This window comes from Oncorhynchus gorbuscha, unplaced genomic scaffold (assembly GCF_021184085.1).
Source record: "Oncorhynchus gorbuscha isolate QuinsamMale2020 ecotype Even-year unplaced genomic scaffold, OgorEven_v1.0 Un_scaffold_2648, whole genome shotgun sequence".
Lineage (NCBI taxonomy): Eukaryota > Metazoa > Chordata > Actinopteri > Salmoniformes > Salmonidae > Oncorhynchus > Oncorhynchus gorbuscha.
Genome location: NW_025747102.1, coordinates 1 through 70,113, shown reverse-complemented (window position 1 = coordinate 70,113; position 70,113 = coordinate 1). Strand labels below are relative to the sequence as shown.

The window sequence follows — 70,113 nt, the reverse complement described above, 5'->3', positions numbered from 1 at the left end:
GCTGCTGCCCCGCTACCTAACTGCTGCTGCCCCCTACCTAACTGATGTTGCCCCCCTACCTAACTGCCCCCTACCTAACTGCTACTGCCCCCTACCTAACTGCTACTGCCCCCTACCTAACTGCTGCTGCCCCCTACCTAACTGATGCTGCCCCCTACCTAACTGCTGCTGCCCCCTACCTAACTGCTGCTGCCCCCTACCTAACTGCTGCTGCCCCTACCTAACCTGCCCCTACCTAACTGCTGCTGCCTCCCTACCTAACTGCTGCTGCCCCCTACCTAACTGCTACTGCCCCCCTACCTAACTGCTACTGCCCCTACCTAACTGCTGCTGCCCCTACCTAACTGCTGCTGCCCCCTACCTAACTGCTGCTGCCCCCTACCTAACTGCTGCTGCCCCCTACCTAACTGATACTGCCCCGCTACCTAACTGATACTGCCCCACTACCTAACTGATACTGCCCCCGACCTAACTGATACTGCCCCACTACCTAACTGCTGCTGCCCCGCTACCTAACTGCTGCCGCCCCGCTACCTAACTGCTGCTGCCCCCTACCTTACTGATACTGCCCCCTACCTAACTGCTGCTGCCCCACCAACCTAACTGCTACTGCCCCACTACCTAACTGCTACTGCCCCCTACATAACTGCTGCTGCCTGCCCCTACCCTGCTGCTGCCCCTACCTAACTGCTACTGCCCCCTACCTAACTGCTGCCGCCCCCTACCTAACTGATACTGCCCCCCTACCTAACTGATACTGCCCCCTACCTAACTGATACTGCCCCACTACCTAACTACCTAACTGCTACTGCCCCCTACCTAACTGATACTGCCCCCCTACCTTCCTCCAAACAAAATGCTGCTGCCCCCTACCTAACTGCTGCTGCCCCCTACCTAACTGCTGCTGCCCCTACCTAACTGCTACTGCCCCCTACCTAACTGCTACTGCCCCACTACCTAACTGCTGCTGCCCCCTACCTAACTGCTACTGCCCTGCTACCTAACTGCTTCTGCCATGCAACCGAACTGATACTGCCCCTCTACCTAACTGCTGCTACCCCCTACCTAACTGCTGCTACCCCCTACCTAACTGCTACTGTCCCCCTTCCTAACTGCTGCTACCCCTGTTTACCTAACTGCTGCTACCCCTACCTAACTGCTGCTACCCCTACCTAACTGCTGCTGCCCCCCTAACCTAACTGCTGTTGCCCCTACCTAACTGCTACTGCCCCCTACCTAACTGCTACTGTTGCCCCTACCTAACTGCTACTGTCCCCTACCTAACTGCTACTGTTCCCCGTACCTAACTGCTGCTACCCCTACCTAACTGCTACTGCCCCCCCTACCTAACTGCTGCTGTCCCCTACCTAACTGCTACTGCCCCCCTACCTAACTGATGCTACCCCCTACCTAACTGCTGCAGCCATGTTACCTAACTGCTACTGCCCCTACCTAACTGCTGCTACCCCTACCTAACTGCTGCTACCCCCTACCTAACTGCTACTGCCCCCTACCTAACTGCTACTGCCCCCTACCTAACTGCTAACTGTCCCCCTACCTAACTGCTACTGTACCCTGATGTTGCCCCCTACCTAACTGCTGCTACCCCCTACCTAACTGCTACTGCCCCCTACCTAACTGCTGCTGTCCCCTACCTAACTGCTACTGCCCCCTACCTAACTGATGCTACCCCTACCTAACTGCTGCCTAACTGCCATGTTACCTAACTGCTACTGCCCCCTACCTAACTGCTGCTACCCCTCCTTAACTGCTGCTACCTAACTACCCCTCCCTAACTGCTGCTACCCCTCCCTAACTGCTGCTACCCCTCCCTAACTGCTGCTACCTAACCCTCCCTAACTGCTGCTACCCCTACCTAACTGCTACCTCCCTACCCCTCACTGCTGCAGCCATGCTACCTAACTGCTGCAGCCATGCTACCTAACTGCTGCTACCTCCCTACCTAACAGCTGCAGCCATACTACCTAACTGCTACTGCCCTGCTACTGCCCCACTACCTATTTGCTACTGCCCCACTACCTAACTGCTACTGCCCTGCTACCTAACTGCTATTGCGCTGCTACCTAACTGCTACTGCTCTGCTACCTAACTGCTACTGCACTGCTACCAAACTGCTACTGCCCTGCTCCCTAACTGCTACTGCCTTGCTCCCTAACTGCTACTGCCCTGCTACCTAACTGCTACTGTGCTGCTACCTCACTGCTACTGCCCTGCTACTGAACTGCTACTGCCCTGCTACCTAACTGCTACTGCCCTGCTACTGCCCTGCTACCTAACTGCTACTGCCCTGCTACCTAACTGCTACTGCGCTGCTACCTAACTGCTACTGCCCTGCTACCTAACTGCTACTGCCCTGCTACCTAACTGCTGCTACCTAACTGCCCTGCTACCTAACTGCTACTCCTCCTGCTACCTAACTGCTACCCAACTGCGCTGCTACCTAACTGCTACTGCCCTGCTACCTACTGCTGCTACTGCCTAACTGCTACCTATCTGCTAACTGCCCTGCTACCTAACTGCTAACTGCCCTGCTACCTAACTGCTACTGCCCTGCTACCTAACTGCTACTGCCCCCCTGCTAACTGTCCTGCTACCTAACTGCTAACTGCCCTGCTACCTAACTGCTACTGTCCTGCTACTGTCCTGCTACCTAACTGCTACTGCCCCCTACCTCACTGCTGCTACTGCCCCTACCTCACTGTTGCTAACTGCTGTTGCCCCTACCTAACTGCTACTGCACCTAACTACCTAACTGCTACTGCACCACTACCTAACTGCTGCTGCCCCCTACCTAACTGCTGCTGCCCCTACCTAACTGCTGCTGCCCCCTACCTAACTGCTGCTACCCCTACCTAACTGCTGCTACCCTACCTAACTGCTGCTGCCCCCTACCTAACTGCTGCTGCCCCTACCTAACTGCTGCTGCCCCCTACCTAACTGCTGCTGCCCCTACCTAACTGCTGCTGCCCCTACCTAACTGCTGCTGCCCCCTACCTAACTGCTGTTGCACCCTACCTAACTGCTGTTGCCCCCTACCTAACTGCTGTTGCCCCCTACCTAACTGCTGCTGCCCCCTACCTAACTGCTGTTGCACCCTACCTAACTGCTGTTGCCCCTACCTAACTGCTGTTGCCCCCCTACCTAACTGCTGTTGCCCCCTACCTAACTGATGTTGCCCCCTACCTAACCGCTGTTGCCCCTACCTAACCGCTGCTTGCCCCCTACCTAACTGCTGTTGCCCCCTACCTAACTGCTGTTGCCCCCTACCTAACTGCTGTTGCCCCCTACCTAACTGCTGCTGCCCCTACCTAACTGCTGCTGCCCCCTACCTAACTGCTGCTGCCCCCTACCTAACTGCTGCTGCCCCTACCTAACTGCTGTTGCACCCTACCTAACTGCTGTTGCACCCTACCTAACTGCTGTTGCCCCCTACCTAACTCCTGTTGCCCCCTACCTAACTGCTGTTGCCCCCTACCTAACTGCTGTTGCCCCCTACCTAACTGCTGTTGTCCCCTACCTAACTGCTGTTGTCCCCTACCTAACTGCTGTTGCCCCCTACCTAACTGCTGCTGCCCCTACCTAACTGCTGTTGCCCCCTACCTAACTGCTGTTGCCCCCTACCTAACTGATGTTGCCCCCTACCTAACCGCTGTTGCCCCCTACCTAACCGCTGCTGCCCCTACCTAACCGCTGTTGCCCCTACCTAACTGCTGTTGCCCCTACCTAACTGCTGTTGCCCCCTACCTAACTGCTGTTGCCCCCTACCTAACTGATGTTGCCCCCTACCTAACTGATGTTGCCCCCTACCTAACTGATATTGCCCCCTACCTAACTGAAGTTGCCCCCTACCTAACTGATGTTGCCCCCTACCTAACTGATGTTGCCCCCTACCTAACTGATGTTGCCCCCAACCTAACTGATGTTGCCCCCTACCTAACTGATGTTGCCCCTACCTAACTGATGTTGCCCCCTACCTAACTGATGTTGCCCCCTACCTAACTGATGTTGCCCCCTACCTAACTGATGTTGCCCCCAACCTAACTGATGTTGCCCCCTACCTAACTGATGTTGCCCCCTACCTAACTGATGTTGCCCCTACCTAACTGATGTTGCCCCCCTACCTAACTGATGTTGCCCCCTACCTAACTGATGTTGCCCCCTACCTAACTGATGTTGCCCCCTAACAAACTGATGTTGCCCCCTAACAAACTGATGTTGCCTACTACCTAACTGATGTTGCCCCCTACCTAACTGCTGCTGCCCCACTACCTAACTGCTGCTGCCCCTACCTAACTGGTGTTGCCCCCTACCTAACTGCTGCTGCCCCTACCTAACTGCTGCTGCCCCTACCTAACTGCTGCTGCCCCTACCTAACTGCTGTTGCCCCCTACCTAACTGCTGTTGCCCCCTACCTAACTGCTGCTGCCCCTACCTAACTGCTGCTGCCCCTACCTAACTGCTGCTGCCCCCTACCTAACTGCTGCTGCCCCCTACCTAACTGCTGTTGCCCCACTACCTAACTGCTGTTGCCCCACTACCTAACTGCTGCTGCCCCCTACCTAACTGCTGTTGCCCCCTACCTAACTGCTGCTGCCCCCTACCTAACTGCTGTTGCCCCCTACCTAACTGATGTTGCCCCCTACCTAACTGCTGTTGCCCCACTACCTAACTGCTGCTGCCCCCTACCTAACTGCTGCTGCCCCCTACCTAACTGTTGTTGCCCCCTACCAAACTGCTGCTGCCCCCTACCTAACTGATGTCTGCCCCCTACCTAACTGATGTTGCCCCCTATCTAACTGCTGTTGCCCCCTACCTAACTGCTGCTGCCCCTACCTAACTGATGTTGCCCCCTATCTAACTGATGTTGCCCCCTACCTAACTGCTGTTGCCCCCTACCTAACTGATGTTGCCCCCTACCTAACTGCTGTTGCCCCCTACCTAACTGCTGTTGCCCCCTACCTAACTGCTGCTGCCCCCTACCTAACTGCTGCTGCCCCCTACCTAACTGCTGTTGCCCCCTACCTAACTGATGTTGCCCCCTACCTAACTGATGTTGCCCCCTACCTAACTGATGTTGCCCCCTACCTAACTGCTGTTGCCCCCTACCTAACTGATGTTGCCCCTACCTAACTGATGTTGCCCCCTACCTAACTGCTGTTGCCCCCTACCTAACTGCTGCTGCCCCTACCTAACTGCTGCTGCCCCCTACCTAACTGCTGCTGCCCCCTACCTAACTGCTGTTGCCCCTACCTAACTGCTGCTGCCCCCTACCTAACTGCTGCTGCCCCCTACCTAACTGCTGTTGCCCCTACCTAACTGCTGCTGCCCCTACCTAACTGCTGTTGCCCCACTACCTAACTGCTGTTGCCCCACTACCTAACTGCTGCTGCCCCCTACCTAACTGCTGTTGCCCCCTACCTAACTGCTGCTGCCCCTACCTAACTGCTGTTGCCCCCTACCTAACTGATGTTGCCCCCTACCTAACTGCTGTTGCCCCACTACCTAACTGCTGCTGCCCCTACCTAACTGTTGTTGCCCCTACCAAACTGCTGCTGCCCCCTACCTAACTGATGTCGCCCCCTACCTAACTGATGTTGCCCCTACCTAACTGCTGCTGCCCCCTACCTAACTGATGTTGCCCCCTACCTAACTGATGTTGCCCCTACCTAACTGATGTTGCCCCCTACCTAACTGCTGTTGCCCCCTACCTAACTGATGTTGCCCCCCTACCTAACTGCTGTTGCCCCTACCTAACTGCTGCTGCCCCTACCTAACTGCTGCTGCCCCTATCTAACTGCTGTTGCCCCCTGCCTAACTGCTGCTGCCCCCTACCTAACTGATGTTGCCCCCTATCTAACTGATGTTGCCCCCTACCTAACTGCTGTTGCCCCTACCTAACTGATGTTGCCCCCTACCTAACTGCTGTTGCCCCCTACCTAACTGCTGCTGCCCCTACCTAACTGCTGCTGCCCCTACCTAACTGCTGCTGCCCCTACCTAACTGCTGTTGCCCCCTACCTAACTGCTGCTGCCCCCTACCTAACTGCTGCTGCCCCTATCTAACTGCTGTTGCCCCTACCTAACTGATGTTGCCCCTACCTAACCCTGCCCCCTAACTGATGTTGCCCCCTACCTAACTGCTGTTGCCCCTACCTAACTGATGTTGCCCCCTACCTAACTGCTGTTGCCCCCTACCTAACTGCTGTTGCCCCCTACCTAACTGCTGCCCCTACCTAACTGCCCCTACCTAACTGCTGTTGCCCCCTACCTAACTGATGTTGCCCCTACCTAACTGATGTTGCCCCCTACCTAACTGATGTTGCCCCCTACCTAACTGCTGTTGCCCCCTACCTAACTGATGTTGCCCCCTACCTAACTGATGTTGCCCCCTACCTAACTGCTGTTGCCCCCTACCTAACTGCTGCTGCCCCCTACCTAACTGCTGCCCCTACCTAACTGCTGCCCCCTACCTAACTGCTGTTGCCCCCTACCTAACTGCTGTTGCCCCCTACCTAACTGCTGTTGCCCCCTACCTAACTGCTGTTGCCCCCTACCTAACTGCTGTTGCCCCCTACCTAACTGCTGTTGCCCCCTACCTAACTGCTGTTGCCCCCTACCTAACTGCTGTTGCCCCCTACCTAACTGCTGTTGCCCCCTACCTAACTGCTGTTGCCCCCTACCTAACTGCTGTTGCCCCTACCTAACTGCTACCTAACTGCTGTTGCCCCCTACCTAACTGCTGTTGCCCCCTACCTAACTGCTGCTGCCCCCTACCTAACTGATGTTGCCCCCTACCTAACTGCTGTTGCCCCCCTACCTAAATGCTGTTTTGTCAATCTCAGTATCATGTTGAAATGGATTGGAATGTTATAACTATTTCTCAAGGCACAACAAGACTGTGGCTTCTATGAAAGCTGTTCTGAGTAACCACAGACCAGATAAACAGATACAACAATCTCACTAGTCTAGACAGGGCAAACCTGTTTTCACGATTACTGTTAGTTCCATTTATAGTACAAAAAAAATCACTAGTCAATATGCAGAAACAGTTTGCGATCCATTGAAAAGCTAATGTACTCAGATTACTTGTATTTTTTGAACACATCATCAACTGCATATGCGCCACGAACCCTGTTGTTTTGACAAGTGGCATTTGATCAGATCGAACACAACTGACAAATCCGGTGAATAATTTGTTTATCACTGGTTAGAAGAGAATTTGCTAAAGACAGTCATCTACATTTTAGAGTGTCGGATGGAGATTCAGGGAAGGAAACCAACTCTGTTGCTTTTCATTTAACCACAATGAATCACAACCCTACAGGGGATATCAACATTGATAAGAGTTGTCTGTTATTTCAGTGGTAGCACACTGGGAAATATGTTAATGAGATATGTATTTGTCATGTTTTGTCATATATTGTCTTGTCCTTGTGCTTTCCCTTCTGTTCGTTTCCCCCTGCTGGTCTTATTAGGTTCGTTCCCTTTTTCTATCCCTCTCTCTCCCCCTCCCTCTCTCTCTTCTCTCTATCGTTCCGTTCCTGCTCCCAGCTGTTCATCATTCTCCTAACTCACTCATTTACTCTTTTCACACCTGTTCCCTATTTTGCCCTCTGATTAGAGCCCTATTTCTCCCCTTGTTTTCCGCTTCTGTCCTTGTCGGATCCTTGTATGATGTTCGCTGTTCTGTGTCCTTGTCTCGCCCTGTCGTGTTTTGTCTCCTTCAGATGCTGCGTGAGAGCAGGTGTCTTAGTCTGCTACGGTCGGTGCCTTCCTGAAGCAACCTGCAGTCAATGGTCGAGTCTCCAGTCTGTCCTCGTTACTACGAGTGGATTTAAGTTTTTTCCTGTTTTGTTTTCTTCTTGATTTTTCCAGGATTATTACTTTTGTCATATACTGGAATAAAGACTCTGTTTTCGTTAAGTCGCTTTTGGGTCCTCATTCACCAGCATAACAGTATTTTCAGCCAACCTAGATTTGTAAAGTTATCAGTCTCAGCAAATTATACTCTGTTTGATCAACTCAGCTCTCTGTGTTGCAAAGGCAAACTTCAATATTTAGGTTCATAATTGTTTTACATAGAGCAGAAATCATTGGGTTGATGGAGAATTCCATGTCAGCCATGTCAGCCATATCGAAGCTTACTGGACTTTTTCCAAATGAAATGTTTTGAAGTGTACATTTAGGTAAGATGTTTATGTCGTGTCTGTGACTGAACTATTTGAACATTGATTAATGACTAGTTATGTGATGCCTATTATGCTGCGTAGTTATGGGATGCTGATTGCTCATCTAACATTGAACTACGAACATTGGAACATTGACTGAGTGCCTAGTTATTGGACACTGATGGTAGATTGAGCTATGATCATGATGTAATATGAGAGATGATGAGCTGTGACAAGGATTGCATTCTCAAATGCCTTGTTCATACAGAATGATGGATGTTTTTGCCCACTACTATTTATTCTCAATGTGTGCACTGCATGGTGAAACCGACTGGAGACGACCCAAAGACGACCCAGGTCGTAGGTCACGTGCTTCATGCTCATCAGGGATTGACATTAAAGTCTGAAAGGCACCTGCCCATCGGGCAAGTCAGGAGTATTTTTTGGTTAACTGAAGATTGGATCACTTGCCTGAAAATGTAAATGAGCTGCTCACACTCAGAATTGCCTTTTAACTACACATAGGGGTGAAACAAAAACCTCATGTAATTCTGCCCAAAAACAATTACAATTGCTCTCAACCAGTGGCACATGGGCTTTTTAGGTGAGCACTGATGTCGCCCTGTGATAAGGCAGGGGTACAAAATATTTTGCATGTTCATTCCCAGCGGCCCCTCTGTTGGCATCGCTGTGGCGCTCCACCAAAATAAATTATACCGCATGTTAGAGACATGACAAATGAATGGCGAATGAACTTGAAAAATAATGGTATAGCCTACACTCAAATACGATGTGGTTCAACTAGAACATTGACATTTTGCCAAGGCAGAGATGAGTGGCTGACCCCGAAACGCGCGGCAACAGCAGTGGATGTATAAATTCTTCCCTGGTGACAGTAGCCAAATTTGACATGAAACTTTTTGGTGTTTTGTGAAAAAGATGTCTCTTTCCACTCACCACTATTTGGAAGCTGGAAATATCTTGCAAGTGGATAAACATGTGCGGGTGGCCTATGGAGGAGCCCTTTGAAATTATAGTTTGACAATCAGATGAAAACATTGTTTGTTCCACAGTAAAAGGTAACATATTTGTTAAACATATAAGTTAAACAAAAAATATTTTTGACTAGGCCCACAGAGATCCTTAGGGACTGTATATGTAATTCTATGATTAAGCCCATAAAAAATGTTGGTTCACGCACTTGATCCCGTACCTGGATATAGTATATGGTAGAAATAGTATGTAGCCTTTTCTGTAGCCTACAGGCAGGAGATAAAATGTATGACACAACAGCCTGTTTTACAAACGGTGGCTCTAACACATTATTTATACATTTCCTTTGATGGCCTACATGGTACTCTACACCCTAGTAAGCACTGGCCGACGCCAATTTTATTTTTAATTTATTTTACCTTTATTTAACCAGGCAAGTCAGTTAAGAACAAATTCTTATTTTCAATGACAGCCTAGGAACATCCGTAGCTCCATATAACTCTCTCTCTCTCTGTGTCTGTCTGTCTGTGGTGATTTAAAGAAGAGTGAAGTTAAGGACTCATTACATTGCTGAATTTATCTGAAATAACATCTGAATTTCTGGCGGTGTCCATTTTGAAAGTACTAAAGGAATAGGCCTACCTCGTCGCAGATCGTTTGCTAATGATCAGAACAAACATTATGAATTTACTGAACATAAATGTAATAATGTTTGTGTGTGGTTCAAAAGCCTAAACTCATGTCGGTATTGTCATGTATTGTCATATTATGTCTTGTTCCTGTTCTTTCTCTTCACTCCGTCTCTGTCTGCTGGTCGTATTAGGTTACCTTCTCTTCCTCTCCTTCCCCCAGCTGTTCCTCATGTTCTCTAACTACCTCGTTCACCCTTTTCCCACCTGTTCCCTTTTTCCCTCTGATTAGGTCTCTATTTCTCTCTCTGTTCCTGCTTCTGTCTTTGTCAGATTCTCGTTTGAGTTTCTCATGCCAGAACCAAACTATCGTCTCGTTTGCTTCACCCTTGTCCTGTCGGAATCTGCCTGTTCATCTGATGCTACGTGTGATCAGGTACCTCTGTCCTCTACGACCCACGCCTACCCAGAGAGACCAGCAGTCTGTCGCCGCTCACCCAGCTATTCTCCTCTGCTGCTAAGAAGGGGACTCTAACCCAGCTATTCTCCTCTGCTGCTAAGAAGGGGACTCTAACCCAGCTATTCTCCTCTGCTGCTAAGAAGGAGACTCTCACCCAGCTATTCTCCTCTGCTGTTAAGAAGGGGACTCTTCTGTAAATATCAGAAGGACTTTATGATTCATTTGTCGCCCTCTCTGCGGGTTGTCTATTTTGCCATTATATACATCTGAAGAGGATCTATGTCTTCCCTGTGTTTTGACATTAAAGGACTCTGTATTTGTTAAACCGCTTTTGGGTCCTCACTCACGTGCATAACAGGCATTCACTATTATTGACGCAGAATGTGATTATTGAGTTACACAAATCCACAAGGAATCCGTAGAAACCATATTTATTTAAGCAAGTCTGCCATACAGCTGTTTTTATAAAATGCAGTGAATTATGCCAAATTAACTGTATTGCTGCCAGATGATGCACAGCCTGGTCTCATAAACATAAGTCTGGGACAATCAACTTAGTATGATATGTTAGGTTTGGTTTGACACATGATTACTTAAGTCTGGGTGGATGGGTGGGTGTATAACGCGTTTGAATCTCATCACGGCTAGCTTTAGCAATTTAGCTAATTAGCTACTGCAACTATTTATTATTTATTAGGAACTTCACAACTACTTAACATGTTAGCTAACCCTTCCCCTAACCTTAACCCTTTAACCTAACTCCTAAACTTAATCCCTAACCTAGCCTATCTAACATTAGCTGTCAAGCTAACGTTAGCCAGCTAACCAGAATATGTAACATAATGTACGCTTTGCAAGTTCGTAACATATAATACAAATGATAATTCGTAACATATCGTATGAAAATGGTAATGGACATCCACAAATGAATACGAAATACGAAATGTAACATATCATACTAAATAGTGGTCTCAGATTTACATACAGAATACTAATTACTCTGAGACCAGGTTGCCAGGCTCCGCTGATAGTCAGGTGTATTGGTGGTAAGGATTCACTCCATGGTGCAGAAAGGAAAGCTCTGCTGTCTGCATAGCTTTATGTAGGCCCTAACGGTATGTGGGCACTGTCTGTCACTCTTATACTGCAATTAATGGATTACATTACATTTAAGTCATTTAGCAGACGCTCTTATCCAGAGCGACTTACAAATTGGTGCATTCACCTTATGACATCCAGTAGAACAGTCACTTTACAATAGTGCAGGTTTGTTTAATGCAGTGGTGTAAAGTACTTAAGTAAAAATACTTTAATGTACTACTAAGTCATTTTTTTGGTATTTATTTTACCTTTATTTAACCAGGCAAGTCAGTTAACAAATTCTTATTTTCAATGACGGCCTAGGAACAGTGGGTTAACTGCCTGTTCAGGGGCAGAACGACAGATTTGTACCTTGTCAGCTCGGGTGTTTGAACTTGCAACCTTCCGGTTCTAGTCCAACACTCTAACCACAAGGCTACCCTGCCGCCCCTATCTGTACTTTACAATTTATATTTTTGCCAACTTGTACTTTTACTTCACTACATTCCTAAAAAAAAAAAAATGTACTTTTTACTCCATACATATTCTCTGGCACCCAAAAGTAAATGGTTCGATTCACACCCTTATCAGAGAACATCCCTGGTCATCCTTACTGCCTCTGATCTGGTACTCATTAAACACACATGCATTGTTTATAAATGTTGTCTGAGTGTTAGAGTATGCCCCTAGCGATCTGTACATTTTTTTATTGTGTCGTCTGGTTTACTTAAAATAAGGAAGTTTTACTTTTACTTTTGATACTTATCTATATTTTAGCTATTCTATTTACTAGTAGTATTTTACTTGGTGACTTTCACTTGAGTCATTTCCTATTAAGGCATCTTTACTTTTACTCAAGTATGACAATGAAGTACTTTTTCCACCACTGGTTTAAGGTTGTGTTGTGTAGTGGCTTTGCTGGAATGTATCTCAAACAATTTGTTGAGTTTCCCGCACCAAGATGTACATGCTAAAATCGTCACTGGCAGAGCAAACAAAAATCCCCCTGTTCAATATGAAAAAAAGAGACACGGAAATTACAATAGCCTCAAACTGAATGCTTTATTTTTTTTACAGGAAATGGTTATATAATGAGATAATAAGCATTAAAAAGGATTCCATCCATCTCTATGAATAACCTCTGAAGCAAGATCATTAAGATCAGTGATTACTATTGACAGAGATGAAGTACTGAAAAGTATAGTTAGTAGTAGGTTTTAGAATGAAGGATTCCTTACAACTAATGTTGGGCATTCTCAAGCAGAAGGCTGTTCCAGAAAGAGAGATCAATGAGTTAGCAAGTGAACTTTAGACAGATCCCGAACGGCATTTAGACGCAGAGGAGAGGCTAAGGTGTGCACACCATGGTGACTCCAGACTTGGAGATGACCCAAAGACGGCCCAGGTCATAGGTCACGTGGCCCATGTGCATGGACATTGGGATATTGCTCCATCCGGTGCCCTCTGGTTTACTGGCTGTGATGCCGTTTCTGTGTTGAAGAAAGGGTTGAGGTTCATGTTTTAAAGCTTATCCATTATTTTAAGTACATCCATTTTTGGACTGTAATAATTGAATATAACCATAGATTTTTGAAAAATATAACTTCTGCCTCTTGAGCTTTATTCAACCACATCAGAAGCTAAAATGTAAGCTTTTCCTCAATTGTTTGTAAACAAACAATGTATAGCTTTAAAAAACATGTTACATTTAAAAAAAACAAATAATTGATCTGTCTTTGCATCCGTAGCTCCATGTATGAATTTGAGAGTGGTTACATTTCTCTAACTACATTCCTCAGCTGTTTACCAAAACAAGTGGTGGGGTGTCTGGGAAGTTGTTGTTTTTATCCCAAACTGTAGCTATACAGGACATCCCACTTTTACATACTTCATCTTACAATGTCTACACATGTCTTTATAAGTCCTATAAGTTTAGATCTGGTTATATTTGACTGATTTTATTTATGTATCTACAGTATTTTACTAGTTGTGTAAAGAGCTTCACAAAGCATGTACAGTAAGGATAATAATTATAATTAAAGGTATACCATTATTATACACATAGTTCAGTAGTAACCTTACCTGGTATAAACATGGCCTACAGAGTTGACCCCAAAGACACTACCATCAGTTGCCACCTCAATCATGGAAAGCTTGCCGTCAATGTGACTCCACCCGTTGTTTTGACAGTCTTGATTCAGCTGGAAACAAACAGATTCAATCAGTGTTTTAGGACAATTACAACAGATATAATATGAAACAGTTTTAGAATAACTGACACTCTCCATCCTCTACTACTATACTCCAGCTCTCACACTCTTTCCCAGATCTTACACTCATTAAGAAGATATCATCATTCTTGTTGACTGCCCAGCACCCAAAGGGTCCACAGCTGTAGTACTTCACAGCTCCTGGCAATCCTGTCCATGGAAGAGGTGAGCCTGAACCCTTGTAGCCAACTGTGGCACTACGTGTCAGACAGAATGGAGTATCGTCCATGTTGGCCCCCACAATAAACTGTTCACCTCCAGCATCCAACTGCTTCAGAAGGCCTGAAGACCACAAAGACAGACAGACAGACGGACAAGCAAATAAGGAGCACATATCTGTGAGTACTGCCAAATAACCTACACGTTTACAATTTAAAATGTTTTCAACAGCCTGATGGTATCAGGAAAGCTAAGAAGCAGGTGTCGTCTGGATGAATATTGAGTAATTCTCTCCACTAACCTGCAGCTTGCACCCAGTTACCAGCCACAAACTTGTAGATTGCATAGTCCTTGTTGACACCCCAGATCCCTGCTGGTCCTACAGTGATATGCTTCAGGGAACCAGGCAGGCGGATCCATTTATCACCTACCAGGTAGTAGGGGATTTGACTTGTGTCCGTAGCAACCACTTGTCCCAGTCCTGCATCGATCTGCATCAGATTCTTGATGTTTACTACCTCCTGACAGTCCCAGGCTTTGGAGACAAAGACATGAGTCGAGCACACAGACAACAAGGAGGATGACATTATGGAGTGAACTTGATGATCAATTTCAAGTTGATCAAGCATGTTTCAGATGATGGTTACTTACCATGACTGATGGTCAGGAGACAGAGGACCAATAGGACGGCTGCAGTGACTCTCATGATGTCTCTGTAGATCTACAGTATACGATTAGTTGTACACCAGACTTCAATTGTCCCCTTGCAAGACTGAGCTTTTATAGCCCTGCACATACCTTTAACCAATGATGGCTTCCTGTTCCACCTGTTTAACAAAGACTTGAGGGTGTCCGGTGTCCGTCAGAGAGAAGGTGTCACGCCCTGGTCGAAGTATGTATGTTTGTCTTCATTTATTTGGTCAGGCCAGGGTGTGACATGGGTTTATTTTGTGGTTTGTTTTTGTATTGGGGTTTTAGTAGGTATTGGGATTGTGGCTGAGTAGGGTTGTCTAGGAAAGTCTATGGTTGCCTTGAGGCGGTTCTTAATCAGAGGCAGGTGATTTTCATTGTCTCTGATTGGGAACCATATTGAGGCAACCATATTCTTTGAGTGTTTTGTGGGTGGATGTTCCTGTCTTTGTTATCACAAGATAGACTGTATAGGTTTTCACGGTCCGGTTATTGTTTTGTATTGTTAGTGTTTATTCTTCACTAAACATGTATCGAATTATCCATGCTGCATTTTGGTCCGATCCTTGTTCCACCTCTTCGTCAGAGGAGGAGATAGAAGAGAACCGTTACAGAAGGGTTGTGTTATTGTCACCTGATGACAAAGATCATTCCTTTGTTCTTCTCATGTTTTCTGTGTTTACATTTTATTTTGTCCTTGTCTCTTTTTTTTAACTGTCATTTTTATTCAGACATTTGGAACAACACAAACAAATAAACATAACATTTAAAACTATACATTTCAAAAATAAGTAGCAAAGACCAATAGAAACAAATTGTAGTGTATAAATACAAATACAAAAGAGACTTGAATTGTTACACTATTAACCTATTTCTAACAAAAAACACACAAATAAAGCTAAATTTCACAAATCCTGTATCACACCAAATACATATATAGAATAACACACTTATAAAGAAGAGAACCGGATTATTGCACTTCAAACAAGAAACACACAAACTAAATGTCACCACTAATTGCATTAGTACTGTACAAAGTTAGAGGTGCGCTATTTGATAGATTCCCCAACTCTGCCTACCACGGGCTTCCAGTGGGGAGACCGGAGGTCAACCCCCCCCTCCCATCTCCTACTTCTGAGAGGTTTACCTTCCCAGGAAGTAGCCTGCCTAGCTCACAAACTAGAATCAGTGAACCCACTCTGACAAAGTTAAGTGACTTGAAAATGAGCGATAGAAAACCATTGCGCAAATTTCACCATTCCGAATATGATTGTTTTTGTTTTTTGTGCGGGCGCCCCGTGCCGCCCCCAGCAGGATGCCGCCCTAGGCGGCTGCCCATGTCGCCTATACCTAAATCCACCACTGTATGTATGGGGGACAGAGGAAGGGTCAACCCCCTATTATTTCACACAGTGAGGCAATATCATTTATGTGATTTGTTAAGCCACATTTTACTTCCACTACTTACGCAACAACTATATTGTAGTTAATTCATTGTTATTAATTTGTAAAACATTTCAGATTTGTTTTTTTACTTTATGGAGTATTCATGGATTATTTTGTGTAGATCAATGACAAAAACAATACAATTAAATCTATTTCAAGCCCACTTTGTAACACAACAAAATGGAGGTGTAGACTGTCTTTAGGCCTGTATGTTTGCTATGTCAACCTACAGTACATCACAAGCGCTGTGTGATCAATAATTGAGGTGTAGAGTATTCACGTGTGTAAAAATGGCGGCCTCCTCTGCTGAGAAAAACAGCCTAGACCAGGAAGAGCCTGTTGAGGATGCTGGTGACCAGCCTTTGCTTAGTTTCCGTGGTCTCTTTGTTGTCTTTTTGTGATGACCAGACTTCAGTGTGTTTTTGATGGTGACCAACATAAGCCAGTCACCAGAATCAAGTCACGTCATGCTGGCTTGAAAAGGGATGTTGTGAACTTTTGTTCTCACAATATGCATCCAGAATGACTTCCAGGGTTAGAAATATCACTAAATACGACCCAAACTGTTGTACGTGATCAGACCAGCTTGACCAGCTTCGTCACCAGTATAACAGCATCACCATTATAAGCTTGTATGTTTCCAAAATACAGTGAAGGTTTGTCACCAGCAAAACCAGCTAGACCATGCTGGTCAGACCAGCTAGAGCATGATGTCTACCACCTGCTGTCTACCACCTGGCTCTTGACGGCACAAAACGACATCTACACACACAATACCCCATAACGACAAAGCAATATTTTTTTTATGGCTGGGGGCAGTATTGAGTAGCTTGGATGAATAAGGTGCCCAGAGGTGCCCAGAGTAAACGCCTGCTACTACTTTCTGCTTTTTGTGACTCCTGTCTTTGGCTGGGAAAATGGCTGTGTTATTCAGTGATTTGGTGGTTACCTAACATAATCGTTTGTGCTGCTTTTGCTGTAAAGCCTTTTAGAAATCAGACACTGTGGTGGGATTACCAACAAGATTACCTTTAAAATGGTATAAAATAATTGTATGTTTGAGGAATTTTAAATATGAGATTTCTGTTGTTTGAATTTGGCGCCCTGCACTTTCGCTGGCTGTTGTCATATCGATCCTGTTAACGGGATTGCAGCCATAAGAATATTTATATATATATATTTATTAATATTTATTTACACAAGTATACAGACCATTTGATACTAGACTCATTTTGAGTACAGGTGCATCCTGTTTCCATTGATAATCCACCTGTTGTAAATTCACTTGATGTGACTTGATTTGGAAAGGTACACACCTGTCTATATCTGGTCCCACAGTTGACAGTGCATGTCAGAGAAAAAACCAAGCCATGATATCAAAGGAATTGTCTGTAGAGATCTGAGACAGGATTGTGGCGAGGCACAGATCTAGGGAAGGATACCAACACATTTCTGCAGCATTGAAGGTCCCAAAGAACACAGTGAGATTGATTGGACATTGATTGGACTAAATAGTTTAAAAAATATATTTTGGTATATTAGCTGTCGCTGTTTTAGACTAAGCATAAGGGATTTGATGTTAAAATGTTGAAGATTAAATTGTGCTGGAATAGTGGAGGCAGCTCCTGTTTATTTTGTTATACTTGCGGTAACGTGGTTCTAAGTTAGTAGTTGTTTAGTGGTCATGAAATGTCAGAAAGATTTACTTCCTACTGTAAGTCATGTCACTGTTTGTTACGTGCAATATGCTTTGTGGACTTCACCAGACAGAGGTTGCTAAAAAAGGTGTGGTTCAATTTATTCTGTCACTGTGTCACGCCCTGGCCATAGAGAGGCTTTTATTCTCAATTTTGGTTAGGCCAGGGTGTGATTAGGGTGGGGATTCTAGTTTTTTTATTTCTATATTTTCTATTTCTATGTTTTGGCTGGGTATGGTTCTCAATCAGGGACAGCTGTCTATCATTGTCTCTGATTAGGAATCATACTTAGGCAGCCTGTTTTTCCACTTAGTTGTGGGTAGTTGACTTTGTTAGTGGCCTGTATAGCCCTAGTAAGCTTCACGGTCGTTTTTGTTGTTGTTGCGTTTGTTGGCGACATTTATAACATAAAAAGAAATGTACTCTCACCACGCTGCACCTTGGTCCGGACATTTCCCTGACAACGTGCGTAACAGAACTACCCACCACAAACGGATCAAGCAGTGTGGTAAGGAGTTCTGGACATGGGAGGACATCCTGAATGGGAAAGGATCCTGGACGTGGGAGGAGATCCTGGTGGGAAAGGATCTCTTGCCGTGGGAGCAGGTGGAAGCAGCGAGGACGGCAGAGGCAGCGAGTAAAAGGGCCCAGGATTTACACAGGGTCACGGCTGGCACTAAAGACCGGGAGGCCAATATTAATATAATTTAATTATGCCAATGTGCTTTCATCAATTGAAAGCCCTTAATCTATTTTATGAGAATTTGTAAGATTTCTTGTTTGCATAAAATAGACGCAGACCAGTCTTTCAATAATAGGGAATATAATTTATTCTCGGAGCGCGCTACCACTTAAACACATGCATCAGTTTATATACAGATCATGACGTCATTTCACTGCTTTAACAGAATCCCCTCCTCTCGACTGGGACTAAGTAAGGTGAAAAGTTCATTCTAACTTACTAACACACTCCCAGATTGACTTTTGACCCCTCAACATTATCGATCACCACTGAACTGTAAGTTTTATTAGACAGAAAACCTAGGAATGCACTCACTGCCTTATCTAAAAACCCCAGAGCTAAGTTTCAGTTGGGTCAACCATAGGCTAACGACATTATGTGTTTACTCAGTACCTAACCCATTTGTTTCTGCCTAGTTGGAATGGTGTTCATTAACTTTTATTACTCCTTGTCCTGTCACACAATCCCTTCTTATGAACTCATATTGTCAATCACTTATAAAACAAAGTATAAGTTTACCTACATACAATTCTATTTTAAATGGGGATATTGTTTATTCATTTATCCATAATAAATTCAACAGCCAACACCCCAAAACATTGTGTGTGTGTGTATGGGGGGGGGGCACACGAGGAGATTGGCTGAGTCAGGTTGGAACCCTGAGCCAACTCCTTGTGCTTACCGTAGGGAGAGTGGTACTGGTCAGCCACCGTGTTATGCAATGGAGCGCACTGTGTCTCCAGTGCACATTCACAGCCCAGTGCGCTACATTCCAGCTCCCCGCATCAGCCGGCCTAGGGTGGGCTTCCAGCCAGTACGGAATGTGCCGGCTCAGCGCATCTGGCCGCCAGTGCGTCTCTACAGCCCAGATTATCCTGCGCTGGCTCTGTGCACTGTGTCTCCGGTGCATCTGCACAGCCCTAGTAAGCTTCACGTTCATTTTTGTTGTTTCTTGTTTTTGTTGGAGACATTCAAAATAAAAAGAAATGTACTCTCACAACGCTGCACCTTGGTTCGGTCATTTCCCTGACGACGTGCGTGACACACGGTGTATTCTTACTGTCTTTGCCTTAGGCATATATGTCACGTGTCAAGGTATATGAACTAACAAGCTATAGAGAACTCAACTATCACAATAATGAGCGGGCCGGCCCTGCTCAGAGGGTAGGTACAGGGTAAGACTGCTGTAAAATAAACCTGTACACAATTAAGGCAAGCACACAACTCAGAGTGAAGTTTATTTCATGAAAAATAAAGCAGTAATCATTCGTAGCTCAAACCAATCAGACTTTAAATGGCGTTTTTGTGAGAGGATACGTTTTCAGGATCCGCCCTGGTCTCACAAACACTGCTCTAGCTCAGCCCCGGTTAATCACACAGGCTAATGATTGGTCTCAATGGATTCAGAATAAATAGACCAATGCAATGTCGCTCAAACACACCAGGGGTTGGAAGCACTAAAATCACAGAAATGATAATGTGGGATTCAAGGCATTTTGAACAGTACCCCACCTCTATCTTCAACACAGAGTCAGCATCACAGCCAGTAAACCAGAGGGCACTGGATGGAACAAATGTGTAAGGATTGACGGTGCCTTTAGGGGCAAGTGAACTGAGCAGTCACTCAAGTTAAGCCTGCTCTGAGGTAGCCCCAGTGCTCTGAGGTAGCCCCAGTGCTCTGAGGTAGCCCCAGTGCTCTGAGGTAGCCCCAGTGCTCTGAGGTAGCCCCACTGCTCTGAGGAAGCCCCACTGCTCTGAGGAAGCCCCACTGCTCTGAGGTAGCCCCACCGCTCTGAGGTAGCCCCAGTGCTCTGAGGTAGCCCCACCGCTCTGAGGTAGCCCCACTGCTCTGAGGTAGCCCCACTGCTCTGCCCCACCGCTCTGCCCCACCGCTCTGAGGTAGCCCCACTGCTCTGAGGTAGCCCCACTGCTCTGCCCCACTGCTCTGAGGTAGCCCCACTGCTCTGAGGTAGCCCCACTGCTCTGAGGTAGCCCCACCGCTCTGAGGTAGCCCCACTGCTCTGCCCCACCGCTCTGCCCCACCGCTCTGCCCCATCGCTCTGAGGTAGCCCCATCGCTCTGAGGTAGCCCCATCGCTCTGAGGTAGCCCCACCGCTCTGAGGTAGCCCCACTGCTCTGCCCCACTGCTCTGAGGTAGCCCCACTGCTCTGCCCCACTGCTCTGCCCCACCGCTCTGAGGTAGCCCCACCGCTCTGAGGTAGAACCATTGGGCCGGTGATATAAAAAAGTGAATTCAAGTCAACTGAAACTAACTCCAGTAGTCTTAACCTAAAACAAATCTTTCTGGTTCCTCTACATTTAAAGGTTAGTGAAAGACAGACAATGTACGGCAGTCAGGCTGGTTGAGCCTGTTCTTACATAACAACCAAAATACATGAGTCCACCCCTATGTGTAGTAAAAGGCACTTCTGAGTGTGAATAGCTCATTTACATTTTCGGGCAAGTGATCCAATCTTCAGGTAACCAAAAAATATTCCTGACTTGCCCGATGTGTCGTTAGGTGCCTTTCATACATTAATGTAAATCCCTGATATGCATTAAGCACGTGACCTACTACCTGGGTCGTCTTTGGGTCGTCTCCACGTCTGGAATAATAATTAGTAGCGGGCAGAAACATCCATCATTCTGTATGAACAAGGCATTTGAGAATGCAATCCTTGTCACAGCTCATCATCTCTCATAATACATCATGATCATAGCTCAATCTACCATCAGTGTCCAATAACTAGGCACTCAGTCAATGTTCCAATGTTCGTAGTTCAATGTTAGATGAGTAATCAGCATCCCATAACTACACAGAATAATAGGCATCCCATAACTAGTCATCAATCAATGTTCAAATAGTCCGGTCACAGACGCGACATAAACACCTTACCTAAATGTACACTTTAAAACATTTCACTTGGGAAAAGTCCAGTGAGCTTTGATAAGGCTGTAATTAAAATTGGGTAATTGTTCAGCTGACATGGAATCCTCCATCAACCCAATGATTTCTGCTCAATGTAAAACCATTTTGAACTTAACATTGAAGGGGAGGTTCGCCAAGGGAGCCATACAAGCTAGAACCGCCACTGTATACAGACAACATCTGAAAGGTCCCTCAGTCAAGTATTGAATTTCAAGCACAAAACTGATACTGCCTCCCAACCTAACTGCTGCTGCCCCGCTACCTAACTGCTGCTGGCCCGCTACCTAACTGCTGCTGGCCCGCTACCTAACTGCTGCTGGCCCGCTACCTAACTGCTGCTGGCCCGCTACCTAACTGCTGCTGGCCCGCTACCTAACTGCTGCTGGCCCGCTACCTAACTGCTGCTGGCCCGCTACCTAACTGCTGCTGGCCCGCTACCTAACTGCTGCTGGCCCGCTACCTAACTGCTGCTGGCCCGCTACCTAACTGCTGCTGGCCCGCTACCCAACTGCTGCTGGCCCGCTACCCAACTGCTGCTGGCCCGCTACCCAACTGCTGCTGCCCCGCTACCTAACTGCTGCTGCCCCGCTACCTAACTGCTGCTGCCCCGCTACCTAACTGCTGCTGCCCCGCTACCTAACTGCTGCTGCCCCCCTGCTGCCATACAAGCTAGAACCGCCACTGTATACATACAGCATCTGTAAGGTCCCTCAGTCAAGTATTGAATTTCAAGCACAGATTCAACTATACAGACCAGGGAGCTTTACAAAAGCCTCATAAAGGAGGGAAGTGATTGGTAATTGGGTAACAATGTCAAATCAGATATTGAATATCTATTTAATTTAACATTTAACTAAAATGTAATTCAAATAAAGGACAAAACACATCACGACAAGAGAGACACCACAACACTATATAGAGACCTAAGACAACAGCATGGCAGCAACACAACATGACAACATGTTAGCAACACAACATGGCAGCAGCACAGCATGGTAGCAGCGCAAAGCATGGTACAAACATTATTGGGCAGACAACAGCACAAGTGGCAAGAAGGTAGAGACCACAATACATCACGTGAAGCAGCCACAACTGTCAGTAAGAGTGTCCATGATTAAGTCGTTGAATGAAGAGAATGAAGTATGGTCACATTAATAATTATGCTGTGGATGATGTTTTAGACCACCCAGACACAACAAAGATACATTGGTCCTTCTGAACTGAGCTGCAGGACAGGAAGGAAACTGGTTAGTCATTTTAAAACAGCTAGAGTTCAATGGCTGTGATGGGAGAAAACTGAGGATGGATCAATAACATTGTAGTGACTCCACAATAATGACCTGAATTACAGAGTAAAAATAATTATAAAATGTACAGAACAAAATATTACAAAACATGGATATGTATTCAACAAGGCAACAAACTGAACACAGCAGCGGAATACACGTTTTAGCCTAAATGCAAAGCCTTATGTTTGGGGAAAATCCAACACAACACATCACTGAGTAACTGCCTCCTTATTTTAAAGCATGGTGGTGGCTGCATCATGGTATGGGTATGCTTGACATTGGCAAAGACTGGGAAGTTTCTCAGGATGAAAATGAACAGGATGAAGCTAAGTACAGGAAAAATCCTAGAGGACAACCTGATCAGTCTGCTTCCCACCAGCCACTGGAAGAGGAATTCACCTTTCAACAGGATTAAGACAAATCTACACTGATTGGTTACTGTCACGGTCGTCAAAATGAGGAGACCAAGGCGCAGCGTGGTAAGTGAACATAACTCTTTAATTAAAGAGAGAACACTGAACAGAACTAAATAACAAAACGAACCGTGATACAATATGGCTAGTGCAGAACAGGCAACTAAACCTAGAATAATAACCTACAAAATACCCAGGGAATATGGCTAGTGCAGAACAGGCAACTAAACATAGAATAACAACCTACAAAATACCCAGGGAATATGGCTAGTGCAGAACAGGCAACTAAACCTAGAATAACAACCTACAAAATACCCAGGGAATATGGCTAGTGCAGAACAGGCAACTAAACCTAGAATAACAACCTACAAAATACCCAAGGAATATGGCTAGTGCAGAACAGGCAACTAAACCTAGAATAACAACCTACAAAATACCCAAGGAATATGTCTAGTGCAGAACAGGCAACTAAACCTAGAATAACAACCTACAAAATACCCAAGGAATATGTCTAGTGCAGAACAGGCAACTAAACATAGAATAACAACCTACAAAATACCCAGGGAATATGGCTAGTGCAGAACAGGCAACTAAACCTAGAATAACAACCTACAAAATACCCAAGGAATATGACTACCTCAATATGGTCCCCGATCAGAGACACCGATAAACAGCTGCCTCTGATTGAGAACAAATCTAGGCAACCATAGACATATAAACACCTAGACTAGACAACCCTAGACATACAAAAAACCCTAGACAATACAAAAACTAAACAAACTACCCTTTTCACAATCTGACCTAACCAAATAATAAAGAAAACAAAGATAACTAAGGTCAGGGCGTGACAGTTACCAAGAAGACAGAGAATGTTCCTGAGTGGCCAAGTTACAGTTTTGAGTTAAGTCCGCTTGAAAATCTATGGCAACACTTGCAAATTGCGGTCTTGCCATGATCCACAACATCTTTACACAAACTATATGACCTAGTGTGGCCTAGCCTAAACCACAAAAACCATCCAAGACCATTATTTCTCCTCCAGCAAACTCTATAGTTGGCTATATGCAGTCGGGCAGGTAGCGTTCACCTGGCATCCGCCAAACCCAGATTCATCCGCTGGACTGCCACGTCAATTACCTCGACTAACCTGTGCTCCCCCCCGCTGCTCTATTTTTATTTATTATTTGATTTTTTTACTTATCATTTTTAACTTAATACTTATTTATTTAAACTGCATTGTTGGTTAAGGACTTGTTGTATTCGGGGCATATAAACTTTGTAAACTTTGTAAATACTATGTGAAGAAATCCAAGGTGGGTGTGGACTTTCTATGGGCACTGTATTTCAAAATGTAAACATGGCAAATGCATACTACAATGTAAACACAGAAAACATGAGAAGAACAAAGGAATAATCTTTGTCATCAGGTGACAATAACACAACCCTTCTGGAATGGTTCTCTTCTATCTCCTCCTCTGACGAAGAGGTGGAACAAGGATCGGACCAAAATGCAGCGTGGTTAAGTCGATACATGTTTAATGAAGAATAAACACTAACAATACAAAACAATAACCGGACCGTGAAAACCTATACAGCCTATCTTGTGATAACAAAGACAGGAACATCCACCCACAAAACACTCAAAGAATATGGCTGCCTCAATATGGTTCCCAATCAGAGACAACGAAAATCACCTGCCTCTGATTAAGAACCGCCTCAAGGCAACCATAGACTTTCCTAGACAACCCTACTCATCCACAATCGCAATACCTACTAAAACCCCAATACAAAAACAAACCACAAAATAAACCCATGTCACACCCTGGCCTGACCAAATAAATGAAGACAAAACATACATACTTCGACCAGGGCGTGACACCTTCTCTCTGACGGACACCGGACACCCTCAAGTCTTTGTTAAACAGGTGGAACAGGAAGCCATCATTGGTTAAAGGTATGTGCAGGGCTATAAAAGCTCAAAGTCTTGCAAGGGGACATTTGAAGTCTGGGGTACAACCAAACGTATACTGTAGATCTACAGAGACATCATGAGAGTCACTGCAGCCGTCCTATTGGTCCTCTGTCTCCTGACCATCAGTCATGGTAAGTTACCATCATCTGAAACATGCTTGCTCAATATGGAGTTGATGAAGTTTGCTCCATAATGTCATCCTCCTTGTTGTCTGTGTGCTCGACTCATGTCTTTGTCTCCATAGCCTGGGACTGTCAGGAGGTAGTAAACATCAAGAATCTGATGCAGATCGATGCAGGACTGGGACAAGTGGTTGCTACGGACACAAGTCAAATCCCCTACTACCTGGTAGGTGATGAATGGATCCGCCTGCCTGGTTCCCTGAAGCATATCACTGTAGGACCAGCAGGGATCTGGGGTGTCAACAAGGACTATGCAATCTACAAGTATGTGGCCGGTAACTGGGTGCAAGCTGCAGGTTAGTGGAGAGAATTACCCTATTTATGCAGACGACACCTTCTTTTTAGCTTTCCTGATATCATCAGGCTGTTAAACATTTTAAATTGTAAAAGTGTAGGTCATTTGGCAGTACTCACAGATGTTTGCTTGTCCGTCTGTCTCTCTTTGTGGTCTTCAGGCCTTCTGAAACAGTTGGATGCTGGAGGTGAACAGTTTATTGCGGGGGCCAACATGGACGATACTCCATTCTGTCTGACACGTAGTGCCACAGTTGGCTACAAGGGTCCAGGCTCACCTCTTCCATGGACAGGATTGCCAGGAGCTGTGAAGTACTACAGCTGTGGACCCTTTGGGTGCTGGGCAGTCAACAAGAATGATGATATCTACTTAATGAGTGTAAGATCTGGGAAAGAGTGTGAGAGCTGGAGTAGAGTAGTAGAGGATGGAGAGTGTCAGTTATTCTAAAACTGTTTCATATTATATCTGTTTGTTTCCAGTTGAATCAAGACTGTCAAAACAACGGGTGGAGTCACATTGACGGCAAGCTTTCCATGATTGAGGTGGCAACTGATGGTCGTGTCTTTGGGGTCAACTCTGCAGGCCAAGTTTATTCCAGGTAAGGTTACTAATGAACTATGTGTCTAATAATGGTATACTTTAAATTATAATTATTATCCTTACTGTAAATGCTTTGTGAAGCTCTTTACACAACAACTAAAATACTGTAGATACATAAATAAAATCAGTCAAATATAATCAGATCTAAACTTATAGGACTTATAAAGAAATGTGTAGACATTGTAAGATGAAGTATGTAAAAGTGGGATGTCCTGTATAGCTACAGTTTGGGATAAAAACAACAACTTCCCAGACACCCCACCACTTGTTTTGGTAAACAGCTGAGGAATGTAGTTAGAGAAATGTAACCACTCTCTAATTCATACATGGAGCTACGGATGCAAAGACAGATCAATTATTTGTAAAAAAAAAATGTAACATGTTTTTTAAAGTTATACATTGTTTGTTTAAGTAAAAGCTTACATGTTAGCTTCTGATGTGGTTGAATAAAGCTCAAGAGGAAGAAGTTAAATTCTTCAAAAATCTATGGCTATATTCAATTATTACAGTCCAAAAATGTATGTACTTAAAAAAATGGATAAGCTTTAAAACATGAACCTCAACCCTTTCTTCAACACAGAGACGGCATCACAGCCAGTAAACCAGAGGGCACCGGATGGAGCAATATCCCAATGTGCATGCGCATGGGCCACGTGACCTACGACCTGGGCCGTCTTTGGGTCATCTCCAAGTCTGGAGTCACCATGGTGTGCACACCTTAGCCTCTCCTCTGCGTCTGATGGCCGTTCGGGATCTGTCTAAAGTTCACTTGTTAACTCATTGATCTCTCTTTCTGGAACAGCCTTCTGCTTGAGAATGCCCAACATTAGTTCATAAGAATCTAAAACCTACTACTAACTATACTTTTCAGAACTTTATCTCTGTCAATAGTAATCACTGATCTTAATGATCTTGCTTCAGAGGTTATTCATAGAGATGGATGGAATCCTTTTAAATGCTTATTATCTCATTATATAATAATTTCCCGCAAAAATAAAGCATTCAGTTTGAAGCTATTGTAATTTCCGTGTTTCTTTGTTTTCATATTGAACAGGGGATTTTAGTTGCTCTGCCAGTGACAATTTTAGCATGTACATCTTGGTGGGGCAAACTCAACAAATTGTTTTAGATACATTCCAGCAAAGCCACTACACTGGTAGAAAAAAGTACTTCATTGTCATACTTGAGTAAAAGTCAAGATACCTTATTAGAAAATTACTCGAGTGAACGTCACTAAGTAAAATACTACTTGATTAAAATTCGAAAAGTATTTGGTTTGAAATATACTTAAGTACTATAAGTAAATGGAATTGCTAAAAATGTACATAAGTATCAAAAGTAAAAATTCCTTATTTTAAGTAAACCAGATGGCACAATAAAAAAATTTGACGGATGGCTAGGGGAATACCTTAACACTCTTTAGTGATTTCACCAGATCAGAGGCAGTAGGGATGACTGTAAGGTGCCTCACTAGGACGAGGTAGGTGCAAGAGTCAGGAGCAGGAGAGCACTGAGGTCCAACTAGTAAAATATTTATTTGGAAGTCCAAAACATAACAAAACTGGTCAGGAAACAAACCCAACGATGGCGCCCAACAAAACAGGAATTCGAAGTGACAACAGGAGGGGAAAAAAACCAATCTACTCCTAAATAAATCACAACGGCACAGACGACCGTTAGAATAGCCTGTGGCGCAACCTAGCACAGGCCCCGAACAAACAGACATATTCCCGCACAAAATAACAGCAGGCAACGAGGTTAATGAACCCACATTAATTAACTCAATAGAACACAGGTGTCAGAAACAGACAGACACAAACGAAAAAGAATGGAAAATTCATTTGTGGAAGCTAGTAGGCCGGCATCGACGAGCACCTCCCGAACAGGAAGAGGAGCCACCTTCGGTGGAAGTCGTGACAATGACAAGGGATGTTCTCTGATAAGGGTGTGAATCGAACCATTTACTTTTGGGTGCCAGAGAATATGTATGGAGTAAAAAGTACATTTTTTTTTTTTAGGAATGTAGTGAAGTAAAAGTACAAGTTGGCAAAATAGTAAATAGTAAAATAAAGTACAGATACCCAAAAAATTACTTAAGTACCGGTAGTACATTAAAGTACATTACATCACTGCATTAAACAATCCATTAATTGCAGTATAAGGGTGACAGACAGTGCCCACATACCGTTAGGGCCTACATAAAGCTATCCAGACAGCAGAGCTTTCCTTTCTGCACCATGGAGTGAATCCTTACCACCAATACACCTGACTATCAGCGGAGCCTGGCAACCTGGTCTCAGAGAAATTAGTATTATTCTGTACGTAAATCCGAGACCACTATTTAGTATGATATGTTACATTTCGTATGGGATGTAATTCATTTGTGGCTGTCCATTACCATTTTCATACAATATGTTACAAATTATAAATTGTATTATATGTTACGAACTTGCAAAACTTACAATATGTTACATATTCTGTTTAGGTGGCTAACGTTAGCTAGCTGGCTAATGTTAGCTAGGCTAGGTCAGGGATTAAGTTTAGGAGTTAGGTTAAAGGGTTAAGGTTAGAGGAAGGGTTAGCTAAAAGGTTTAAGGTTAGGGGAAGGGTTAGCTAACATGTTAAGTAGTTGTGAAGTAGCTAATAAATAGTAAGTAGTTGATGTTGCTAATTAGCTAAATTGCTAAAGCTAGCCGTGATGAGATTCAAACGCGTTATACGCCCACCCATCCACCCAGACTTAAGTAATCATGTGTCAAACCGAACCTAACATATCATACTAATTTGAGTGTCCCAGACTTAAGTTTATGAGACCAGGCCGTGCATCGTCTGGCAGCAATACAGTTAATTCGGCATAATTCACTGCATTTTATAAAAACAGCTGATATGGCAGACTCTTGAACGTGCCGTCCTTGGCCAGCTCTCCCGCTATCTCTCTCTGAATGACCTTCTTGATCCAAATCAGTCAGGTTTCAAGACTAGTCATTCAACTGAGACTGCTCTTCTCTGTATCACGGAGGCGCTCCGCACTGCTAAAGCTAACTCTCTCTCCTCTGCTCTCATCCTTCTAGACCTATCGGCTGCCTTCGATACTGTGAACCATCATATCCTCCTCTCCACCCTCTCCGAGTTGGGCATCTCCGGCGCGGCCCACGCTTGGATTGCGTCCTACCTGACAGGTCGCTCCTACCAGGTGGCGTGGCGAGAATCTATCTCCCCACCACGCGCTCTCACCACTGGTGTCCCCCAGGGCTCTGTTCTAGGCCCTCTCCTATTCTCGCTATACACCAAGTCACTTGGCTCTGTCATAACCTCACATGGTCTCTCCTATCATTGCTATGCAGACGACACACAATTAATCTTCTCCTTTCCCCCTTCTGATGACCAGGTGGCGAATCGCATCTCTGCATGTCTGGCAGACATATCAGTGTGGATGACGGATCACCACCTCAAGCTGAACCTCGGCAAGACGGAGCTGCTCTTCCTCCCGGGGAAGGACTGCCCGTTCCATGATCTCGCCATCACGGTTGACAACTCCATTGTGTCCTCCTCCCAGAGCGCTAAGAACCTTGGCGTGATCCTGGACAACACCCTGTCGTTCTCAACTAACATCAAGGCGGTGGCCCGTTCCTGTAGGTTCATGCTCTACAACATCCGCAGAGTACGACCCTGACTCACACAGGAAGCGGCGCAGGTCCTAATCCAGGCACTTGTCATCTCCCGTCTGGATTACTGCAACTCGCTGTTGGCTGGGCTCCCTGCCTGTGCAATTAAACCCCTACAACTCATCCAGAACGCCGCAGCCCGTCTGGTGTTCAACCTTCCCAAGTTCTCTCACGTCACCCCGCTCCTCCGCTCTCTCCACTGGCTTCCAGTTGAAGCTCGCATCCGCTACAAGACCATGGTGCTTGCCTACGGAGCTGTGAGGGGAACGGCACCTCAGTACCTCCAGGCTCTGATCAGGCCCTACACCCAAGCAAGGGCACTGCATTCATCCACCTCTGGCCTGCTCGCCTCCCTACCACTGAGGAAGTACAGTTCCCGCTCAGCCCAGTCAAAACTGTTCGCTGCTCTGGCCCCCCAATGGTGGAACAAACTCCCTCACGACACCAGGACAGCGGAATCAATCACCACCTTCCGGAGACACCTGAAACCCCACCTCTTTAAGGAATACCTAGGATAGGATAAAGTAATCCTTCTACCCACCCCCCCCTTAAAAGATTTAGATGCACTATTGTAAAGTGGCTGTTCCACTGGATGTCATAAGATGAATGCACCAATTTGTAAGTCGCTCTGGATAAGAGCGTCTGCTAAATGACTTAAATGTAACGTAAATGTAATGTTAGCCTGAAATTTGAAATATTTTATGAGGCATTTGTGGTCTAAAAAGGAAGGAAAATACAATCCCGAGGATTCACTTTTATGTGAAATATACCGACTCACAGACAGCGCATTGAGCAAACAAAACAACGCTCGCAAAATCAACTGGAATTACATGGAGAAAAATACCTGAGCTAATTATAATACACAAAGTAAGCAAAACAATTAAATGCATAATTCCAACATTACCTAAAATAATGAACACGATACTAATGAGATAGACCTATATATACAATATAACAATTGAGATGTACAAAATACAGTATAAGGGAAAAAGTTGTGGATAAGAGGGAAGCAAGCATTCTGATTATGACATTAAATCAGCGAGTTTAAATGGAATTAATTGATATGCCTATTTGTTTCAGCCCTTTTGAAATGGACAGAAACAGAATACGCCGTTCTTACTGTATTCCCCCTATACACCAAGTCAGAATAGTAAGATAAATAACAGGGGCAAAGATGCAGACAATAAAAGCTCTTACAATATTCAATAATAGGTGCACCACCGTCAGTTTACATAAGGAAGGTGGCAGTCCCTCTTGTAGGCAAACTTTATCATCATCAAACTTGGTCATCAAAGTCTGGCATTCTCTGGATGAAGTCATGCTGGATTGATGCATGACCAATGATTTCAACCTTTTCTGGCCCATAATGTTGCGTGGGAATGTTTATCCTTTTAAGCTTGATAATGAGACCCATTCAGACAGATGTTGTCCATCCTTTAAACCAGACCTGGACCACACACCCTCTCCACTGAATAGCAGACAGGGGAAGAAAAATAGTGATTGCTTTGCGGCACTTGCAGCAAATTATTGAATTTGTGATTTCTGACTTGTGTAACGTTTATGTCCAATGGCCGATGAGCACAGAGATGTTTTATTCATAATGTATCTTCATATGATAAGGATTGAAAAGGATTTCCCAGTACATTGGCAATGTGATTCATAATGATGACTGCTTGTCTAGCTACATTTACATTTACATTTACATTTAAGTCATTTAGCAGACGCTCTTATCCAGAGCGACTTACAAATTGGTGCATTCACCTTATGACATCCAGTGGAACAGTCACTTTACAATAGTGCATCTAAAACTTAAGGGGGGTGAGAGGGATTACTTATCCTATCCTAGGTATTCCTTAAAGAGGTGGGGTTTCAGGTGTCTCCGGAAGGTGGTGATTGACTCCGCTAGCTAAGATTTTGAAAGTATGATGTTGACATGATCAGTCCAATCAAAGCTACGGTATAACATGTTTTGACATCTTTTTTATCTGAACCAAACATAGACATCTATGACTGTTTCAGATTTAGGTTTGGACCGGACTAAAAACCAACTTCCGTGGACATAGAAATCAAGGCCATAGAAATCGTGGACATAGAAATCCAGACAGGACCAAAAAAAGATGTCCAGAAGGTGTCTGCATTTATCCGTGTTTACTGGGGTGTAGCCTACAGTGTCGCCTGAAACAGCGTTTTATGAATGGCCATCTATATGGTAGGCCAAAAAAAGAACATCAGGTCCAGACGAACCAAAAAAAGACGTCCAGAGGACATTGGCGTCGGCCCGTGCTCACTGGGATGTAGAGTACCATGTAGGCCATCAAAGGAAATGTATAAATAATGTGTTAGAGCCACCGTTTGTAAAAAACAGGCTGTTGTGTCATACATTGTATCTCCTGCCTGTAGGCTACAGAAAAGGCTATACACTATTTCTACCATATATTATATCCAGGTACGGGATCAAGCGCGTGAACCAACATTTTTTATGGGCTTAATCATAGAATTACATATACAGTCCCTAAGGATCTCTGTGGGCCTAGTCAAAAATATTTTTTGTTTAACTTATATGTTTAAATATGTTACATTTTAATGTGGCATAAACATAACAAATCAATAATTTTTTCATCTGATTGTCAAACTATCATTTCAAAAGGCTCCTCCATAGGCCACCCGCACATGTTTATCCACTTGCAAGATATTTCCAGCTTCCAAATAGTGGTGAGTGGATAGATACATCTTTTTCACAAAACACCAAAAAGTTTAATGTCAAATTTGGCTACTGTCACCAGGGAAGAATTTATACGTCCACTGCTGTTGCCGCGCGTTTCAGTGCCGGCCACTCATCTCTGCCTTGGCAAAATGTCAATGTTCTCGTTGAACCATATCGTATGAGTGTAGGCTATACAATTTTTTTCGCCATTCATTTGTCATGTCTCTAACATGCGGTAATCATAAAAAGTTGTGTAATAGCCTAGAGTTTTTGTGAATGGCTCATGTCTCACCCTGGCTCTATCTGCTACATCATTTATGTTGGTGGAGCGTCACAGCGATGCCAACAGAGGGGCCGCTGGGAATGAACATGCAAAATATTTTGTACCCCTGCCTTATCACAGGGCGACATCAGTGCTCACCTAAAAAGCATATGTGCCACTGGTTGAGAGCAATTGTAATGGTTTTTGGGCAGAATTACATGACGTTTTTTTCACCCCTATGTGTAGTTAAAAGACAATTCTGAGTGTAAACAGCTCATTTACATTTTCAGGCAAGTGATCCAATCTTCAGGTAACCAAAAAAATACTCCTGACTTGCCCGATGGGCAGGTGCCTTTCAGACATTAATGTAAATCCCTGATGTGCATGAAGCACGTGACCTACGACCTGGGTCGTCTTTGGGTCGTCTCCACGTCTGGCTTCACCATGCAGTGCCCACATTGAGAATAATTAGTAGTGGGCAAAAACATCCATCATTCTGTATGAACAAGGCATTTGAGAATGCAATCCTTGTCACAGCTCATCATCTCTCATAATACATCATGATCATAGCTCAATCTACCATCAGTGTCCAATAACTAGGCACTCAGTCAATGTTCCAATGTTCGTAGTTCAATGTTAGATGAGTAATCAGCATCCCATAACTACACAGAATAATAGGCATCCCATAACTACACAGAATAATAGGCATCCCATAACTAGTCATTAATCAATGTTCAAATAGTTCAGTCACAGACACGACATAAACATCTTACCTAAATGTACACTTTAAAACATTTCACTTGGGAAAAGTCCAGTGAGCTTCGATATGGCTGTAATTAAAATTGAGTAATTGTTCAGCTGACATGGAATACTCCATCAACCCAATGATTTCTGCTCAATGTAAAACTATTTTGAACTTAAATATTGAAGTTTGCAAACAAAGAGAGTATAATTTGCTGAGACTGACAACTTTAGAAAACTCTGTTGGCTGAAAATACATGTCTCATTAACATATTTCCCAGTGTGCTACCACTGAAATAACAGCAAATTATTGTCAATGTTGATATCCCCTGTAGGGTTGTGATTCATTGAGGTTAAATGAAAAGCAACAGAGTTGGTTTCCTTCCCTGTTTCGGCAGCCTCCTTGAATCTCCATCCGACACTCTAAAATGTAGATGACTGTCTTTAGCAAATTCTCTTCTTACCAGTGATAAACAAATGATTCACCAGATGTGTCAGTTGTGTTAGAGCTGAACAAATGCCAATTATCAAAACAACATGGTTTTTGGCGCATATACAGTTGATAATGTGTTAGTTAACAAATAAAACAAGTAATCAGAGTACATTAACTTATCAACGGATCACAAACTGTTTCTGCATATTGATTATTGATGTTTTTTATACTTCTTTTTTGTACTATACATGGAACTAATATAAATTGTGAGGGTTTACCCTGCCTACTCTTGTGAGATTGTTTTATCTGTTTATCTGGTCTGTGGCTACTTGGGGCAGATTTGATAGAGCCCACGTTCTTGTCTTGCATGGAGAAATAATTCTAGTTCACAAATGTCTTAGTGTGTTTGGACCATGATAGTTTGTTGGTGATGTGGATACCAAGGAACTTGAAGCTCTCAACCTGCTCCACTACAGCCCTGTCGACGAGAATAGGGGCGTGCTCAGTCCTCCCTTTCCTGTTGTCCACAATCATCTTCTTTGTCTTTATCATGTTGAGGGAGAGGCTGTTGTCCTGGCACCTCCTCCCTATAGGCTGTCGTACTGTTGTGTCATCTGCAAATTTAATGATGGTGTTGGAGTTGTGCCTGGCACTGCAGTCCTGAGTGAACAGGGAGTACAGGAGGGGACTGAGCACGCACCCTTGAGGGGCGCCCGTGTTGAGGATCAGCGTGACATATGTTTTGTTACCTACCTTTAACACCTGGGGGCGGCCCATCAGGAAGTCCAGGATCCAGTTACAGAGGGAGGTGTTAATTGCCAGGTTCCTTAGCTAAGTTATGAGCTTTGAGGGCACTATGGTGTTGAAGGCTGAGCTGTCGTAAATGAATAGCATTCTCACATAGGTATTCCTTTTGTGCAGGTGGCAAAGGGCAGTACAATAGAGATTGCATCATCAGTATGAAAATCTGAGTGGTTCTAGGGTTTCTGGGATAATGGTGTTGATGTGAGCCAGACGTGAGTGCTACGGGTTGGTAGTCATTTAGACAGGTTACCTTAGTGTTCTTGGGCACAGGGACTATGGGATTCTGCTTGAAACATGTTGATATTACAGACTCAGTCAGGAAAGGGTTGAAAATGTCAGTGAAGACACTTGCCAGTTGATCAGCGCATGCTCGGAGTACACGTCCTTGCAATCCATCTGGCCCGGTGCCTTGTGAATGTTGACATATTTAAAGGTCTTACTCACATCGGCTATGGAGTGAGTGATCACACAGTCATCCGGAACAGCTGATGCTCTCATGCATGTTTCAGTGTTACAGTGCTTCCCTTTGTAGTCTGTAATAGTTTGCAAGCCCTGCAACATTCGACGAGCTGGTGTAGTACGATTCAATGTTAGTCCTGTATTGACGCTTTGCCTGTTTGATTGTGCGCTGGAGGGCATTGCAGGATTTCTTATAAGCTTCCGGGTTGGAATCCTGCTCCTTGAAAGCGGCAGCTCTACCCTTTAGCTCAGTGCGGATGTTGCCTGTAATCCAAAGCTTCTGGTTGGAATATGTACTAGTCACTGTGGGGACGACATCATCGATGCACTTATTGATGAAAACAGTGACTGATGTGGTATACTCCTCAAAGTGTTCATGATTTTTATTTTCAAAACAACACTCAAACAAAATAACTTTTGAAAACAAAAGCATCTAGTTCTGTCAGGTACAGAAGCGAAACAGAAAACAAGATCCCACAAAAACCAAACGGAAAATGACAACTTATATGTGATCCCCAATCAGAGACAACGATAGACAGCTGCCTCTGATTTGGAACCACACTCGGCCAAAACAAAGAAATAGAAAACATAGACTTTCCACCCGAGCCACACCCTGACCTAACCAAACATAGAGAATAATTGGGATCTCTAAGGTCAGGGCATGACGAGAGGATGGAATTATGGTCAGATTTGCCAAATGGAGGGCGGGGGAGAGCTATGTACACGTCTCTGTGTGTGGAGTAAAGATAGTTTTGCAATGGTCGCCAGGGAAGCATACATTTGTTTTTACTATGGCCCACGTCAACTCTGGCTGACTTCTTTACAATACAACTTTGTCCATTAGTTAGAGCGAACAACCAAAATATGTCTTCTGCTCCGTACTCACCCCCCCAAACAGCAGACATCACACATACAGTTGAGAGGAGCACAAGTTCAATCTGTAGTGCAGCACCCCTGGATAGAAAACATGTTGTGGGGTTATCGGGGACTTTGCTCAAGGTCCCAACATCAAGGGAATGTTTTGAGGATGTGAACCCAGCAGCCCTTCAGTTGTGAAATCAATTCCGCCTGTTTATTCCAGCGGCCAGCCCGGGATTCGAACAGGACACTTTTTGGGCCACAGGTCTAATTCCTTAGCCACTGGCTACCTACCACAAGTACAGTATGTATTGTTGCCTGACTGGTTCCAGAGAAGAAGAAAAAAGGAGTAAACAGTTATTCTACAGAAAGAGTTAATCTGACAAATGAAGACAAATGCTATGTGTACATACTGTATAAGGTTTTAGGGTGTAGTAGAACAATTTACATGCAGTGTCTGTCATCAGCAGCCGAAAGAGAGATCCTCTGTCTCTGGTAGTTCTGGGTTACTGCCAGACTGAGCAAAACATACAGTAGAGGTGCGAAGGTAATATCACTGGGGAAGCCAGAAAAAAAGCCATATTACAACCTATGTTGTCATAGTTGTGATAGGGGCGGCAGGGTAGCCTAGAGCGTTGGGCTAGTCACCGAAAGGTTGTAAGTTCAAATCCCCGAGCTGACAAAGGTACAAATCTGTCGTTCTGCCCCAGAACAAGGCAGTTAATCCACTGTTCCTAGGCTGTCATTGAAAAAAAGAATTTGTTCTTAACTGACTTGCCTAGTTAAAAAAGGTAAAATAAATATATTTAAAAAATAGTTGTTTGAGTTGTATAACCTGTTAGTTCATATGCCTTGCGACCCTGATATATATGCCTAAGGCTGAGGCAATAAGAATACACTGTGACAAAATAAATTCAACCACACCTTTGTTCATCTTGAAACCAGATAGCAATCTCTGTCCACAAAGCATATTGCATCTAACAAACATTGACACGACAAACAGCATGGTCAAGGAAGTTCATTTGTCTGACATTTTGTCTGACATTTAATGACCACTAAACAACTATTGATTTAGAACCACGTTACCGCAAGTATGAAAAAATAAACAGGAGCTGCCTCCACTATTCCAGCACCATTTAATCTTCAACATTTTAACATCAAATACCCTATGCTTAGTCTAATACAGCGACAGCTAATATACCAAAATATATCAAAAACGATTTAGTCCAATCAATGTCCAATCAATGTAATCTCACTGTGTTCTTTGGGACCTTCAATGCTGCAGAAATGTGTTGGTATCCTTCCCTAGATCTGTGCCTCACCACAATCCTGTCTCAGATCTCTACAGACAATTCCTTTGATATCATGGCTTGGTTTTTTCTCTGACATGCACTGTCAACTGTGGGACCTGATATAGACAGTTTAACTTTCTAGATCATGTCCAATCAATTGAATTCACAACAGGTGGATGATCAATGAAAACAGGAAGCACCTGAGCTCAAAATGAGTCTCGTATCAAAGGGACTGATGTGTAAATAAGGTATTTCTGTTTTATATATTCAACAAATGTAACAAAATCTTGCTTTGTCGTTATGGGGTATTGTGTGTGTAGATGTCGTTTTGTGCAGTCTGCTTTACATAATATAAGGAATGCAAAATGATTTATACTTTTCATTTTGATATTGTATTTAGACTATTTAGACTATTTTAAGGACTATTTTACTGGGTGACTTTCACTTGTAGGTGTGGACTCATCTAGTGGGCTGGATACTTGACTTTTTTACCATCAGAAGCCAGAGGTTGAGGGGAAATGGGTGCCTGTCAGGGGAGCTGGCATCATCAACAGGCTCACCTCTGGGACTTCCTCTCACCACTCCAATATATCCTGTATATTCTGTCGTAGCCACTACACTCAGAAAAAAGGGTTCCAAAAGGGTTGTTTGGCTGTCCCCATAGAATAACCCCCTTTGATTCAAGGTAGAACCCTTTTTGGTTCCAGATAGAACCTTTTTGGGTACTGTCATGTTTTGTCTTAGATTGTCTTGTCATTTTGCTTTTCCCTCTGTTCATTTTCCCCCTGCTGGTCTTTTTAGGTTCGTTCCCCTTTTTCTCTCTCCCTTCCTCTCTCTCTTCTCTCTATCGTTCCGTTCCTGCTCCCAGCTGTTCCTATTCCCCTAATCAATCATTTAGTCTTCCCACACCTGTTCCCGATCCTTTTCCCTGATTAGAGTCCCTATTTCTCTCCTTGTTTTCCGTTCCTGCCCTGTCGGATCCTTGTCTATTGTTCACCGTGCTGTGTCTATGTATCGCCCTGTCGTGTCGTGTTTCCCTCAGATGCTGCGTGGTGAGCAGGTGTCTGAGTCTGCTACGTTCAAGTGCCTTCCCGAGGCAACCTGCAGTTCTTGATCAAGTCTCCAGTCTGTTCTCGTCATTACGAGTAGAATTATGCCTTTTGATTGTAAAGTTACTTTACTGGATTAAAGACTCTGTTTTCGCCAAGTCGCTTTTGGGTCCTCATTCACCTGCATAACAGGTACCATGTTGGACCTCCCAAAAGAGTTCTACCTGGAACCGAAAAGGGTTCTTCAAAGGGTTTTCCTTTTGGGACAGCCGAAGAACCCTTTTCGGTTCTAAATCTCACCTTTTTTTCAATGAGTGTTCGAGAATGTAGTTTGTGGACGACTCAGTAATAGTCCTTCATGCAGTTAAAACTGCTAATGATTTTGTACATTGATGCGACAGTATATTCTTACAACTGAATGTGACAAACACTAAAGATATGTGTATTGATTTCAGGCATTAACCCCATACCCCTCAGAACACTATCATCAAGAGCCTGGTGGTAGACAGCAGGTGGTATACATTATGCTCTAGCTGGTCTGACCAGCATGGTCTAGCTGGTTTTGCTGGTGACAAGCCTTCAGTGTATTTTGGACAATGGTGACAAGCCTTCACTGTGTTTTCGACACAGGTGACAAACCTTCACTGTGTTTTGGACACATACAAGCTTATAATGGTGATGCTGTTATACTGGTGACGAAGCTGGTCAAGCTGGTCTGATCACGTACAACAGTTTGGGTCGTATTTAGTGATATTTCTAACCCTGGAAGTCATTCTGGATGCATATTGTGTGAGAAGAAAAGTTCAAAATGGTTTATATCCCCACTCTGGGTAGATTCTGATAGGTATTAAACATCCATTTTCAAGCCAGCATGACGTGACTTGATTCTGGTGACTGGCTTATGTTGGTCACCATCAAAAACACACTGAAGTCTGGTCATCACAAAAAGATAACAAAGAGACCACGGAAACTAAGCAAAGGCTGGTCACCAGCATCCTCAACAGGCTCTTCCTGGTCTAGGCTGTTTTTCTCAGCAGAGGAGGCCATCTTCTTTACCCATGTGAATACTATTACCATCATGGTATGGGTATGCTTGACATTGGCAAAGACTGGGGAGTTTTTCAGGATGAAAAGAAACAGGATGAAGCTAAGTACAGGAAAAATCATAGAGGACAACCTGATCAGTCTGCTTCACACCAGACACCGGGAGAGGAATTCACCTTTCAGCAGGACTAAGACAAATCTACACTGATTGGTTACTGTCACGGTCATCAAAATGAGGAGACCAAGGAGCAGCGTGGTAAGTGAACATAACTCTTTAATTAAAGAGAGAACACTGAACAGAACTAAATAACAAAACGAACCGTGATACAATATGGCTAGTGCAGAACAGGCAACTAAACCTAGAATAATAACCTACAAAATACCCAGGGAATATGGCTAGTGCAGAACAGGCAACTAAACATAGAATAACAACCTACAAAATACCCAGGGAATATGGCTAGTGCAGAACAGGCAACTAAACATAGAATAACAACCTACAAAATACCCAGGGAATAATGCAGAACAGGCAACTAAACCTAGAATAACAACCTACAAAATACCCAGGGAATATGGCTAGTGCAGAACAGGCAACTAAACCTAGAATAACAACCTACAAAATACCCAGGGAATATGGCTAGTGCAGAACAGGCAACTAAACATAGAATAACAACCTACAAAATACCCAGGGAATATGGCTAGTGCAGAACAGGCAACTAAACCTAGAATAACAACCTACAAAATACCCAGGGAATATGGCTAGTGCAGAACAGGCAACTAAACATAGAATAACAACCTACAAAATACCCAGGGAATATGGCTAGTGCAGAACAGGCAACTAAACATAGAATAACAACCTACAAAATACGCAAGGAATATGGCTAGTGCAGAACAGGCAACTAAACATAGAATAATAACCTACAAAATACCCAAGGAATATGGCTAGTGCAGAACAGGCAACTAAACCTAGAATAACAACCTACAAAATACCCAGGGAATATGGCTAGTGCAGAACAGGCAACTAAACATAGAATAATAACCTACAAAATACCCAAGGAATATGGCTACCTCAATATGGTCCCCGATCAGAGACAACGATAAACAGCTGCCTCTGATTGAGAATCTAGGCAACCTTAGACATATAAAAACCTAGACTAGACAACCCCTAGACATACAAAAAACCCTAGACAATACAAAAACTAAACAAACCACCCTTGTCACAATCTGACCTAACCAAATAATAAAGAAAACAAAGATAACTAAGGTCAGGGCGTGACAGTTACCAAGAAGACAGTGAATGTTCCTGAGTGGCCAAGTTACAGTTTTGAGTTAAGTCTGCTTGAGTTTTGAGTTAAGTCTGCCCCCCCCCCCCCCCCCCACACACACACACACACATTGACACTGTACCGGTACCCCCTCGAAATAGCCTCGCTACTGTTATTTTACTGCTGCTCTTTAAATATTTTTTATTTTTTACTTATCAATTTTTTACTTAATACTTATTTATTTAAACTGCATTGTTGGTTAAGGACTTGTTGTATTTGGCGCATATACACTTTGTAAACTTTGTAAATACTATGTGAAGAAATCCAAGGTGGGTGTGGACTTTCTATAGGCGCTGTATTTCAAAATGTAAACATGGCAAATGCATACTACAATGTAAACACAGAAAACATGAGAAGAACAAAATAATGATCTTTGTCATCAGGTGATCTCTTTGTTAAACAGGTGGAACAGGAAGCCATCATTGGCTGAAAGGTATGTGCAGGGCTATAAAAGCTCAAAGTCTTGCAAGGGGACAATTGAAGTCTGGTGTACAACCAAACGTATACTGTAGATCTACAGAGACATCATGAGAGTCACTGCAGCCGTCCTATTGGTCCTCTGTCTCCTGACCATCAGTCATGGTAAGTAACCATCATCTGAAACATGCTTGATCAACTTGAAATTGATCATCAAGTTCACTCCATAATGTCATCCTCCTTGTTGTCTGTGTGCTCGACTCATGTCTTTGTCTCCAAAGCCTGGGACTGTCAGGAGGTAGTAAACATCAAGAATCTGATGCAGATCGATGCAGGACTGGGACAAGTGGTTGCTACGGACACAAGTCAAATCCCCTACTACCTGGTAGGTGATAAATGGATCCGCCTGCCTGGTTCCCTGAAGCATATCACTGTAGGACCAGCAGGGATCTGGGGTGTCAACAAGGACTATGCAATCTACAAGTATGTAGCCGGTAACTGGGTGCAAGCTGCAGGTTAGTGGAGAGAATTACTCAATATTTATCCAGATGACACCTTGTTTTCAGCTTTCCTGATATCATCAGGCTGTTGAAAACATTTTAAATTGTAAACTTGTAGGTCATTTGGCAGTACTCACAGATATGTGCTCCTTGTTTGCTTGTCCGTCTGTCTGTCTTTGTGGTCTTCAGGCCTTCTGAAACAGTTGGATGCTGGAGGTGAACAGTTTATTGCGGGGGCCAACATGGACGATACTCCATTCTGTCTGACACGTAGTGCCACAGTTGGCTACAAGGGTTCAGGCTCACCTCTTCCATGGACAGGATTGCCAGGAGCTGTGAAGTACTACAGCTGTGGACCCTTTGGGTGCTGGGCAGTCAACAAGAATGATGATATCTTCTTAATGAGTGTAAGATCTGGGAAAGAGTGTGAGAGCTGGAGTATAGTAGTAGAGGATGGAGAGTGTCAGTTATTCTAAAACTGTTTCATATTATATCTGTTGTAATTGTCCTAAAACACCTGATTGAATCTGTTTGTTTCCAGCTGAATCAAGACTGTCAAAACAACGGGTGGAGTCACATTGACGGCAAGCTTTCCATGATTGAGGTGGCAACTGATGGTGGTGTCTTTGGGGTCAACTCTGCAGGCCAAGTTTATACCAGGTAAGGTTACTACTGAACTATGTGTATAATAATGGTATACCTTTAATTATAATTATTATCCTTACTGTAAATGCTTTGTGAAGCTCTTTACACAACAACTAAAATACTGTAGATACATAAATAAAATCAGTCAAATATAATCAGATCTAAACTTATAGGACTTATAAAGAAATGTGTAGACATTGTAAGATGAAGTATGTAAAAGTGGGATGTCCTGTGAAGCTACAGTTTGGGATAAAAACAACAACTTCCCAGACACCCCACCACTTGTTTTGGTAAACAGCTGAGGAATGTAGTTAGAGAAATGTAACCACTCTCAAATTCATACATGGAGCTACGGATGCAAAGACTGATCAATTATTTGTAAAAAAAAAATGTAACATGTTTTTTAAAGTTATACATTGTTTGTTTACAATAACATTGTTTACAAACAATTGAGTAAAAGCTTACATTTTAGCTTCTTTTGTGGTTGAATCAAGCTCAAGAGGCAGAATTTTTAGTCTTCAAAAATCTATGGCTATATTCAATTATTACATTCCAAAAATGGATGTACTTAAAAAAATGGATAAGCTTTAAAACATGAACCTCAACCCTTTCTTCAACACAGAGACGGCATCACAGCCAGTAAACCAGAGGGCACCGGATGGAGCAATATCCCAATGTCCATGCTCATGGGCCACGTGACCTACGACCTGGGCCATCTTTGGGTCATCTCCAAGTCTGGAGTCACCATGGTGTGCACACCTTAGCCTCTCTGCATCTGAATGCCGTTCGGGATCTGTCTAAAGTTCACTTGCTAACTCATTGATCTCTCTTTTTGGAACAGCCTTCTGCTTGAGAATGCCCAACATCAGTTCATAAGAATCCTTCATTCTAAAACCTACTACTAACTATACTTTTCAGTACTTTATCTCTGTCAATAGTAATCACTGAATTTAATGATCTTGCTTCAGAGGTTATTCATTGAGATGGATGGAATCCTTTTTAATGCTTATTAAAAAGCATTATATAATCATTTCCTGTAAAAATAAAGCATTCAGTTTGAAGCTATTGTAATTTCCGTGTTTCTTTGTTTTCATATTGAACAGGGGGATTTTAGTTCCTCTGCCAGTGACAATTTTGGCATGTACATCTTGGTGAGGCAAACTCAACAAATTGTTTGAGATACATTCCAGCAAAGCCACTACACTGGTAGAACACACCACCACTACACCACCAATACACCTGGCTCTCAGCGGAGCCTGGCAACCTGGTCTCAGAGAAATTAGTATTATTCTGTACGTAAATCCGAGACACTATTTAGTATGATATGTTACATTTCGTATGGGATGTATTCATTTGTGGATGTCCATTACCATTTTCATACAATATGTTACAAATTATAAATTGTATTATATGTTACGAACTTGCAAAACTTACAATATGTTACATATTCTGTTTAGGTGGCTAACGTTAGCTAGGCTAGGTTAGGGATTAAGTTTAGGAGTTAGGTTAAAGGGTTAATTGCTAAAGCTAGCCGTGATGAGATTCAAACGCGTTATGCGCCCACCCATCCACCCAGACTTAAGTAATCATGTGTCATACCAAACCTAACATATCATACTAATTTGAGTGTCCCAGACTTACGTTTATGAGACCAGGCTGTGCATCGTCTGGCAGCAATACAGTTAATTCGGCATAATTCACTGCATTTTATAAAAACAGCTGATATGGCAGACTTGCTTAAATAAATATGGTTTCTACGGATTCCTTGTGGATTTGTGTAACTCGATAAGAACCACATTCTCCTTCAATAATAACATATGCCGACATGAGTTTAGACTTTTGAACCATACACAAACATTATTACATTTATGTTCAGTAAATTCACAATGTTTGTTCTGATCATTAGCAAACGAGCTGCGACAAGGTAGGCCTATTCTTTTAGTACTTTCGAAATGGACACCGACAGAAATTCATATGTTATTTCAGATAAATTCAGCAATGTGTTGAGGCCTAAACTTTACTCTTCATTAAATTAAACTTTTATGTGAAATATACCGACTCACAGACAGCGCATTGAGCAAACAAAACAACCCTCACAAAATCAACTGGAATTACATGGAGAAAAACACCTGAGCTAATTATAATACACAAAGTAAGCAAAACAATTAAATGCATAATTCCAACATTACCTAAAATAATGAACAAGATACTAATGAGATAGACCTATATAAGTAATATAACAATTGAGATGTACAAAATACAGCTTAAGGGGAAAATGTGTGGATAAGAGGGAAGCCATCATTTTGATTATGACATTAATCAGCGAGTTTAAATGGAATTAGTTGATATGCCTATTTGATTCAGCCCTTTTGAAATGGACAGAAACAGAATACGCCGTTCTTACTGTATTCCCCCTATACACCAAGTCAGAATAGTAAGATAAATAACAGGGGCAAAGATGTAGACAATAAAAGCTCTTATAATATTCAATAATAGGTGCACCACCGTCAGTTTACTTAAGGAAGGTGGCGTGGCAGTCCCTCTTGTAGGCAAACTTTGTCATCATCAAACTTGGTCATCAAAGTCTGGCATTCTCTGGATGAAGTCATGCTGGATTGATGCATGACCAATGATTTCAACCTTTTCTGGCCCATAATGTTGCGTGGGAATGTTTATCCTTTTAAGCTTGATAATGAGACCCATTCAGACAGATGTTGTCCCTCCTTTAAACCAGACTTGGACCACACACCCTCTCCACTGAATAGCAGGCAGGGGAAGAAAAATAGTGATTGCTTTGCGGCACTTGCAGCAAATTGTTGAATTTGTGATTTCTGACTTGTGTAACGTTTATGTCCAATGGCTGATGAGCACAGAGATGTTTTATTCATAATGTATCTTCATATGATAAGGATTGAAAAGGATTTCCCAGTACATTGGCAATGTGATTCATAATGATGACTGCTTGTCTAGCTACATATCATGCTAGCTAAGATTTTGAAAGTATGATGTTGACATGATCAGTCCAATCAAAGCTACGGTATAACATGTTTTGACGTCTTTTTTATCTGAACCAAACATAGACATCTATGACTGTTTCAGATTTAGGTTTGGACCGGACTAAAAACCAACTTCCGTGGACATAGAAATCAAGGCCATAGAAATCGTGGACATAGAAATCCAGACAGGACCAAAAAAAGATGTCCAGAAGGTGTCTGCATTTATCCGTGTTTACTGGGGTGTAGCCTACAGTGTCGCCTGAAACAGCGTTTTATGAATGGCCATCTATATGGTAGGCCAAAAAAAGAACATCAGGTCCAGACGAACCAAAAAAAGACGTCCAGAGGACATTGGCGTCGGCCCGTGCTCACTGGGATGTAGAGTACCATGTAGGCCATCAAAGGAAATGTATAAATAATGTGTTAGAGCCACCGTTTGTAAAACAGGCTGTTGTGTCATACATTTTATCTCCTGCCTGTAGGCTACAGAAAAGGCTATACACTATTTCTACCATATACTATATCCAGGTACGGGATCAAGCGCGTGAACCAACATTTTTTATGGGCTTAATCATAGAATTACATATACAGTCCCTAAGGATCTCTGTGGGCCTAGTCAAAAATATTTTTTGTTTAACTTATATGTTTAAATATGTTACATTTTAATGTGGAATAAACATAACAAATCAATAATTTTTTCATCTGATTGTCAAACTATCATTTCAAAAGGCTCCTCCATAGGCCACCCGCACATGTTTATCCACTTGCAAGATATTTCCAGCTTCCAAATAGTGGTGAGTGGAAAGAGACATCTTTTTCACAAAACACCAAAAAGTTTCATGTCAAATTTGGCTACTGTCACGAGGGAAGAATTTATGCGTCCACTGCTGTTGCTGTGTGTTTCGGTGCCGGCCACTCATCTCTGCCTTGGCAAAATGTCAATGTTCTGTTGAACCACATCGTATTTGAATGTAGGCTATACCATTATTTTTCAAGTTCATTCGTTCATTTCTCATGCCTCTAACATGCGGTAATCATAAAAAGTCGTGTGATAGGCTAGAGTTTTTGTGAATGGCCCATGTCTCACCCTGGCTCTATCTGCTACATCATTTATGTTGGTGGAGCGTCACAGCGATGCCAACAGAGGGGCCGCTGGGAATGAACAAGCAAAATATTTTGTACCCCTGCCTTATCACAGGGCGGCATCAGGCGGTTTCCTTCCCTGTTTCGGCAGCCTCACCTGAAACTCCATCCGACACTCTAAAATGTAGATGACTGTCTTTATCAAATTCTCTTCTTACCAGTGATAAACAAATGGTTCTCCATATTTTTCAGTTGTGTTCGATCTGATCAAATGCCACTTGTCAAAACAATAGGGTCATCTGAGTACATTAGCTTTTCAGAGGATCACAAACTGTTTCTGCATATTGACGATTGATTAAAAATAATAATAATTGTATTATAAATGGAACTAACAGAAATCGTGAAAACAGGTTTGCCCTGTCTAGACTAGTGAGATTGTTGTATCTGTTTATCTGGTCTGTGGTTACTCAGAACAGCTTTCATAGAAGCCACAGTCTTGTTGTGCCTTGAGAAATAGTTATAACATTCCATTCCATTTCAACATGATACTGATACAAGAGATTGACAAAACAGCGTTGTGTTTCCCTTTAAGTTGTAGCAGTTAGGTAGCAGAGCAGTAGCAGTTAGGTAGGGGGGCAGTAGCAGTTAGGTAGTGGGGCAGTAGTAGTTAGGTAGCAAGGCAGTAGAAGTTAGGTAGTGGGGCAGTAGTAATTAGGTAGTGGGGCAGTAGTAATTAGGTAGTGGGGCAGTAGCAGTTAGGTAGTGGGGCAGTAGTAGTTAGGTAGCAAGGCAGTAGAAGTTAGGTAGTGGGGCAGTAGTAATTAGGTAGTGGGGCAGTAGTAATTAGGTAGTGGGGCAGTAGCAGTTAGGTAGTGGGGCAGTAGTAGTTAGGTAGCAAGGCAGTAGAAGTTAGGTAGTGGGGCAGTAGTAATTAGGTAGTGGGGCAGTAGTAGCAGTTAGGTAGCAGCAGTAATTAGTAATTAGTAGTGGGGCAGTAGCAGTTAGGTAGTGGGGCAGTAGTAATTAGGTAGCAGTGCAGTAGCAGTTAGGTAGCAGGGCAGTAGCAGTTAGGTAGCAGGGCAGTAGCAGTTAGGTAGCAGGGCAGAAGCAGTTAGGTAGCAAGGCAATTGCAGTTAGGTAGTGGGGCAGTAGCAGTTAGGTAGCAAGGCAGTAGTAGTTAGGTAGCAAGGCAGTAGTAGTTACGTAGCAAGGCAGTAGTAGTTAGGTAGCAAGGCAGTAGCAGTTAGGTAGTAGCAAGGCAGTAATTAGGTAGTGGGGGCGGTAGCAGTTAAGTAGCAGGGCTGCAGTAGTTAGGTAGCGGGGCAGTAGCAATTAGGTAGCAGGGCAGTAGCAGTTAGGTGGCAGGGCAGTAGCAGTTAGGTAGCGGGGCAGTAGCAGTTAGGTAGCAGGGCAGTAGCAGTTAGGTAGCAGGGCAGTAGCAGTTAGGTAGCAGGGCAGTAGCAGTTAGGTAGTTCGTTACACTGCCGTTTTGCTCGGCAGACACGAGCAGGAATTGTCTGCTGTTCGCCATCTGGAGAACCTGGTTCAGGTTTCCGACCTCTCTGGACAGTTCCAGAGTCTACGTCTCGCTGTTACCCCTGGCCTGCCGAGCCTCCAGAACCCAGGGTTAATAACCCACCTTGCTAATTCCGGGGGCACTCCAACCCCACACATACTTCTCAGAGAGAGAGCCTGGTTGCTTACGCTAGCAGTTAGGTAGCAGGGCAGTAGCAGTTAGATAGCGGGGCAGTAGCAGTTAGGTAGCAGGGCAGTAGCAGTTAGGTAGCAGGGCAGTAGCAGTTAGGTAGCAGGGCAGTAGCAGTTAGGTAGCGGGGCAGTAGCAGTTAGTTAGCGGGGCGAGTAGCAGTTAGGTAGCAGGGCAGTAGCAGTTAGGTAGCGGGGCAGTAGCAGTTAGGTAGCAGGGCAGTAGCAGTTAGGTAGCAGGGCAGTAGCAGTTAGGTAGCAGGGCAGTAGCAGTTAGGTAGCAGGGCAGTAGCAGTTAGGTAGCGGGGCAGTAGCAGTTAGGTAGCGGGGCAGCAGCGGTTACTTCTATTAAGTTAATCATTAGCGAGGAACCAGAAAAGCCTGGTCAAGCCTCCCATCAACTCTTTGTTATACAGGTGGAACAGGAAGCCATCATTGCTTTTAAAGCAATGTGCAGGGCTATTAAAGTCTGGTGTAAAATCTCAATTCATACTAGAGAGCTACTGCACTTCTTCAATGTATTGGTCCTTTGTCTCCTGGTCATCAGTCACTGTAAGTTACCATCATCTGAAACATGCTTGATCAACTTGGAATTGATCGAGATTCTATTGGTGCAATCTACCCATATATCTTTGTCTCTATAGCCTGGGACTGTCAGGAGCAAGTGGAGATCAAGAATCTGATGCAGATTGATGTAGCCCTTGCAAGTGGTTGCAACGGACACAATTAAAATGTCCTACTTCCCGGTAGATGAGAAATGGGTCTGCCTGTCTGGTTCCCTGAAGCATATCACTGTGGGACCAGCAGGGATCTGGGGTATCAACAAGGCAGACTTAATCTACAAGTATGTGGCCGGTAACTGGGTGCAAGCTGCAGGTTAGTGGAGAGCATTACTAAATATTTATCCAGAGGACACCTGATTCCACAAACACATATATTTTTGTCCTCCCACTAGCCGGAATCAACTTCTTGCACATCTAGACAGCCAATACATACCTGTTGCTAGTCAAGAACTTGTTTGGTTCCTCTCACCTTTGTGATCTGTTCCTTCTCTCTCCATCTGACCTGTGACCTGGGCCCAATTCCTCTCTCCTCCGTAATCCACGCCTGTCCTCCCTTATCTGGAACTGAAACCAGACATTTGCCCTGTGCTTCCCCCCTTAGGATCCATGAGAATCAACAATAACATGTTTGGACAGAATGTAAACTTTCTTCATTCCCATGTCTCAGTCAACAACTTTCTAAACACCTCCAGTACCAGTCAAAAGTTAGGACACATCTACTCATTCAAGGGTTTTGCTTTAGTTTAACTTTTTTCTACATTGTAGAATAATAGTGAAGACATCAAAACTGTGAAATACCACATGGAATCGTGTACTTACCAAAAACAAATCTAAATATATTTAATATTTTAGATTCTTCAAAGTAGTATCACATAGTTATCCAAGATGGCAACTCGCCTCACCCAATGTGATATGGATACGCTATTTTTTTTAGACCTTACAGCTAGAACCTCCATCAGAAGCTAGCCATCAGATGCTAATCAGCTAATTAGCTACTAGCTAATTGCTAGCGGCCATTACCTCTAGCTCAGACACCACATTTAACATTTACATTTAAGTCATTTAGCAGACGCTCTTATCCAGAGCGACTTACAAATTGGTGCATTCACCTTATGACATCCAGTGCAACAGTCACTTTACAATAGTGCATCTAAATCTTAAAGGGGGGGGGATACTTATCCTATCCTAGGTATTCCTTAAAGAGGTGGGGTTTCAGGTGTCTCCGGAAGGTGGTGATTGACTCCGCTGTCCTGGCGTCGTGAGGGAGTTTGTTCCACCATTGGGGGGCCAGAGCAGCGAACAGTTTTGACTGGGCTGAGCGGGAGCTGTACTTCCTCAGTGGTAGGGAGGCGAGCAGGCCAGAGGTGGATGAACGCAGTGCCCTTGTTTGGGTGTAGGGCCTGATCAGAGCCTGGAGGTACTGAGGTGCCGTTCCCCTCACAGCTCCGTAGGCAAGCACCATGGTCTTGTAGCGGATGCGAGCTTCAACTGGAAGCCAGTGGAGAGAACGGAGGAGCGGGGTGACGTGAGAGAACTTGGGAAGGTTGAACACCAGACGGGCTGCGGCATTCTGGATGAGTTGAAGGGGTTTAATGGCACAGGCAGGGAGCCCAGCCAACAGCGAGTTGCAGTAATCCAGACGGGAGATGACAAGTGCCTGGATTAGGACCTGCGCCGCTTCCTGTGTGAGGCAGGGTCGTACTCTGCGGATGTTGTAGAGCATGAACCTACAGGAACGGGCCACCGCCTTGATGTTGGTTGAGAACGACAGGCTGTTGTCCAGGATCACACCAAGGTTCTTAGCGCTCTGGGAGGAGGACACAATGGAGTTGTCAACCGTGATGGCGAGATCATGGAACGGGCAGTCCTTCCCCGGGAGGAAGAGCAGCTCCGTCTTGCCGAGGTTCAGCTTGAGGTGGTGATCCGTCATCCACACTGATATGTCTGCCAGACATGCAGAGATGCGATTCGCCACCTGGTCATCAGAAGGGGGAAAGGAGAAGATTAGTTGTGTGTCGTCTGCATAGCAATGATAGGAGAGACCATGTGAGGTTATGACAGAGCCAAGTGACTTGGTGTATAGAGAGAATAGGAGAGGGCCTAGAACAGAGCCCTGGGGGACACCAGTGGTGAGAGCGCGTGGTGAGGAGACAGATTCTCGCCACGCCACCTGGTAGGAGCGACCTGTCAGGTAGGACGCAATCCAAGCGTGGGCCGCGCCGGAGATGCCCAACTCGGAGAGGGTGGAGAGGAGGATCTGATGGTTCACAGTATCGAAGGCAGCCGATAGATCTAGAAGGATGAGAGCAGAGGAGAGAGAGTTAGCTTTAGCAGTGCGGAGCGCCTCCGTGATACAGAGGAGAGCAGTCTCAGTTGAATGACTAGTCTTGAAACCTGACTGATTTGGATCAAGAAGGTCATTCAGAGAGAGATAGCGGGAGAGCTGGCCAAGGACGGCACGTTCAAGAGTTTTGGAGAGAAAAGAAAGAAGGGATACTGGTCTGTAATTGTTGACATCGGAGGGATAACACACCAGATGCTTTTACCTTGGATAATACCCGCCAGTCTGCTCAGTGCGATATCAACCCTGAGAATATTGGACTGCTTTTCTCCACCATTACTCCAGATTACTCCATTACTGGACCATTACTCCAGATCACCACAGCTAGCTAGCTGCTACCAACTGGCCCAGCCCCGAAGCTAGCCTTTGAGCCAAGCCCATCTCCCGGCCTGCCCAGTGGACCCTATGATCACTCGGCTACACAGCTGATGCCCCCCGGACTAGAAGCCACTACATCGCTGGATTACTGCCGTAAGCTCTGAACCTTCTGTTAGCCCTGGCCTGCTAACCTTTATGAACGCCGTGTCTCCCGCTTGCTAGCGTAGTAACGACTTCCCTGTTTAATTTATTGCTGTTCACTGGACCCTATGATGCCTGGCTCCATAGCTGATGCCTGCTGGACTGTTCATTAATCACAGTACTCCATTTTGTTTATTTTGTTTACCTGTCGGCCCCAGACTTCGAACTCAGGCCCTGTGTGTAGTTAACTGACTCTCTCTGCCCATTCATCGCCATTTTACCTGTTGTTGTTGTCTTAGCTGATTAGCTGTTGCTGTCTTACCCGTTGTTGACTTAGCTAGCTCTCAAAATCAACAACTGTGATTGCTTTATGCCTCGCTTTATGTCTCTCTCTAATGTCAATATGGCTTGTATACTGTTGTTTAGGGTAGTTATCATAATAATAATAATCACAGTCGTTGTCGAGGGTGCAACAGGTCAGCACCTCAGGAGAAAATGTCAGTTGGCTTTTCATAGCCGATCATTGAGAGTATCTCTACCGGTCCTGCTGTCTCTGGAGCGTTGAAAACAGCAGGTCTGGGACAGGTAGCACATCCGGTGAACAGGTCAGGGTTCCATAGCCGCAGGCAGAACAGTTGAAACTGGAGCAGCAGCACGGCCAGGTGGACTGGGGACAGCAAGGAGTCATCAGGCCAGGTAGTCCTGAGGCATGGTCCTAGGGCTCAGGTCCTCCGAGAGAAAGAAAGAAAAAAAAGAAAGAGAGAATTAGAGAGAGCATACTTAAATTCACACAGGACACCAGACAAGACAGGAGAAATACTCCAGATATAACAAACTGACCCTAGCTCCCCGACACATAAACTACTGCAGCATAAATACTGGAGGCTGAGACAGGAGGGGTCAGGAGACACTGTGGCCCCATCCGATGACACCCCCGGACAGGGCCAAACAGGCAGGATATAACCCCACCCACTTTACCAAAGCCCAGCCCCCACACCACTCGAGGGATATCTTTAATCACCAACTTACCATCCTGAGACAAGGCCGAGTATTGCTCACAAAGATCTCCGCCACGGCACAACCCAAAGGGGGCGCCAACCCTGACAGGAAGACCACATCAGTGACTCAACCCACTCAAGTGATCAACAGATGGTAATACTATCTGTAGATCATCTATATGAAACTATCTAAATAAAGTCTGACCACATTCACCTTTAGTCCTTGATTAAAACCTCTTAGGGATTATGCGGAATGTAGTTCCTGTGCAGGAACATCAATCAGCGGAAATTTCAGAGCGCCACCTATAGTTTTCGATAAAACTCAAACTTTCATTAAAACACACATGCAAGGTACTGAATTAAAGCTTACACTCGTTGTGAATCTAGCCACCAAGTCAGATTTGTAAAATGCTTTTCAGGCGAAAGCATGAGAAGCTATTATCTGATAGCATGCACCCCCCAAAATAGCTGAACGACACCTAAACAAAAGATTTTGCGGTAGCCGGCGCTACACAAAACGCAGAAATAAAATATAAAACATTCATTACCTTTGACGAGCTTCTTTGTTGGCACTCCTATATATCCCATAAACATCACAATTGGGTCTTTTTCCCGATTAAATCCATCATTGTGTAGCCAAAATGTCATTATATGAAGGCCGGTCTGATCCAGGAAAATTCCTCTTTACAAGACGCAACGTCACTTTTTAAAATTACAAAAGTTGCCTATAAACTTTTACAAATCACTTCAAACTACTTTTCTAAACCAACTTTAGGTATTAATAAACGTTAATAATCTATCAAATTGATCTGTATTCGATAGCAGCAAGTCTTGAAATCATCGTCCATGTTTTCACTTTCATAACATCCTGCGGTTCGCCCCAAGACAGGAAGTGCCAATACGTCATCTTACCAAGGATAAAGCAGCCATGAAATGCCAGTACTGGCGACATCGTGTGGAAGCTGTAGGCATTGAAATGGGATTAATATTTTTTGTGTTTTTGGTGAACAGTTTTCCCTGGGATTTTTACTCCTAAACACGTTCTGTTATAGCCACAGACACGATTTAACCACTTTTAGAGACTTCAGAGTGTTTTCTATACACACATACTTATCATATGCATATACTATATTCCTGGCATGAGTAGCAGGACTTTGAAATGTTGCGCGATTTTTAACAAAAAGCTGCGAAAATTTGCATCATCCATAACAGGTTTTAACACCTTTTCATCATATATTATATTAACAGATTTTTTATATATATTTTTTTTTTTTACCTTTATTTAACTAGGCAAGTCAGTTAAGAACAAATTCTTATTTTCAATAATGGCCTAGGAACAGTGGGTTAACTGCCTGTTCAGGGGCAGAACGACAGATTTGTACCTAGTCAGCTCGGGAATTCAAAATTGCAACCTTTCAGTTACTAGTCCAACACTCTAACCACTAGGCTACACTGCCAACCTAGATCTCATATATTGTGTGCGTGCGTACATGTGTACGTGTTTTCCTGCCTTCTCAGGACCCCAACGTCCAAACAATTCACCTGAATGTTCTGAAAAGGTAGGAAAACAATGACTTTTTACAAACACACAACATGGGGGTGTAGCAGGAAGATCGGAATGCCATGAACCCAAAGGTTGTGAGTTCAAATCCCAGGTAAGGACATGTTGAATAACAATGACTGAATAAATGAACATGAACAATGTAATCATGGACGTCAGATATATAAGTTGAAAACATTGTCTGTGAATAGCACTTTGTGTGTGTAACCAGTTGCTCATGCTTTCTTTGTTAGATGCCCAAATATTAGTTGAACAAACATAGACAAGTTGAGCAAACACAATTTTGGGCCAACTAAACATTAAGTTCTGCTAACACTTTATCTGAAAAGTTGAGTAAACAAAAAAAAAGCCTTACTTAATAATAAATAGTTGAAACTACTTTATTTTTTTTACTGTGTATATTTGACGGTCTCCCTAACATTTAGGATCTCCTTTAAACACATCCTCACCCCTTTCTTCAGCACAGAGACGGCATCACAGCCAGTAAACCAGAGGGCCATGTCTCAATGTGCATGCACATGAAGGATGTGAGAGCAGAATTACAAGATTATATTATAAGTATTTTATTGCATCAAATAGTTGTTTTATGCAACAGAATAGAGGATTCTTATAACTATTGTGTGTGTGTTCTACTGAGGATGGGCCTCTGGGAGATAACACTGACAGGAGATTTACGATGTCTTTTGGGTGATAAAACCTAAGGAGACCGCATTCCAAAGCATGAGTTAATGTTTCTGATCTAGATGGTACCAGGGAGAGATGGCTCTGGGCCAGACCCTGGTCTCTACACAAAGATAACTGTTTTTACAGCAGATACTGTCTGCTGTGAATTATAAGTGTCTTTCACACAAATCTTAACCTTGTGACCCTTTCTATGTAGGTTGAAAGGGGTGTATCTTGGCTATAAAAGACCTTTGTACTTTTGTCTCGGGGCTCTCAACTAATTATCTGAGGGTGATTCGTCGACCAGCCAACATTATCATAGAGCACTTAAATCAATTCACTTTATATGTGTGTGTTGTATTGACCTGCTCCCTTATTAATAAGTGAATAAAGATTTAGTTTAAGTATAACTCTGACTTGTGTGATAAGTTTTTCTCCTCATTTGATAGTAAAGAAATTAACCACCACAAGCACATGACCTAAGACTTGGGCCATCTTTAGGTCATCTCCTAGTCCGGTTTCACCATGCAGTGCACACAATAATAGTAATAAATAATATTTGATTTAGTTTATATATCGCTTTACATAAAAAAAATAGAATCTCAGTGCTCGAAAAGCAAACAAACAGGAACAACAAATGACAAAACATGATCCTCTCATGTACAGCTGTCTGAGGGGTTGTAGTGCTTTTGTTCCTGTCTTTGTGTAGTAGTCACCAGATAGGCTGTATTAAGTTTCACGTTCCATTCTGTTGTTTTTGTATTTAGTATTTCAGTTATTTCATGTACCGCGATTCAGTTCATTAAAGTCATGAGTAACCAACACGCTGCATTTCGGTCCGACTCTCTTTCTTCAACAGACGAACGCCGTTACAGAAACACCCACCTCTCACGGACTGAGCAGCGTGTAAACTGGCAACGATGTAGACAGCTGGAGCAGAAAAAGGAGGACGAATTGTAGACAGCTGGAGCAGAAAAAGGAGGACGAATTATTCGGAGAATGGACATGGGAAGACGTGTTGGATGGTAAAGGTTGGGAGGAGTTGGGAGGAGATATTGGCCGGAAGAGATCGCCTCCCATGGGAACAGGTGGAGGCACTAAGGAGAGCAGAGGCAGCCGGAGATAGGAGCCGACGATACGAGGGAACACGGTTGGCAAGGAAACCTGAAAAGCAGCCCAACAAAAATTATTGGGGGGTGGCTAGAAGGGAGAATAGTTATGCCAGGTAGGAGACCTACGCAAACTCCCTGTGCTCACCGTTTGGCTAGAGAGACCGGGCAAGCACCGTGTTATGCTATGGAGCGCACAGTGTTTCCAGTGCAGGTGCATAGCCAGGTGCGGCACATACCAGCCCTTCCTATTGGCCGGGCTAGAGTGGGCATCGAGCCAGGTAAGCTTGGGCAGGCTCGGTGCTCAAGAGCTCCAGTGCGCCTGCACGGTCTGGTCTATCCAGAGCCACCTCCACACACCAGTCCTCCGGTAGCAGCTCCCCGCACCAGGCTTCCTGTGCGTGTCCTCGATCCAGTACCACCAGTTCCAGCACCACGCACCAGGCCTCCAGTGCGCCTCGCCTCTTCAGCACAGCCAGCGCTTTTCTCCTCTCCTGCGCTGTCGGACTCTCCCGCCTGTTTAGCGCAGCCAGAGGTTTTCTCCTCTCCTGCGCTGCCGGAGTCTCCCGTCTGCCCAGCGCCGCCAGTGCTCCCAGTCTGCCCAGTGCCGCCAGTGCTCCCAGTCTGCCCAGCGCCACCAGTGCTCCCAGTCTGCCCAGCGCCGCCAGTGCTCCCAGTCTGCCCAGCGCCGCCAGTGCTCCCAGTCTGCCCAGCGCCGCCAGACAACCAGTCTCTTCCAGATCTGCCAGACAACCAGTCTCTTCCAGATCTGCCAGACAACCAGTCTCTTCCAGATCTGCCAGACAACCAGTCTCTTCCAGATCTGCCAGACAACCAGTCTCTTCCAGATCTGCTTGTCAACCTGAATCTTCCAGTTCCGCCAGCCATCCAGGATTTACCGGAGCCTACTACCTGCCTGAGCTTCCTCTCAGTACTGGGCTTCCTCTCAGTACTGGGCTTCCTCTCAGTACTGGGCTTCCTCTCAGTACTGGGCTTCCTCTTAGTACCGGGCTTCCCCTCAGTCCCGGGCTTCCCCTCAGTCCCGGGCTGCCCCTCAGTCCCGGGCTGCCCCTCAGTCCCGGGCTGCCCCTCAGTCCCGGGCTGCTTCTGTCCCGAGCTGCCCCTCTGTCCCGAGCTGCCCCTCTGTCCCGAGCTGCCCCTCTGTCCTGAGCTGCCCCTCAGTCCCGGGCTGCCCCTCTGTCCCGAGCTGCCCCTCTGTCCTGAGCTGCCCCTCTGTCCTGAGATGCCCCTCTGTCCTGAGATGCCCCTCTGTCCTGAGCTGCCCCTCTGTCACGAGCTGCTCCTCAGTTATGTGGGGATCTGGGTGAGGACTATTAGGCCATGGTCGGCGGAGAGAGTGGATAATCCCAGGACGCGAAGGGGAGGAACTAGGACATTAATGGAGTGGGGTCCACGTCCCGAGCCAGAACCGCCACCATGGACAGACGCCCACCCGGACCCTCCCTATGCTCTTGAGGTGCGTCCGGGAGTCCGCACCTTAGGGGTGGGGGTTCTGTCACGCCTTGGTCATTGTATTTTGTGTTTTTGTTATATGTTTGGGTAGGCCAGGGTGTGACATTGGGTTTATATGTTGTTTTTCGTATTGGGGTTTGTAGTATTTGGGATCGCGGCTAATTAGGGGTGTTGTATAGGCTTGGCTGCCTGAGGCGAATCTCAATTAGAGTCAGGTGCTTATCGTTGTCTCTGATTGGGAACCGTATTTAGGCAGCCTGAGTTTCGCTTTGTATTTCGTGGGTGTTTGTTCCTGTCTTTGTGTAGTAGTCACCAGATAGGCTGTAATAAGTTTCACGTTCCGTTCTGTTGTTTTTGTATTTAGTATTTCAGTTATTTCATGTACCGCGATTCAGTTCATTAAAGTCATGAGTAACCAACACGCTGCATTTCGGTCCGACTCTCTTTCTTCAACAGACAAACGCCGTTACACTTTCCTGTTAATGGTGTGCTGGAAATGTTTTATGTTTATGCTTTTCTAATAACTCATTTCTGTGTTATATTCATTTGCTTTTCTAATAACCATTTTCTGTGCTCATGCAAGTGACTGACTGAATGAATTCTCACGATCAGTATCTGCTATTTAGCAGTACGCCCAGACCTTTGCTTTGAGAAGACATTTTGCTACACTCACAATAACATCTGCTAACTATGTGTATGAGACCAATACAATTTGATTTGAAAGATCTCATTTTCAAGGTCTCAATTTAGAGAGAAAGAAGCCTTGTGAGGTGTTAGTCTGTCACATGTTATGAACCAGTATTGGTCTGTCACCTGGTATGAACCAGTATTGGTCGGTTACATGAATGAAACAAAATGTTAATTATTGATTAATTATGCTAAATCATGCAAATATAACTTGTCTGTGTATAGTCATATATAAGACAACTGTTTGACACGTGTACCCTGGTGCATTGAGTTGTTTGGAGTCTCTCCAGCACGCTGATCAGAAAGGATGATTCATTTAAGATTGGTTTTGAGTGTCCCTGGTGGTAATATCCACGACATGGTGATGAATTTCCACTACAATAGTTCAGAGATTTTATTGGAAAATAATACATTTTTACTCTCACAAAATTGACACCAGCATAATTGTCACGTACTGACCATAGAGAGCCCTTGGGGTTCTCTATGGTGCAATAGGTCAGAGTGTGACTAGGGGGTGTTCTAGTCTTGAATTTCTATGTTGGTGTGAGTATGGTTCCCAATTGGAGGCAGCTGATGATTATTGCCTCTAATTGGGGATCATACTTACTGTGGTCCTTTTCCCACCTGGGTTTGTGGGATATTGTTTTGTTTTGGTTCAGTGCTATGTGCGCTACGAACTGCACGTTAGTTTATTCTTTGTTGAAGGTTCACTTTAATAAATATGTGGAACTCTACTCAAGCTGCGCCTTGGTCCGCTCATTATGTATACGATGAACGTGACAGAATATCCCACCACTACAAGACCAAGCAGCATGCCATGGAGTTAAAGGAGAGCTGGACATTGGAGGTAATAATGGGTGATGCGAGTCACCAAGGAGTATAGGAGGACAGCGACGCCGCCAGGGTCCGCGGCCACAGAAACCCCAAGATATTTTTTGGGGGGGCACAAGGGGTGGTCGGCCGAGAAGAGAGCCAGAGACCGTCTGGGAGTCGGTGGAGCAGTATAGGGAAGGATATATGTTTATTTTACCTTTATTTAACTAGGCAAGTCAGTTAAGAACAAATTCTTATTTTCAATGACGGCCTTGGAACAGTGGGTTAACGGCCTGTTTAAAGATAATAATTAAATAATTCCACTCTGAAACCATATAATTGTCTGAAATGTATTAGAATCATAAAACTATAATCTGATGTGTGTAGTTTTAGTCAGAATTATAACAAGGACATTTTGTTCCTTGATAGTATGTAAGCAGGGTGCAAGTGGGAAACAAATGATAAGAGGAGCTATCGACAGACGAGCTGTACTACTGTGTTCCTTACAGGACATTCAGTCTTCACGGGTGGAGGGGAGAAACTGTTAGGCTTGCAGAAAATTATGAAACATGTTGCAGATTAAACAATGTATCTGTGTAGTGGAAAAACACCGACTGTCTAAATCAGGCTTAGTTTAAGATTTGAACTTGTTTGTGGGTATTATAAAAGACTGGGTTTGTATAATGAACTTCGGAGTGCTCCCGTGAATAAACATTTTGACTATTGTAAGCTGGGACTCTTGTCTATTTCATTCAACCATAATCTTACGAACTCTGGGTTGCAGACTGAGTAGATTAATTGAAGTTTATGAACATTGATAACGAATTCTCATAACAATTTGGTCCTTCGAGCCGGATTCCAATACCTGTCCCTGTCGTCCGAATGTAACACGCCGAAAACCATGCACGGGCGGGTTGTTGACCCTTAAAATAAAGACCTGTCCCCTGACATTTGGGTTCCATAACAGGCTGGTATATTTCTAAGGTCAACAGAGACAGTGACGGAATCCAACCAACATTTCTTTCCCCAGCCTACAAGATAAGGTCAGTAAATCGTTATTCACGAATTTGGGGGAATATTTTAAGACATATTGGGCTTGATATTCTAGAGGATAGGAACTTAGGTATTCTAAACAGATTCACTGAGACGGTAAGATATCAGGTCCGCAAAGGCCTGAGGTACATATGCACTACCATAAATAAAACTTGCTTAATAATTGAGGTCTGTGAGAAAAGGCAGAGGTTATTAACAAGGCATGTAAAATAGGTGCTGTGAGATAGGATGGTGACTTTGTGCAAATAGGATAACTTAATAACCTCTTGATGTTAGGGGGCAGTATTTTCATTTTTGGAAAAAAAGCGTTCCCATTTTAAACGGGATATTTTGTCAGGAAAATATGCTAGAATATGCATATAATTGACAGCTTTGGATAGAAAACACTCTAACGCAGTGGTCACCAAACTACGGCCCGCGGGCCGGATACGGCCCGTCAGCACATTTGGCCCGGCCCTCTGAACAATACCAGAGACGCTATTGAATTTTTTTCCTATTTGGCCTCCAGAAAAAAAATCCTAGGCCCGGCCCTGTCAAAGAGAGAACGGAATAATGGCGAAAAGGTTAGGTAAGAGAAAAATTGATTCAGAATGCAGGGTATTTAACCTGCAGTGGACAAACAATTATTTTTTTGTTCAATGCAAAGAAAAGGCTGTTTGTCTCATCTGTCAAGAGACGGTGGCGGTATTCAAAGAATACAATCTTCACCGACACTATGAATCCCGTCACAAAGACAAGTACGATAGCTTGCAAGGCCAAATACGAGCAGACAAACTCTCAAAGCTAAAAAGTGGACTACTATCTCAGCAGAATACATTTGTACGCCAAGCTCAGCTGAACCAGGCATCCGTTCGGGCCAGCTTTCGGGTTGCTAAACTGATAGCAAGAAGCGGTAAGCCTTTCACTGACGGAGAGTTTGTTAAGAAATGTATGGATGCTGTCGCGGAGGAGGTGTGTCCCGAGAAGAAAGATGCATTTAATGCCGTAAGTCTGTCGGCGAGTACAATCACCAGACGCGTTGAAGAAATCGGGAGTAATGTATATGCCCAGCTGCAGCAGAAGACGAAAGAATTTGACTTTTTTTCATTAGCACTGGATGAGAGCACGGACGTGCAAGACACAGCGCAACTGCTCATTTTTATTCGTGGAGTTATGCGAGGAGCTGGCAGCCCTCCAAAGTCTCAAAGGGACTACAACGGGAGAGGATATTTTTGACAAAGTGTGCCAAACCATGGAGAAGTTGGACCTGGACTGGTCAAAGCTAGCTAGCATCACGACTGACGGGGCTCCTAGCATGGTGGGCGAAAGTCACGGTCTAATAGGACGCATGAACCGGGAGTTGGAAAAAAGGGATCTCACCGCCCCACTACGAGTCCACTGCCTAATTCACCAGCAAGCACTGTGCTGCAAAGTGTTGACGTGGGATTCTGTAATGAAGGTTGTGGTGTCGTGCATAAACTTCATCAGAGCAAAGGGACTTAAACACAGGCAGTTCCAAGAATTCCTGTCTGAACTGGAGTCTACGCACGGAGATGTGCTGTACTACACAGAGGTCCGATGGCTGAGCCGGGGCAGAGTTTTGAGGCGTTTTTACGAGCTGCTACCCGAAATTAACGCATTTCTTCATTTAAAAGACAAAACGGTCCCAGAGCTGATCGACCCAGAATGGAAATGGCACCTCGCATTTTTAACAGACGTGACAGAAATACTTAACAGCCTTAACTTGCAGCTACAAGGCGAGGGGAAACTCATTTGCGACATGTATTCACACATAAAAGCATTTGAGGTGAAATTAGCGCTGCTTATGGAACAAGTGAAAAAGCGCAACTTCGTCCATCTTCCTGCTACCCAAAACCTGTCGACAGAGAACCCAGCGGTCCCGTTCCCAGCTGAAAAGTGCGTGGAAGCACTGGAAATGCTGAAGGCGGAGTTCGGTGTGCGATTCAGTGAACTACATGTTCATGCAAAAGAAATCCGTCTTTTTCAGAACCCCTTTGTTGCCGACATTGACGAAGCCCAGCCTTCATATCAGTTTGAGTTGGCTGAGTTACAGAACTGTGATGTTCTGAAAGACGCATTCAAGCCCAACAGTCTCATTGACTTCTATGCCGCCCTCCCAAACGACACATATCCAAACATCAAAAAACACGCAATGAAAATGTCCACAGTTTTTGGCAGCACGTATATCTGCGAGAAAACCTTTCTCGCATGAAACTGCTGAAAACCCGGATGAGATCAAGATTGACAGATGAACATTTGCATCAGTGCTTGAGACTGGCTGTAACTAGAATGGAACCTGATATTCAACTTCTCACCAGCCAGATGCAGGCCCACAGTTCACACTGATGAACATACATAGGTAAGCTCACTTTTCTGACTTGAATGAGTCATTCTGAGCATAAACAAATATAATCATAATAAAATCTACTGGGATAAAATCCATCTTTACAACCATACTGGTAGTGAAATGTATTGTGCTGTGTAGGTGCTGTATCACTTAGTTCAGTTTCTCAACCTGCTTCTTTTGTGGTTTTCACAGGGAAGTTGATGAGAGAGAGCTGCAAACAGCGGTGTCTACAAGCCTACTGGAACCTACAAAAGGATTATAAGGAAGGAACACAAGAACTTTAAGAGACTGCTCATATGTGTCAGAGAGATTCTGCTCTGACAACTGAGCTGAACTTTTATCTGTTAAGATTGTGCATGGCACGACAGAAATTTAATGTTCCATGGCTTTTTTTTTCTATGAAGAACCCAGAGAGAGTTATTTAGTTATTATTTATTTCCTGTTTTTTCTGTGAAGAACTCAGAGAGGGTTATTTAGTTATTATTTATTTCATTAATAGTGTTATTATTTGTTTCCTGACTTTTTTTCTGTAAAGAACCTGGAAAGGGTTATTTGGTTATGTGTGGCTTTCTGGAAAACAATAAATTTTTAAAGCTCCCCTACGATCGTCACACTTTTTCTGTTACAAACTGACACCGGCCCCCCATCAGAGAAGGGAAAAGTTATGTGGCCCTCACAGGAAAAAGTTTGGGGACCCCTGCTCTAACGTTTCTAAAACTGTAAAGATATTGTCTGTGAGTATAACAGAACTGATGTTGCAGGCGAAAGCCTGAGAAAAATCCAATCCGGAAGTGCCCCAGGTTTTGAAAGCGCTGCGTTCCAATGACTGCCTATATGGCTGTGAATGTACCAACAACGAGCTTACGCTTTCTACGTATTCCCCAAGGTGTCTACAGCAGTGTGACGTAGTTTTACGCATTTCTGTTGAAGAATAGCCGTATGGGGGCACATTGCGTAAGTGCTCACATGGTGGCTCTGAGAGAGATTCTCGCGTAAAGTGCAGAGGTAGACATTACTCCAATCGGTCCTAGAGAAAAAGGAATTGTCCCGACGGATATATTATCGAATAGATATCAGGAAAACGCCTTCAGGATGGATTCTAAACAACGTTTGCCATGTTTCTGTCGATATTATGGAGCTAATTTGGAATATTTTTCCCCGTTGTGGTGACGCAATTTCCAGGCGATTTCTCAGCCAAACCCGAAGAACAAATGGAGCTATTTCGCCTACAAAAATAATAGAAAAAATGAACTTTGGCTGTCTACCTGGGAGTCTCGTGAGTGAAAACATCTGAAGTTTATCAAAGATAAACGATTTAATTTGATTGCTTTTCTGATTTCCGTGACAAGTTTGCCTGCTGCTAGCAAGGCATAATGCTATGCTAGGCTATGATAAACTTACACAAATACTTGTCTAGCGTTGGCTGTAAAGCATATTTTGAAAATCTGAGATGACAGGGTGATTAACAAAAGGCTAAGCTGTGTTCCAATATATTTCACTTGTGATTTTCATGAACTGGAAGATTTCCTAGGAAGATTTATGTCCATTGCGTTTGCTAATTCGTGTCAGATGATGATAACGGTCCCGTTCACGGGCTGGGCGTCACTACAGGTTAAATGGTTAATTAACATGTGGTAAATTGACCATAGATCCGATTCAAAAGACATACCTAAATAAAGTTCTAAATTGAGGAGAGGAGAGGATATAAAATAGGGTTTGTGAGATAGGAGGGAAATTCTATGCGAACAAGATAACTTAAATTGTTAATTAACATGTGGTGAATTAACCATAGATCCGATTCAAAAGACAATACTGAAATTAAAAAATTAAAAAAGGAAGAAAGGAAAAGAAGGGAAGCCTAATATAGCGGGGTGAGATACGAGATTTTTAACGAGTCAAAAGTCACAAGGAACAACGGAAAAATAGGCTGCTAACTAGGGCCATGTGAGACATAATGTCCGATTGAAAGACACCTCTATAGATACATTTTCAAGACAGGAAAAGCACACATAGGTTAAGAGATACACATAGATTGTGAGCATATAGTGGGAGCACACACATAGGGAAAAGTGACATACACATCAATTGTGAGACACATAGATTGTGAGAAGAGATCAGAGTTTTAAAAGCACATACACATAGATCGTGAGAAGAGATCAGAGGTTTAATAGCACATACAAATAGATTGTGAGAAGAGATCAGAGTTTTAAAAGCACATACACATAGATCGTGAGAAGAGATCAGAGGTTTAATAGCACATACACATAGATTGTGAGAAGAGATCAGAGTTTTAAAAGCACATACACAGAGATTGTGAGAAGAAGCAGAATAACAAGGAAAGGTCATTGAATAACATGGGTAGTAAATCCTCAAAGAATGTCCCGAAATTAACAGGCAAATCTAATGCCCAAAATTGAGAAAGAAGTACAAATTTGAGAGACATCTAGATGTAGAAAAATTTGAATGAATGATAAAGTAGATATACATAAAACGTGTAGATAGTGAAGGGAAACAGCAGGTCGAGGGTTAGATACCTGGCTGTCTGAAGCCTGGAAAAGAAGGTAAGAAGCCAAGTGTAGAGAGGGTGAGAGAAAGTTACAAGAAGGATATCAGCAGGTGAAAAATTATGTGCGTGTGAGACCTAATAACATTAAAAGTCACAATAGTAATTATTCCTAAATTCTGAGTAGGAGATAGAGTGGCAAAAGTCAAGAGAGGAAAGGAAAAGAGAAGATAAGGGGACATGCAGAGAGAAAGAGAGGCAGAGAGAAAGAGAGGCAGAGACAACGAGAGAGAGAGGAAGAAGAATCATTGCCGGAGAAATGCCTGGACCTTTAAATTAGGGCTATTTTGGGGGAATTGTCTCGGTAGTACGATTGTCTCGATTTTAGAGCTATAATTATTGCCTACCATGCAGGAGACCCGGGTTCGTATCCCAGCCTATACACCAATTGACTAAAATCCGTGTTTCTGATTGTAATTCAACTATTGATGTTTTTCCTGGAAAGATTTGGTTGTTAGTGTTTGTTTAAGATATAAACTGAACATTTTAATAGCTTGTTTAGGTTCAATTGAAAGACTAATTCATTCTAAATAATAGCGAGACGATTACGATGTAATACAATAAATGGTCTGCTGGAATAACGTATTGAGAATGGAGTCATATTTAAATGACTGAATCATAGAAGAGACAGTTACCTAAATCTAATGAATTCTAAATAATAGTGGAGAGATTTCAGTGATTTACATGTTACTTTTAAGTCTTGGACATTTCATAAGGGTGAAGCCGAAAGAGAAGGGAAAGTTGTAAATTTGGTTTTACTCTTACGATAGAGGTAAGGCAGAACGTTGTTTGAGTAGGGGTTATGTTTTCACCTACTGGGAAAATTAAAATCCAAGATGGCGTAGCAGTCAGATGCATTTGTCCTTCGTCTTGTTGTGTCCCATGTATATATATTTTTATATATTTTTCTTTGCATCTTTTTATATTTTTCAAAACCCTTACTTCAAAATATTCTCCTGCAACCCGCCTCACCCAATGTGGTGTGGACCTGCTATTTTTCTTTGCCTCTGGAATTACTGGAATCTCTCCAACATAAACTAGCTTGCTAACTAGCCAGCTAACGGTCATTAGCTAACCTCTAGCTCGAAAAGCTCTCGCCAGTTTGTACAACACGATTCAACCAGAGCATACCGGACCTATTTTTCTCTCCATATCCCCGGATTCCTATCGCAAGCTCTGAACCTTCTCACCTTCCGACCTTCGCAGCTAACTTCCCCTGAATGCTAGCTGTCTAGAGCACAACGGACTGTTGGCTTACGAGGCCCATCGAATTCATTCCGAAGCCACTAGCTAGCAGTCAGCTATCCTTTGCTAGCGGTCATCAGCTACCTTTATCCCGGACAACTCTCGCCAGTCTGTACAGCGCGACTCAAACCAGAGCTAGTCGGACTTATTCTTCTTGATATCTCCGGATTCCTACCGCAAGCTCTGAACCTTTTTTTTTACATTTTTATTATGATATTTAAAACATTTAAAAATCCACCTGGAATTATAGCAGCTAACAACCCCTGGACGCACAGCCGCTAATCTGCGGCCTGCTAGCTATCTAAAGCACATTGGACTGCTGGCTTAATTAAGAGGCCCTTCGGTCATATTTCTTCGGCGACCAGACATATTTTGCCAATTGGCCTGGTTTACCACATGGAGCCCTGCTGATCCGTCCGTTGATGTAACTTCACGAGGGGACCACAACAGACTTCCCTCCATTGTGTCATCCCTCTAAGGCCTTTCTGTTAGCCTGCTAGCCCCGTGCCGCTAGCTGCCTGAAGCAACGCACTGGACTTGTATGATCACCAGGCTACGCATGCCTTTCCCTAAAGTCACCATGCTGTGTCGATTGCTGTTCTGGTTTGTAACTATTGTTTTATTTCACTGTAGAGCCTCTAGCACTGCTCAACACGTCTCTGCTAACAATTTAGTTCCACCCCCCAAACACGCAGTGACATCACCTGGTTTAAATTCTATTTCTAGAGACAATATCTCTTTCATTATCACTATATGCACAGGTTTACCCCCACTGTATTCACACTCTACTATACCTTTATCTGTACATTATGCCTTGAATATATTCTACCATGCCCAGAAATCAGTCAGTACGTTCCGTCTGCTGTCCGTGACCAGTTGATCTATTGGGCCCACACATCACCCTCCTCTTGTACTTCCGGCGCCGACTGAGATGGCCGCCTCGCTTCGCGTTCCTAGGAAACTATGCAGTTTTTTGTTTTTTTACGTGTTATTTCTTACATTAGTACCCCAGGTCATCTTAGGTTTCATTACATACAGTCGAGAAGAACTACTGAATATAAGATCAGTGTCAACTCACCATCAGTACGACCAAGAATATGTTTTCCGCGACGCGGATCCTGTGTTCTGCCTTACAAACAGGACAACGGAATGGATCGCATGCAGCGACCCAAGGAAACGACTCCGAAAAAGAGGGAAACGCGGCGGTGTTCTGGTCAGACTCCGAAAAAGGGCACATCGCGCACCACTTCCCAGTATTCTTCTTGCCAATGTCCAGTCTCTCGACAACAAGGTTGATGAAATCCGAGCAAGGGTGGCATTCCAGAGGGATATCAGAGACTGCAACGTTCTCTGCTTTACGGAGACATGGCTTACTGGGAAAACGCTATCCAGGGCGGTACAGCCAACGGGTTTCTCCACGCATCGCGCCGACAGAAACAAACATCTCTCTGGTAAGAAGAGTGGAGGGGCGTATGCCTCATGACTAACGGGACATGGTGTGATGAAGGAAACATACAGGAACTCAAATCCTTCTGTTCACCTGATTTAGAATTCCTCACAATCAAATGTAGACCGCATTATCTTCCAAGAGAATTCTCTTCGATTATAATCACAGCCGTATATATCCCCCCCAAGCAGACACATCGATGGCTCTGAACGAACTTTATTTAACTCTTTGCAAACTGGAAAACATTTATCCGGAGGCTGCATTCATTGTAGCTGGGGATTTTAACAAAGCCAATCTGAAAACAAGACTCCCTAAATTTTATCAGCATATCGATTGCGCAACCAGGGGTGGTAAAACCTTGGATCACTGTTACTCTAACTTCCGCGACGCATATAAGGCCCTGCCCCGCCCCCTTTCGGAAAAGCTGACCACGACTCCATTTTGCTGATCCCTGCCTACAGGCAGAAGCTAAAACAAGAGGCTCCCACGCTGAGGTCTGTCCAACGCTGGTCAGACCAAGCTGACTCTACACTCCAAGACTGCTTCCATCACGTGGACTGGGACATGTTTCGTATTGCGTCAGATGGGAATATTGACGAATACGCTGATTCGGTGTGCGAGTTCATAAGAACGTGCGTCGAAGATGTCGTTCCCATAGCAACGATAAAAACATTCCCTAACCAGAAACCGTGGATTGATGGCAGCATTCGCGTGATACTGAAAGCGCGAACCACTGCTTTTAATCAGGGCAAGGTGTCTGGCAACATGACTGAATACAAACAGTGCAGCTATTCCCTCCGTAAGGCTATCAAACAAGCTAAGCGTCAGTACAGAGACAAAGTGGAATCTCAATTCAATGGCTCAGACACAAGAGGCATGTGGCAGGGTCTACAGTCAATCACGGACTACAAGATGAAATCCAGCCCAGTCACGGACCAGGATGTCTTGCTCCCAGGCAGACTAAATAACTTTTTGCCCGCTTTGAGGACAATACAGTGCCACTGACACGGCCTGCAACGGAAACATGCAGTCTCTCCTTCACTGCAGCCGAGGTGATTAAGACATTTAAACGTGTTAACCCACGCAAGGCTGCAGGCCCAGACGGCATCCCCAGCCGCGCCCTCCGAGCATGCGCAGACCAGCTGGCCGGTGTGTTTACGGACATATTCAATCAATCCCTATACCAGTCTGCTGTTCCCACATGCTTCAAGAGGGCCACCATTGTTCCTGTTCCCAAGAAAGCTAAGGTAACTGAGTTAAACGACTACCACCCCGTAGCACTCACTTCCGTCATCATGAAGTGCTTTGAGAGACTAGTCAAGGACCATATCACCTCCACCCTACCTGACACCCTAGACCCACTCCAATTTGCTTACCGCCCAAATAGGTCCACAGACGATGCAATCTCAACCACACTGCACACTGCCCTAACCCACCTGGACAAGAGGAATACCTATGTGAGAATGCTGTTCATCGACTACAGCTCGGCATTCAACACCATAGTACCCTCCAAGCTCGTCATCAAGCTCGAGACCCTGGGTCTCGACCCCGCCCTGTGCAACTGGGTACTGGACTTCCTGACGGGCCGCCCCCAGGTGGTGAGGGTAGGCAACAACATCTCCTCCCCGCTGATCCTCAACACGGGGCCCCACAAGGGTGCGTTCTGAGCCCTCTCCTGTACTCCCTGTTCACCCACGACTGCGTGGCCACGCACGCCTCCAACTCAATCATCAAGTTTGCGGACGACACAACAGTGGTAGGCTTGATTACCAACAACGACGAGACGGCCTACAGGGAGGAGGTGAGGGCCCTTGGAGTGTGGTGTCAGGAAAATAACCTCACACTCAACGTCAACAAAACTAAGGAGATGATTGTGGACTTCAGGAAACAGCAGAGGGAACACCCCCTATCCACATCGATGGAACAGTAGTGGAGAGGGTAGCTAGTTTTAAGTTCCTCGGCATACACATCACAGACAAACTGAATTGGTCCACTCACACTGACAGCGTCGTGAAGAAGGCGCAGCAGCGCCTATTCAACCTCAGGAGGCTGAAGAAATTCGGCTTGTCACCAAAAGCACTCACAAACTTCTACAGATGCACAATCGAGAGCATCCTGGCGGGCTGTATCACCGCCTGGTACGGCAACTGCTCCGCCCTCAACCGTAAGGCTCTCCAGAGGGTAGTGAGGACTGCACAACGCATCACCGGGGCAAACTACCTGCCCTCCAGGACACCTACACCACCCGTTGTTACAGGAAGGCCATAAAGATCATCAAGGACATCAACCACCCGAACCACTGCCTGTTCACCCCGCTATCATCCAGAAGGCGAGGTCAGTACAGGTGCATCAAAGCTGGGACCGAGAGACTGAAAAACAGCTTCTATCTCAAGGCCATCAGACTGTTAAATAGCCACCACTAACATTGAGTGGCTGCTGCCAACACACTGTCATTGACACTGACCCAACTCCAGCCATTTTAATAATGGGAATTGATGGGAAATGATGTAAATATATCACTAGCCACTTTAAACAATGCTACCTTATATAATGTTACTTACCCTACATTATTCATCTCATATACATAATACCATCTACTGTATGCTGCTCTGTACCATCACTCATTCATATATCCTTATGTACATGTTCCTTATCCCCTTACACTGTGTATAAGACAGTAGTTTTGGAATTGTTAGTTAGATTACTTGTTGGTTATCACTGCATTGTCGGAACTAGAAGCACAAGCATTTCGCTACACTCGCATTAACATCTGCTAACC

At 44.2% G+C, this 70,113-nt stretch overlaps 3 protein-coding genes across 4 annotated transcripts; 2 read left to right on the top strand and 1 right to left on the bottom strand.

Annotated features, from left to right (window-relative positions):
• Window positions 1–12,393: 12,393 nt before the first annotated feature.
• On the bottom strand, window positions 12,394–14,739 carry LOC124026217 (fish-egg lectin-like). Of its 2 annotated transcripts, XM_046339330.1 has the most exons (6): window positions 14,578–14,739; window positions 14,431–14,500; window positions 14,081–14,314; window positions 13,685–13,902; window positions 13,433–13,551; window positions 12,394–12,840 (listed from the first exon to the last, which is right to left on the bottom strand). In XM_046339330.1, the coding sequence occupies exons 2-6, from the start codon at window positions 14,483–14,485 to the stop codon at window positions 12,699–12,701; spliced, it is 768 nt and encodes a 255-aa protein (XP_046195286.1). In that variant the 5' UTR covers window positions 14,486–14,500; window positions 14,578–14,739; the 3' UTR covers window positions 12,394–12,698. The 2 variants fall into 2 exon arrangements, with proteins under 2 accessions (XP_046195286.1, XP_046195285.1); XM_046339329.1 differs by lacking the exon at window positions 14,578–14,739 and having other exon boundaries at window positions 14,431–14,549.
• A 10,023-nt stretch (window positions 14,740–24,762) lies between these two features.
• Window positions 24,763–43,271, top strand: LOC124026216 (fish-egg lectin-like). Its single transcript, XM_046339328.1, has 6 exons — window positions 24,763–24,939; window positions 41,101–41,249; window positions 41,366–41,599; window positions 41,774–41,991; window positions 42,126–42,244; window positions 42,852–43,271. The coding sequence occupies exons 2-6, from the start codon at window positions 41,195–41,197 to the stop codon at window positions 42,991–42,993; spliced, it is 768 nt and encodes a 255-aa protein (XP_046195284.1). The 5' UTR covers window positions 24,763–24,939; window positions 41,101–41,194; the 3' UTR covers window positions 42,994–43,271.
• On the top strand, window positions 24,936–27,002 carry LOC124026215 (fish-egg lectin-like). Its single transcript, XM_046339327.1, has 5 exons — window positions 24,936–25,088; window positions 25,202–25,435; window positions 25,595–25,812; window positions 25,914–26,032; window positions 26,615–27,002. Exons 1-5 carry the CDS (start codon window positions 25,034–25,036, stop codon window positions 26,754–26,756), a joined length of 768 nt encoding a protein of 255 aa, XP_046195283.1. The 5' UTR covers window positions 24,936–25,033; the 3' UTR covers window positions 26,757–27,002.
• Window positions 43,272–70,113: the final 26,842 nt, after the last annotated feature.

What these genes read in the sequence shown, in the direction of transcription:
- LOC124026217 (XM_046339330.1), bottom strand. Translation starts at nt 14,485, where the DNA reads ATGAGAGTCACTGCAGCCGTCCTATTGGTCCTCTGTCTCCTGACCATC. An exon ending in TCTCCTGACCATCAGTCATG is followed by an intron (nt 14,315 to 14,430) that starts GTAAGTAACCAT and finishes TTGTCTCCAAAG; the next exon opens with CCTGGGACTGTCAGGAGGTA. An exon ending in GTAGGCCATGTTTATACCAG is followed by an intron (nt 12,841 to 13,432) that starts GTAAGGTTACTA and finishes TCTTCAACACAG; the next exon opens with AAACGGCATCACAGCCAGTA.
- LOC124026215 (XM_046339327.1), top strand. Translation starts at nt 25,034, where the DNA reads ATGAGAGTCACTGCAGCCGTCCTATTGGTCCTCTGTCTCCTGACCATC. An exon ending in TCTCCTGACCATCAGTCATG is followed by an intron (nt 25,089 to 25,201) that starts GTAAGTTACCAT and finishes TTGTCTCCATAG; the next exon opens with CCTGGGACTGTCAGGAGGTA. An exon ending in GCAGGCCAAGTTTATTCCAG is followed by an intron (nt 26,033 to 26,614) that starts GTAAGGTTACTA and finishes TCTTCAACACAG; the next exon opens with AGACGGCATCACAGCCAGTA.
- LOC124026216 (XM_046339328.1), top strand. Translation starts at nt 41,195, where the DNA reads ATGAGAGTCACTGCAGCCGTCCTATTGGTCCTCTGTCTCCTGACCATC. An exon ending in TCTCCTGACCATCAGTCATG is followed by an intron (nt 41,250 to 41,365) that starts GTAAGTAACCAT and finishes TTGTCTCCAAAG; the next exon opens with CCTGGGACTGTCAGGAGGTA. An exon ending in TAACTGGGTGCAAGCTGCAG is followed by an intron (nt 41,600 to 41,773) that starts GTTAGTGGAGAG and finishes TGTGGTCTTCAG; the next exon opens with GCCTTCTGAAACAGTTGGAT.